Below are 72,089 nucleotides of genomic sequence, written 5' to 3'. Positions count from 1 at the left end.
TAAATTTCGTTTTAACGTTGGCCGTAATTGGAGATGAGTCGACCTAATCGAGAGGGATATAGTGCAAAGTGGATCAAAATTATAATTTAAGCTCACAAAAAAAAAAGAAAATCTTCTAACAATGCAACAAGAAATAGTGGAAATAGAAGAACTTGGAGGAAGGCATACAAAAACAAAATGAAATCATATCATAGAAACATTCTTCTCTAACCATCAAAGCAATTTATAACCTAGCTTATTCAACCATACTCATTACAACCTAACAAGTTACAGATATAAGTTCTTAAACAAACACGAGCCTTTCCAAACTGTTTTCTCAGCGTGAAAACTCGCAAATGATACGTCGCGGTCAATACGCGGCTGATAGAATAAGTGGAACAATTATCCTGGAACGTGTACTCATGTGCTAGCAAATACGCACTTGTAATCTTGTAATCTAGAGGTGATTATTAATAAGTATAGTTTGGAAAGTGACTCTGGTGCTTATTTGAAAGAGAGCGGCAGTAGGAGGGTTATGTTTGTCGAGTGTGGAGTTGTAAAAAGGAGTTCTACTTTTCACTCATGATGAGTTAATTTTGTGAGAGTAACGTTAGGTATTGGTATAAGATGAATATATTTTCTGCCACTAGGTAACATCATTTTCTGATTTGTTTTTTTTTTTAGCAGTTCAATATTTTAACGAAAACGTATTAATTTTTTTTTATAATAAGATCACCACACGACAACTTGAATCCTAACCTTTAATATCTACATGCCATTGAGCTCAACGGAATAAATAAAACTTATTTAATTAAGATTGCCTAACAGTTTAATCCAACCATGTCGGTACAAGATACCATCATTGAAACGCATAAATAAACAGAGAGGAATGAGATATCTTCTTTCAAGCGAGTTTCATAACTCCATGTAATGTTATTTCGCCGACACCTACAGATAAATCTGAATTGCCAATAAATCATTCTAACACCGATGTTTAAACTTTTCAATATCACGTTGGTAGGTACAGAGTACAGAGAAATAGTAATCCATATTGGGAGTATCAGCCGACATAGGATTTTCCAATGAATAAATTACGGTGTCAAGTCGCAATGCCCGACATTTGCATCACAGCAGTAAATTGAACAAATTTGAAATTCATCGATCCGACATAGTTTCAACACTTGCTGAATTAAATTCCCATAACATGGATTTATACGCTTACTCATTACCATTCCGTTCTGGATACCGAAAATACAGCCTGCTCCTTGCAAAGACCGGGCAAAGGATTCTTTTACATTAAAATTCTATGCAAAGAGGTTCAATGCAATTCGAATACAGAATGACCGCAGTCAGATTTAAAAAAAGTAACAAACAATCTCTCAGCAGCCAGTGTTCTTACCGATACTAATCGAGAAAATAAATCGCTAGAATAATCGATAATAAAATCAATTACTGTGTAATTGATTAAGTCGCGAGTTTAACATTCTCGGAATCACAATGTCTGTAGACCACTTTACGTACAACGACTTTGGAGCATTATTTACAGGTTTTTTCATTGCAGAAACAGCTTCATCCAGCCTGTACCGGGCAGTAATTGCCATATAAGCCAGTTTACCTGATCCTAGAAAAACCTTTAACATGACTCCAGCATTGCTGCTAAATACGGAAAACGGTAATTTTGTTTGCTCTATTTTAAACTGTACGTTATTTACATAAAGATAGATTTTGCATGTAGAAAATATCGAACCAAAACTGATTTATAAAATTATTTAATGTTCATTTAATTTTTTAAAGAATTAACATCGAAGTCGTTGTTTTATAAATGCGATTAAAAAGATCCGACATGTCATCTTTGTTTTGTACATTTGATAGAATTATCAAATTGTAATAATTCAGTTCCACAACTTTTTCTCGAATTTCTAAACTCAGAACATTTGACACTCCTATATCAAAAGTTATAGAGAAACAAATAAAATTTGTACCATTTTCAAACCCAAAATCATGAAAAGAGAATTTTTAAATAAATCTCTTTGGTCAATCCCAGAAAACAATAAGCAAACAGTGCTATAATAACAAAATGATGGCTAGGAAATGGAATTCTCTAACAAGACGCTGTGACGTAATAAAGAGTTGCCCCCGGTGGGTTTCATTATTCCAGTACCACGAACGTACTATGAACTTTCAAGCTAAAACATTTTCATTTTAAAGCGAGACGGAGTTATACGCAATGTATAGCGACGTTTTCCTTCCGCGACAGCAACGGTCCTGCTTTAAAAGCTTCATAGTATGGACACTAATATAATGACACACAACGACCTTTGGGCTAAGGAAATCTCTGAGTAACAAATAATCGTTTCGTTATTAATAGTTAGAGGTAAAGAATGGGCTAAGTAATGGTAGTATTGCAATGCTGAATAGTTTTGGAAAGTTTTAGAGTTAAACTGTATTTGTTTTTCAATGAGATTTTGTCACATAGACATAGCTTGGTTGAAGTAGCTACATATCAGTCGAAGAGCTAAATCAAGTGATTGTCAAATGTTCAATATCTCTTAAATTGACAAATGACAGCAAAGGCTTTAAACTCTTGAGCCACGGAGAGATTTTTTTAACACAAATGAACAAAACAACTGAGAAAATCCTATTACTGAGGTAAAGCTGTCTGTCGGTTTGTCTGTGATAAATAAACACTTGGAATTTGATTAGATTACGTATTTCTGTTGCTATAACAACGAATTTAAAACTAAAAATCGAGCAAAGCTATTTGGACGGACCACAATTATATTTCTTTATCATTTTTATACTTAGCCCGTTGTTTATAGATACTCCCCGCGTAATATCAGCATAACATCAAAAAGTAACACAAACTTTCGTCACAATTTATTATTTTTATTTGCAACTCGCGCTCTCCAGCCAGATACACGCACATTTTATTTTACCGGTAGCAACCTACTTGAAGTGATCCGCGAACCGTTACCAGAGGTAATTCTACAGATATTTGCATAATGTAGCCTCGCGCCCTTATTAAGTATTCCCGGTAAACGTCGGCCATACTTATTTAACATCATCGGCTATAAAAAGATTAATTTGCCTTTAATTTTATGTAGGGTTGACAGGTCTAAGTAGATTTGTTTATGTTGCGGTTAGAAATGTGCTTTCGTTGAAGACAAGTTGATCAATCCCCAATGTTATGTATGTAATGTAAGTTATGTAGTGTGTAAGTTATTAAAATTGTTACCAATTAACACTTTAACTTTATACTATTTACTTATACTACTGGTAAAGAGTTCCATAAGCAATCAAATCAAACTAATTATCATTTTGAATTGTGATTAATTTTACCTTCGATTGTTTTAAGATTGAATTGTTTCGAGAATCCAAGCAATAAGTTACACATTTTTTTTTCAGCTAAATTTCTTCCCTTAAAGCTCAACTCAAATTATATATATTCACGTGCTATACTTAACTTACTATCAAAATACTACTTTTAAAATCCTGCCACTTTTATGTACAATTTTCTCCATAATAATTATAACAATGATTGCTGCTGAAGCCAGTGAGCATTAACCAAGTTATAATATTTAACTGCACTGATACGATCATTGGATGGGCAATACGCATACAGAACATATATTGGTGGTAACGCCCAGTTGCTTAACTCATTTACGGAGAAACAGTAGCGTTGCTTATAAAGGCTGTTTTAAATTACATTATAGTAGTTAAAAATTCGTACAGAACAGGTACTTATAAGTAAACGAAATTAAAAATGCAAAGTGACTTTTTCCAAAGACACTACCAAATGGTGAAGGAAAAATTGGATTCCCAAAACCTTGAGTATGTGGAACGAGTGAATCTATAGGTCGGTTTGGTTCGTACCATAACTAAAAATGCTTTAAATCGTTCTCAAAAACTTTACACGAAGCATGTATGTTTTCTAGCTAAGTAAATATTAGACAAGATACTGACTTCTTGTCAGTACCCAAAAAAAAGTTCAGTCTCAAGAATTAAAAAAAAATCCTTTTCTCAACTTATCAAAATACGCAGAGTGTGTATGCAAACGCCCTTATACTTACAATGTATATTTTTATGAGCTTGGAACCATAAAATGGAATGTCCTACCGTATACGCTTATCCGTACTCAAGTTAATCTAAGTTAAGAACTTTAATCTTGTAAGTTGTAAGTCTACATGCATAAGGATGCGTTCCACCAGAGATGTGTTGAAATGTATCGTGCGAGGATGTCCGCTGAGTCGTTTTCACCAGAGCTGTGCTGACCGAGGCGAGGTAAATGAAGCGATTCTATTGTTTTTTTACAAACACATCCCTCGCTACGCAGCCTCGCACATCTCTGGTGAAAACGCAGCGTAATGTTTGCGTTTGATTTATTTTGTAAATAGTATACGATAGCTCGAAGACATTGTCGTAAGGAAAGAATCGATTGATGGTAAGATTGGTGATTCAGGGTGTCTAGTACGTAGTAATAGTTATTCTATCGTAATCGCTAAAAATTGCAGGGTCTAAGTTAAATTTGTTTTCGTAATTTTTAAGTCAGAATGTTCCATTATTTTGCAAATAAATATGAATTATTGTGGGAAATAAACTAAATGTCTACGTGTACTGAACTTATCAATAAGTTATCAAAAATTCTTTATTTAATGTTTAATATATTATGTTTTATCCTTTTCGTAAGTACTATTTAAAATGTACCGATATGTTTCGTCTGCCTCCCAACATAGACGGCTCGGCTCAAACGTTGTCCCGGCGCGAGTTTTTGTCGTAAGATAACATGTCCGGTACAGTGCATTGTCCGTCGCAGAACAACACTGCTTGGGATATACCGTTGTCAGACAACTGTTAGCCAATTTTATTTGTGTATTCTTATCGGAAAATGGCGATACCAACGTCCTTTCCATAAAAAAAAAACTTTTAGATTTTAGAATTGTGAGGAAATTGTATCTACATGTTTTTGTTTATTTTCTATTAAACTTGTTTTTTTTTGTTACAGGTATTCAGAATGGCCAGCAATCATACTTGAATGATCAACTTCAAAATACGGTGCTAGATTAAGTATCATCCAGGTATGAAAACAATTTTGTTATTTTTCAGGTTTGCAGTATTTGCAACAGGCCTTAACAGAGATTACAACAGAAGTGGTAAAACGCAATAGCAGAACAAACGCTACGGCGAAAATTTTACGATCACTCCGTCATAATATATTTTCACATCAATTTATTTTCTTAAAAAGTTTATCTCTTCTCGCTGTCTAAAAAAGTTTCTGCTTAGTAAGTATTAATAACCAAAATATCTTAACTAAAGACCACCCTAAATTAACACTGTCTGAAATAAATATTAAGTGCGTAAAGCTATTAATGAGGTAGAAAAAATGTCCTGAAACAGCGACCTAGACCTATAATCAATGCTGTATTTTTCACTCACAATAGGAAGTACAGTTCTAACCGCTAGCTTTCCAAACAACAAAATCCGGTTGAACCAATAGGGGTAGTTTTTCTTTGTACGAAAGCACTTGAAAGACAAAATTAAAACTACATACAACTATATATGATCGCGAACTTGTAATATCACTTCTAAGTAACAGATAGTCTTCTTCTAATATATAAAATTCCCGTGTCACGATGTTAGTTACCGTACTTCTCCGAAACGGTTTAACCGATTTTTACCAAATTTTATATACGTATTCAGTAGGTCTGAGAATCGACTAGCATCTATTTTTCAAATATTTTTTGGACGAAATTTTTTGTTGTCATTTTTTTTATAATGTGGCATTAAAAAGTACATGCAGCTAGAAATAATTTATTAGGCAAAACAACGTTTGCTGGGTCAGCTAGTAATTACTAAAATTCCGTGGTACCTACCAATATCAAAGAGACATGACTTTATGTGTTCTATTAAACACTGCCAATAACAGTAGCCTATTAAAAACAATAGATTTGCATGCGCAACCGCACTTGGCTCTATTTGTTTATGGCGAGAACGCAACAGATAAAATATTAAAATTGCAACTAGTTTATTAAATGGGGGACTTACATACGGGTGGGAAGGGCGGCTAATTGAAAGTTGCTAAAATTGTTTATGAATATTGTTTGTCGATTGTGTAAGAACAATTATTTTGTGTTTTGTTGTCTACTGTTATGCTGGTCATAAAAAGTCGGGCCATTTTTTTACGCATATTCAGGTCTATAGAAAATCTTCCTACTAATATATAAAAAGTTTTTTGTTGCTGCTCTATGTGTTATTTTATCGTCTTTAAAAGCTTCACAAAAAATCTGGAATTCTCAAGAAAAAAAAATACGTTTCATATTTCGGAAAAATAAATAAAGAATAAATTGTGCTTTAGAGATAAGCTGGAATTCTTAAAAACTAATTTTTACGTTTCATATTCGGAAAATAATTTAAGAACAAAATTGCTGCAATATGCTCGCATGAAAAATGCTTCTATTGCCTATGCTTACCAACCTAGTCAGCCGTATAACACAAACACCAGCAAAAATAATAGCACCACATACAGCTACCATCTTGACGTATTATTTATCGATATTAGAAATATCTAGATATTAGAGAATCGCGTGTGTTAGCCGTTTCCATCGCGACGGGATTTATATCTGTCTAACATCCGCTAACTGCCCCAAGTCTGTACTACCACCACCTCGTAAACTTACACAGTTGCGTTGCAGTTGCCAGTTGTGGAAGCGGGACAGAGAGACACGCCGTAGAGCACCGTCTCACTCCCACAAATACACCTGTCTTAATGTAAACAGATACATGGTAGATGTCTTGGACTGCTATACGGTATTATACGGATGTGGGACCCGTATTTGGTTCATTGTATTTATTGTTCCAATCGAAAGGTTATTAAGGCACTGGTGTTAAATTGTCTCGAAGAAAATAGTATTGGGAAAATGAATTTTCTATTCTCTGATAGAATAGTGATTGTTTCAAGAATTATTAACGCAGTATCAGATATTCGATTTTCGAATTGAAAACAAAAGGTATCTTCAATTTATAAGAGTGTAATAAAATATAAGCCACATAATAGAAATTTCATTTTACTTAACAATTAAGTTTATTTTCTACATTTAATAATTTATTGATTTTCACCCATGTTCATCGGATAGCAGTGTAAAAATATCATAATTTAAACATTATTTTTTTATTTTGGATCCAAGCTTCAGGGTCTTATTTTTAACATTTTAAAATGGAATAACGTTTTTTTTTTCGTTTTCATTCATAAACCGCAGTTTTTTAACCTACAAGCTTTTCTGGTGTTCCTATTAATACAAATATTTATCTTGCCATCACACAACCTATTTACTATTTAATTCACCTTCCTATACATTAGCAAGGCTATCGCGCGATACGAGGCGATAAGACGCGATGTAGATGCGATACGATAACGCTACACCGCTTCACATGCGCACGCGCACTCGAATTAATTAAAGCCCGATGAGCGCGTGTTTACTAGTGCAGTTATGTTTGGTTTTCGTTCAGCAATTATGTTTGAGATTGCTTTATAATGGAAGTTTAATTAGGGGGCTAGTAAAGGCCTAAAGTCTTCTTAAGCTTGTTGGTTACATTGTATGGTTCTGCGTTTACTTTTAAGTACGTATCGTTTCAGATTAATTAAATTAACGAACTTATAAGAAACTAAATTGAAATAAAATATACCTATACTCTACCTGCCTAAGAAAAAAAACAAAAGCGTGTTTCATCTTACTTTTTGATAGACCTGTCATAAGGATACTCGCCGAACGGATAACGTGTAATCCCATAACACATGGTACAGGGATAAGTATATCGAACTAACACTGTTTACATAAAAAACCTCTTTTTACTTTTTTAGGAGATGCGGGATGTTTTGGACAAGTTATGCGAAGCTTTCACGGCAAGTAATCAACCCTACCAGTATTATCCTTGTTGGTGAGACACGATGAACAAATGATATATGACAGATTCTTTCCACCTGTTCTCATACAGTTCCGAAACAAACAACTGTAAAGCCATAATGACTTAGCATTTCAATGGACTAAATAAACTTTACAATTAATATAATCACGTTGAGGTTCAAATTGGCAAAACTGTTTTATTTCGTTAGGTTATAAAATGCATCACAATTTATTTGTAAAATAGGAAGTGACTTTAACTTCTTATTTGAATTTGAATTTATACCTTCAAAACACTAACTCGGTATTTTACGGCTACAAACAGACAGTTCTAAAATATATTCTATCAGATCGATTCGCCTGAGGTATCGATATCGATAACTCGAACTAAGAAGAGATTCGATTGTCGATAACACGCCGATCTAGAGGCGATAACGTCGCAAGCTACATATGTTAGGCGCTGACATTATAAAGTAGCTTTTATACGATGCGCGTATCCGAACGTGCCTGGTTTATGGTTTGTCTGTGGTCACGGACGTGTAGTTGGGTGTTTGAGCGTTCCAGAGTAGTTCGAAAATCTTGGTACCTCATGGAATTACGAAATAAAATAAACATTTTTTTTATGTGAATTCTTACAAAATATAAATAAAATATATCGATGTAATAACCCATTACCCTGTTTATTAGTGACCATCCTTCAAGCGGTAACGATGATAGAAATCGCATAAATTGTTTTTTTTTCTATTTAACGCAATTTCATATTACTGCAACATGGATCCAACATGAATCAAAAGATTAATTTACGTTACTATAATTACACAATTATCTCTCCTTTATATCTCAAACTGCTTTAAATATTATTTGTAAAGTACATCTACAAAGATTCAAACTGACTGTCCGTCGCTTCAGGCTCTCATTATGCCGCGCCACAATTTATAAACGGTACCGTTTTTAATTGGTTTCGTTTCGGCTGTAATTATAATTAACACATACATTACTTGTGCTACTTAACTTTCTAAATTAATCATTGTTCGGTAGCCGTTAATGTATGTTATTTATTTGCTGTTTAACCTTTGAAATATTTTTAGGTACGCCTTTGAGAGGAACGAATCTTAGTTTATTGGGATTTAAGCTTTTTATACGGGCTTAACAATATATCATATACAGTAACTTTCAACTAAATAAGTATTCACTTTTTACGTTATTAGCGCAATATTCCCACAAACTACGTTTGTTTTTAGCGAACACTACAACAGCGTCTCGTTATTTAATAAAACCCGAACCACATAATAACACACATGCTGCTACCACAACCCGCTCATGCTTAAGGCTTAGTCTGCACAATAAGATAAAGTAGCCGAGGCAGCAAACGGCCAATCACGCAAAATAACGCTCCCATTCCTACCATCAACTGTCAAAATATGACAGTTGCAGTTGTTGAAGCGAGACGTCGCTCTACACGGTGTAGAGCGACGTCTCTCTCCCACACCTGAAAGACTCTAACTCTAAGTGATGCTGGTAGGGCCCCAGGGGTTCGTACACCTAATCATTACCACACAACATCACTATAATTACAACAAACTGTTTTTACGTAATCCACATCAAATGTTTACTTTGCCTTCGGGTCTTGTATGAAATATGGCATGGTTATAACCAATATCATATATCTTAGAGATCCGTAACTAGGAATTTATGGGCTCCCGGTTTATCTGTTAGGTTTATTAAGGACTGGTCTAATTATTTTAAAAGATCCCGATCATGTTTAATATTCATCTTGGATATTATTAATTTTCAACAAAAAAAATACTCTCCTTTCTCTATAAACTGTTCTGAGCTTAACATCGAAAATTGCCATCAGCTAATTAGTATTTGATAATACATTATTATCCAGAAAAGTCTACTGCTCTTATGGTTAATATTGTTCTTTGTAATCTAGAGGAACTATGTATCAAATACTTTTCATAGACAGTATCTCTGTGAAGCATAGGATTTTGTTTTGCGAAACATTCACAAGCTAGTATATAATCTTACCTATCCGTTCTTAATGTTAAAATTTTTGATCGTATCTTAAAAACTCCTGACGTTAGGATAAAATAAATATTCTTTTTTATTAGTTCTGAATACAACAGAGACCTGCAAGGTCGTTGGTTCTAGTGATCTCTGGATGCTGTATCTCCAAAGCGCACGCCACAGCATCGACAGTTAAATTTAACCGGAGCTAATAACTACAGATATCTGGGTGCTACTTTAAATTTATCCAAGCTCATTGTGCCACCACGAAAAGTGCGGACCGCGCTGTTTTATGAATACAAGAACCAAAAATCTGATTTGAAAAAAAAACCATTTGCAATGAAAATCCTGGAGATTTTATTTGTAATGATTGGTGGGTAACAAATAAGTATATATTTAGAGAAAGCTTTATTATTTATCTACTCAAGACATCAGACATCGGTACTAGGAAAAAATACTATTTATTTATCTATAACTTTAGAAAATTATTATTTAAAACCCATCAACTACCTTGAACACGGAAAAACTAGTAGAGATAAGAATTTATTCAGTCAGTTGCATCAAATGATGGTTCTATTATCAATAGGAAGTAAGAAATAAATTAAGTTTAACCTTTGATTCTTAGCCATAACTCAAAGCATTTTTTATTTTTCTTTCCAAAAAAATAAGTCGACGATAGTGAGTGGTCGCTATATACGTTGATAATCAAGCTCTTAGCTGGCCGCCCATTAAGGGGCCGATAACTAACATCGCGAAATAAATAAATACAGCGCTTGTCACGACGGCATTAGCTTCCACTTAACTGGATTAGATTAAACCTTCGATTTTGTTAACCAATACCGCAGTTTATATTGGCAACACCGTTACAGAAGATCTGCTTGATAGACTGCTGTAATTGGAGATTTAAATGGTCAGGGAACCTGCGCTGAGTCTTATGCACCTGTAGATGTAAGGATGAATGAATGACTAGCACAAAGTAGGTTCTAACTGAAATGTTCAACGTCAGTGGCAAAGGAGTTCTTATTACGAAAAGGTCGGTTGGTTTATAAAGAGCTTTGCATAAGGAATGAGAAGGGGACATCCCAGATGATCCCCCTTTCACGATTTATACTTATTTTTAAATAGTCATTGAGTGGATAAGAATAGGACGAGTGAAATTTAAATAAAAATATCGATGTAAGTCCGTATTAAATAAATTTAATTTGATATATCGCAATATTCACACAACGCCAACTAGTCTGAAACTAAGCAAATCTTATTTTGTGAGAACTAAAAACAATGAAGCATACTATAGAGTGAAGGATGCGCAAAACTGGGTGCTGTCTAATGTAAACTGCCCTTCCAAAAGTACTACTTAGTAGCCTAATTCGAATAAATGACTTTCGATGTTTAATTTGATTTGACATATTAATTCCACCACAACAAAAATAATCATGTTCATCTTACAAACATTTGTCCTGGATAGAGCGTAGCAGGGCCACAAACCACTAGACCAGCTGTCCAATCAAGTATAGTATAATCCGTTACAAATCCCGCACCTCTTCGTATATTTTTCCATCAAAAGATAATCATTTCAACAATAAAGAGATACATTTAGTATATCATATCGACCGTAACGAACTAAGCTGAATTATACAGCAATCAACGGCCGCGTAAATTGCGATATGACACAATTCAAATGGCCCTGGGATGCTATCGAAGTCAGTTTCCTGAATAGACAACGGAAATTACTGGTAAAGGGTTCTGATGATAGGGAAATCATCTTTAATGTATGGGCACATGGTATTGATATAATAGATGACATTATTGCCAAAAAAACTATCCAGAACCAGCAATATTGGGTTTAATTAAATGATGCCAATGAAGAATAAAAAATGAAACTGTAGAGAAATCTTTGAAGGAAAATTGCTTACTATTTCACAACAAAATTGGAAAGTAAAAACCTCTTTTCATAACAAATTTTCATGTCGTAAGTCGACTAACTAGTAGGCTATCGTTAAGACCTAAAATCCAACACAAACACTGACTTAATAGTCAATAATTGCCCTTCTGGACATAACACCAGAAACAAAACTGCCCCACTTACACAATCTTTAAACCGTTTAGTACTTAACAGTCATCAAGTGCCTCGCCAACTGGCTTCATCCCTACATCCATCTAATCAAAGCTCCAATATTAACACATTGGCAGCCTCAGTGTCGCGATGTCGCATGTCGGCGCGTGCGCACGTGGGCGTGGCTAACGAGAAGCGTCACTGTCGCCGCCCGTCGCCGTACTGATTGATTTGATCGTCAGCTCACCAATTAACTTTTTAATGAAGCGATTACTAGATGTTAGCTGTCTGAACCATATATGGCTTAGCAAATAATTAGACGTAAATCTGAAGGGCTTCTGTTATCAAAGATACTGAACAAATGATGTGACCTAAAAAGTATTGAAAGTGATTGCTTTGGTTTGATTGCTTGGTTGAAAGGCAATCGTCGATTTGATCCCATATGTGCTATATAAAGCGAAATAACGCATAACTAATGGAGAATATACAACCAATGTGCGAACTCCTAAGAAAGAAATATGCATGTGTGTTAGTTAAGTTTTCTGAGCAAAAAAGACGAACCAGATTTTGATGAGTATGAAACTTTATTGTCGTTATACCTCTAAGCTTAAATATATAACTTACTCAAGCCGTCGGGTATTGAGGATTGGTCTAGTAACTATTAATAGGTAAATATACATCACAATCAGAGAAATATTAAAGGCAAGAGTAAACTATTGATCACCGAAACAGGTTCCAGATCCTATCACAATATTTGATAAACTTAATAACTTCGTCGACTGCAATCTATGATAACGCCTCAGCCGTGGTAATTGGAACTCTTTGCCCCCTAGGGGTGAGCAAAACCGGGGCAATAAACTATAGTACACGACGGACGACCTACGACTTGTTAACAAACTTGTTAAACTAATAATTGTGGAAGATTTAACGAAGCTATATATTTGATTCGTTCAGCTCCGATCAGATTCAGATCTGTTCTTTCAAGATTAATCGCGAAAGGAAAACGGAAACTGGATAATTTATTGAATTACTTATTTTGTCGACGGCGAATTGCCAGTATTGATTATTGCAAATATTGCAGCATTGTTTGATATGTTTCATATTAGGAGTAATTTCTTTCTCATTTGTTACAGAATTTAAGATGACAATCAATCTTTCATCAGAATGTTTTGTAGCTAGCTAGCGAACCACCTTTGTCCGTTTCATTTCTTCACAGTACGTTTTTTTTCCTGCCGTCCTCTACTCAATTCTCTATGCATGCATATGTACTTTTCAAACTGTCCATCCATCTTTTTTTGGCCATAATCGTTTTAGCAATATGCAATACATATCTCCTATCGAGGCCAAGACAAACGATACTCATTCCTCACTTCATCTATTCTTGTACTACACAACCATCTTAACATTCTCATCCCTCTACAGAAAAGCTTTTTTAATTCTTCCTTTCCTCAGAACTTACACACTTTTCAATTCTATTTAGAAATATAGCTCACACACAATCAAAGACGCATGCATCGCATGCATAAATACTCAATACATTTTAACATATTCCCTTCACAAACAAAACAATATCGAATAGCAATCAAGCGAACAAATATTTACGGGACAATAGTGTCCGAGTTGTACCGTCAGCAACACAATTACGCAGCGCGTTGTGCAGTTAATTGAGGTCGGTTAATTAGAGACGTGTCGCGTGGGCCCGACGCCCCCGCGCGTGCGTCTTTTGTGTTGATGCACGTACGTACTGGTAGCAGAAGAAACATGATTCTTACTTATGAATAATGTTTTAAATTGAACTGATATTTTTCCGTATATTTTTTTGGCTTCAGTAGAATTTTTCCTTCATCTATCGTCATTTATCAATCATGATCTGAATTATAGAACTTAACAGACTGGTCGTGGTCAATATTTCGCAGATATAGCTCGCGATGTGTACGACAACGAACAAAGGCACTGATTCTTTCACAATAGATGTGTTAAAAAGTGTATTTGCAATCCCTACCTCTTTGATTTTGAGCTTAATTCGCGATATGTACGCGTGGCCGCGTTTATGAATGCTCGGCACTCCTCGGCTCTGCTCGGCAACACTCGGCACTCGCATTGTGTGCTCACTACAAGCTCAGCCTACCTATATTTGGTAGCTATGCTCATCTTTAGCGGGACAATGTCATGTACATACGTATTTGGAGTATTATTGGACCTTCTTATCGGACAAGTTAAGATTTAAACACGGCAGCGCTACTTTCTATAATATTGATAAATACAATAATGGAAAATGCTAGTTTTAGTTAGAAAAGGTAATATTCCTCTCCTCCATGAGAAATCCTTTATAAGAACAATTTATTGTAGAACTTACAAGCAATGGAATGCACAATTTCAAATCGAACATAAACCAAAAGTAAACGAGGAACTCCACCTGTACACTCAACAACTCAAACCCAACAATAAATTGCCAACTGCGAAAAATCTTACGGATTAATAAATAGATAGAAATAAAATCAAGCCATTCGATGTATTAGAAATTCCAAGGGAGTCGTGACTGGGGCATCGCGGCTGAACAAAAGACGGCCGGAATCGAAACCTAAACAATAAATCGACTGTGCACAGAATCAATTGAGTTTCGAATGAGAGTGCTACTTTGTCCAGCGGGTCTTTCATATTACTGTTTGTCTAAAACCTCTTTTGTTCTAACCTCACGATCAAATTGGTGCTGTCTGAAATTGTGTGCATTCAATTGTGTTGTTTTTTTTTGTGAACTCAGAAGCATATATACACGTATCGATTTTTAGGGTTACATTATTCCGTTGACTTATTTTCTGCATTGAAACCTAAGATATATTTTTGATGAAAATATTGTCCGTCTCGGTAAAGAACGGAAGATGTTATTCAGATTTCATGACCCAGCAAATTATTAGTTAAAAAAAGGCTTAATTAGTTAAAAGGAGAAATCGACGTTTCGTTGAGACATCAAACTTGCATTTTCGCGTTAATTTCCCGTTGTTCGAAATTTTATCTAAACGTGCAGGGCTTGCCTTTAAAAGTTAGTAGATATGTATGTATTTTAAATTTTTGCATATATTTACTAAACCTTTGATAAATAAAGATATCTCAATTGTATCTCAAACCAAAAAATTAAAGTTAAAAATCCAAAAATTCAGCCCTTAGAGCCATAGAGCCACAGCCCTTCAGCCCGTAAAACCAGAAACCATAGATAAAATTCCAGCCGGCTAAGGTCCACCGATGGCCATAGATAAGAGAGTACGGGGCACACCTGTTTCCTACGGCGCGGACGGTTCGCGCCACACAGGAACTGGGGTCGAGTCGCCGCGGGCCCGCACTGATTTATATTAATAACCCGCTTTTGTTCGCGACTTTAAACAGAAATACTGTAGTTGTAGCTGGTTTTTAAGTATTCTAGGATAATTTTTTGATGAGATATTTTTAAATAATTATTTGTGTTAGTATTTTATGTTTAAGTTCAAACATAAATCATGATTTCCAACTAATTAGAAACCAAAAAGTGCAACGTATGTTAGCTTATGGAGTTTTATTCTGATAATTAAGAATCTGTTTTCAAAATACTGAGTATTGGCATCCTTGTATACAAACGAATTACTTTAACAAAACTCAATTTTATAGATACAACAAAAATTATCTCCAAATATGTCCCTGCTTATCAGAACAGTACAAAAGCGTTATTTAAAAATCTCTTGACGAAAACATTAAAGTGAATTACATTGCATTTTGTCACAGTATTGCATTACACGTACCTAAGATCTTACCATTTTCCACCAAAAATCAAAAACTAACCTCAAAATACCGAACTTAGAAAGAGGCATTATTAAATAAAACAATGGTATTTAAATAATATCAGTTAAGGCCACTCGTTATCATTACAGCGGGTATCGGATGGCTCCTGCATTATTTATGATGCGATGCAACGGGATCGGGGGAAGGTAATCTTCTAATGTACAATGTAACTGGGCTGTGGGTCTGTTTTACAGATACTAATATAATATACAGATAAATATACAGGTAAATAATAAAGGTAGGTTTGAGGTGCTTTTTCAATACTAATCCCTTTTCTTTTTGCCTTGAAATTCCTGTTAAGGATTTGATTACGACTATGTATTATTTTATGTATGTAAAATGTTTATTTTACTTTTGTTTTGTTGAGAAACAAGAAGTGGGTGTATAATTAGGAAAGCCACTGAAAATAAAATAAAAAAAATCTGCCCAAAAATTTTCAACCACGCTGAAAACTATTCCTCTAATATTGTACTGAAGATTATTAAAACAATTTAAAAAATAACTAAATAAATAATTGTCTGTCAAGTCCGCTTGCAATATAGTCCCCTACTAATGAACTAAAGCCAGTACACGTAACTCAATAAGTAAAAGAATACTATTTTACAATTACCCATATTCCCTGCATCCTGCTACCAAATGAGTCTGCAGGAAGCAGGTGTGTCTCAAAATAATCCATTATAATAAGTTTGTTGCAATTTAAATTACTTTACTTATATTTAAGTCTATTTTAGTACTAGCTTTGTTCGTGGCTTTGCCTGCTGTAATTTGATTATGCTTGCAAGAACAATGTCCTTTTTTTGCAGTAAGGTAAAAAGTAGCTTAAGTGTTAGTTCAAAGTATTAACAGACTCCATAGGCATTTTAATCAAAATTAGTCAACAGAGTGAAGAGGTATGTAAATATACACTCACAAACTGCAAACCTACTACCAGGGGTTTGTGGAGACCTCCAGTCCAGAATTGGGGCTTTTTACGTTTGAATTTATCATAAACTTATACAATCAACTTCAACGGCCAAAATACTTATCCCGAGATTTATTCACTACTAATAAGTGTATTAAACGCAGAACCAGAATACGGAACACAAGAAATTTCGATTCATAAGTCGTGTTCACAAACGACATCCGCTTTCATGACACGAAGGGAATTCTATAGGTAATGGAGGGAAACAAATGGCAGGGATAATGTAAGCTGTGGTCTACTTTGATGGAAAATACTCAGTATTATATTGACTACAATACCTTAGCATCGTTGTATAAACATCGCCGGCCCGTGCTGACCCCAACTCCGTTAATAGTACTTTGTAACGAACACCGCTAACATTTGTCGATGTCCATTGTCCACCCATCCCATTCCGAAAATTACAGCCATCACTTACGCCGGCGAACAACATGGAAATCACGTTCCACCGACGTCCTCGAGCCAAATAAACTGTAATTTACCGATTAAATCAACAAACCCAGAAATAACACAGAGATAACATGAATAAATAATCGAATACCGTAAAATAGTATCGATTCAAACAACAAAACCCACCTTTATTTATTTTAGCCTCAAGCATCGCATTACTTATAAACGAATAATCGATTCAGCACTCAATTTCCCGTCAGCACTCGGTATAATAACAAAACTATCGATAACTGAATCGCGAGCGACGTCTCGCGATTTCTATTATTCGAATGAATCGATTTGCCCGCGGCGAGTAACGATGCGACAGCCATTATTCGATTCGGACGGGATTATTTTAGACGAATTTATCTTTAAATATAAATCATAAGATTTGCATTTGCAAATAATGAAAACTGTATTAACTTCCTGCGTGTGTACGTAAGAACTGTCATACGGTCTATTAACGGGGAATAATATATTGTTTTGATTACAGTAGCGATCGTGGTCTATTGTTGTGTTGTTGCAATAAATTGAAATAATAAATATCCGAGGATACCATGTCAGTACTGTAAGGATGCGAACTGTGTTGTGAAACAATTGCAACACTGGAACTGTGATACCTATAGATGTTTCTTGTCTGTCAAATTCTCTATAAAAACTGAAAAAAGGTAATTTAAAAAAAAATACTTATGTATTGCTACGTCGCCGTGTCGTAATTTAAAATTTACAATGTAGGAATTGTTTTGACATTCTGATATTGCATCCTGACATTGCACAACAATCGATACAGCCAAATTATAAAAGTTTTTGTAAAACATGACTGACTAGCCACTACAAATAGTTTTTGCTTATCACGTTACCTGAGTGAATCTTACAAACGCATTAGAACTTATTTTTATTAGATACAGTAGTTTATTAAAAAAAACCGCAAAGCAAGTTTCAAATGATCCATAATTCAATTACAATAAAACAGCGCACCGTGGACGTAACGAATTATAATGTTAATTACTAATTATCCTATATTTTAATTCACGCCTCCTCAACTTGAGCTACAGCCAACTTAAAAATTATGTTCTCGAATCCCGCCTCTTAGACTCATAATTTATGGGATTTCACAATCATTAAATGTATTAAATTGTTAAGAGACCCATAATTATATACTTATTAATTATGCTCTTTTATTATTAAGTACTTCCGTTTAAACTTAACACATTAATATTTCCCACAAATATTCGTAACTGCCAATCTAAGCATTAAGCTACTATTTTAATACTTTCTTCCAAAAAGACACAGACCTGGCCTACAGTTTGTTGGTTGGCGATACCACCGCAAACTCACATCGTAGGACACCTTACGTAGGACAAGCGATTCTATGATACACGAACGCTTGCCCGAGTCTGGGCGTCTGTATTTCTGTGATATGAATATTTGTGAAACCTCCGCGACACAAGCATTGAATTCTTTAATGTGAGAGTGTATTTTAAAATATTTTAAAAACATGGCATAATAATAGTTTATGGAAAGACTACATAGATTCCTTACCCTGCAGGGGGGCACTATAGGTTGATAATATAATAGATACAAAAGCCCATAGTTCGTAATATCAAAAGAAAAATATAAAAGCAATCTTTAAAAAATACCTAAATCACGTTGGCAGCTCCAACACTTGCGATGGTAAGGCCGCCTGCACAAGTGCGTCTGGCGGTGATGCGGCGGCACAATCTGTAATCGCCGCCTCCGGCCAACACGCGAGCCATTCCTCACCTGCCGACGATGTGAGCTTGATTAATCGCCGGTGTGCAGATACCCTAACGCCTACGGAGAACGTCTCAGATACACTGTTGTATGTAGCGAATTTGATGCATAAAAGCAGGTCCGGATAAAAAAGTTTGTATTAAAAAAAGTATAACCTTTTAGGAGTCGATTTCAGGCAATTAGTAGGAATCAATTAAAGAAAAGAAGTTTAACTTTTCCAATGCTATCCTTAAATTGCAACTGTACTTATAAAGCAATATTGGCTGATTGTAACAAGCATTCCAAATTACTGCCCTGGAACAAATTAAAAAAGAAGTTTAATTAAAATTGGAATACTGTGAAAACACCTAATCTACAAGCACTTTTGACAGTTATTTGTTGCATCTTTGCGTTTTATTAGTATTGGCGCCGACGCCGCCGGTGGGACTAGATGTCTCAGTAAACGTGGAGCAACATAGTCCAATGCAATTCCGCCAACGATCTCACTGACATTTTTAAGTCAAGCGCGGTCACAATTAGCACTGGAGAATCAACTTCGTTACGCTGCTAAGCACATTATTACACCAGCACTCTATTATTTAGGGTTTCGTGGCCAAAGGCTAAAAACGTAAAATTTTATTGAGGCTCAACTGTTCGCCCGTCTGACTTTTTGTCTGTCTATTCATCTATATATGACCAGGCTGTACTCATGAACGCTGTAACTGTAATTAATAGCTAAACAGTTGGAATTTTCACAGATTATGTAAGTATTTCTGTTGCCGCTATTTACAACCTAAGTCGCTATTTTTTATTAATAATTTATTTTTATGAAATAATTGTTGGAACAATTGCTTTCTTTAGCCTATTTGTACGAAACCATCAGTATCGAGTCCGGCTCTCACTTGACTTTTTTTCTACCTAATTTAATCAACCTTCACCAATGTCCTACCCTCATTATAACGATAGCCAACAATTAATATAAAGGTGGAGTACTTGTTTATTGTTTTATAGCAAATTGAACGATTGTTACAGTTTCATAGACGTTATAGAATTGCCGCAAATAAACGAGTATTGCGTGCCATATCATAAACAATTATGGAGTCTGTGTAATTGTGAACGTGAATGTAGGTATATTTGATACTTGTTAACCGCGTAATAAGCGTAGGTACACCGACAAACGAAGGAACTTTTTAAAAATAATATCTTCACTTCCATTTTAACGAGATACGGAAATTAATTGATTTCAAATAGTTTCTACGTCACTTGAAGTATCAATTGAGTCTTAACTATTAAAATGCTCGGATACAGCTGTGAAGCAAGGCTAATTAAAAAAAATACTTGTTAAAAAAGTATTTTACTCTGTATGCGTTTTGTTGAGCAAGCAAATGACTACTAGGTAAGTTGAGAATTGAAATGTAAGGCAAAGGAACATTGTAATCAAGGCTCGTATTTATAGAAATCTATACTTCTATACTAATATATAAAGCTGAAGAGTTTGTTCGTTTGTTTGAACGCGCTTATCTCAGGAACTACTGGTCCAAATTGAAAAAATATTTTTGTGTTGAATAGACCATTCATCGAGGAAGGCTTTAGGCTATAAACCATCACGCTGCGACTAATAGGAGCAAAGATACAAAGGAAAATGTGAAAAAAAAAATAGGGCAGGTATAAATCATAACTTATATCTTCTACCCACGGGGATGAAGTCGCGGGCAACAGCTAGTTGTCAATAAAAGAGTCGTAACGATGCGCAAGTTATTTAACAAGTTCATTATTATGTTGTTAAAGGAATAAGTACTGGGTATCACTGTAAATTGTCAGTAGTTGCAGAAATAACAATAAAAATAAACAGACGGCTCTACATTATGTAATTAGGTACTTATGCAATATTTTTTTTTGTTTCAGATAAGATGGTGACGACTATTAACGAGGAGCGAGGAGTTATAAAGTGTGTGGAGGAATCCTTCATCGCCTATTGATGGATGTTCCTATTATCCTTAACTAAATAATATATTTCTACAGTCCCCTTTTTTAGGAAAACCTACATATAAACTAATATTTAAGACGTTAAGATAGGTTCTATAAACAGATATAAGAAGACCAGGAACAGGAGAAACGTCAAAACAGAAGATTCCAAATGCTTGGTCCATACGGCAAGGGTCTTGGCGGTCTGGTCGGTGTGTGATTCTTACTGGCCTGCTAAGTCCCAAGCTATGATGGACCCTAACTTCAAACGAAGATTATCAATCAACAAAGAAGATACTCTTTAGGACGTAGACCTAGAATGCAGTATATTATTATCCTATCCATAGATACCTATCTCCTATACTTAAATAATTGTCCGCATACTATATTATCATTATTGAGTGTTTGCAATTTTCTTTTAGAAAGGGTAATCTGTTTTAATTTCTGTAGATCTAAAATAGGAACCTTTGTCTATTAAATGTTTGATTATTTTAACTTGTCATACATCACTTTTACATAAAATTCAGTTTGGACGAAAAATGTTTATTAAAGGAAAATCACTGTCCACAAATACTTAAAGAACATAAATCTTTAACCCAGGCAATACCTTAACAGAATTAATTGAGCGGATACCCACCAGATATTACGAAGCAAACAATTGTCCCTCTAATTGTCCCATACAATGTCACTAGCTAATGAAGTGGGCTCATCGTGCCTTTCATGTAGCCGGCGCGAGCATTGTATCGTGGATCACGAGTTCACGACACTGTCACCTGTTAACTCGTTCATCAAATCGATTAAGTGTACTTAGGCTTAGACGATGTCAGTATGCTTGCTAATTTGATTAGACCTTATGGTAGATAGTTTAAGCCCCATTTTAGAGGTAGAGTTTTAATTATAACGAAATTCTGGTATGATGCTGAATTTTAATGCGTGTTGATGCGTTCCTGGTTGAAAAGCAAAACCGACAATTTGTAACAAAATATTAATATGAATAGGGGTGTATCTACGTCGAAATTACATTAACGTGAACTTTTATATTTTAAGATATCTTTGTAACAATATTAGACCTAAGTGCTAGTGTCTATAGTGAGATGTATGTCGCCGTATAGCTGGGGTTTCAAAGCGGCATGTGCCTTCTGCTATGCAATGCCCTTGGAAATCCCAAACGTGCTGGCGACGATCTGCGACGAAGACCACATTTAAGAACCACGCTGTTTATAATAATCATCATTCTCATGTTGGCTGTAACGAAAAAGCATGGTAATATTATAAATTCCACTTCAGTAGGTACAAGTAGGTATATGTTCGGAAAAAAAAATATTTATCCCGAAATTTTCGTTGACTGATCAAGATAATCGAGATCTAATATTTCATTTTAATGTCACCGCTTTTTCGTTACACCGTGTGCCTTAATATCTTATGTTGTGTGTAATACGTGTAATGTTCATATTAATTTCATTTAAGAAAACGATCAACGTCTTTATGGAGCATGACTCTATAGTGAATTGCCTTGTTACATGAACTGCTGTCACCCCAAAACCAACAATATTAGTATGGCCATACAACATCAATTCCCATATATTCCGACCTCAATATCTACAACCACATTTTTGTAAGCCTGTAGGTATACCCCACTGTTAAGACCTCTTACAAACCTTCATATCTTCTTACAAACTTTCAATCACCTCAAGTCAATTTACGGAGAAATATTAAATGTTCCTTATTCAAAACCTTCTCATACAATATCCAAGCTACTGCAATACTACAAAGAGTGGGTTGAACAAGGAGTTTCTTATCATACTGATTGCGTATAAACTCGTTAAATAGTTATATTATGTATTTCTGATAAAGAACACACATCGCTAGGGTCAACAGTAGTCATTATGCGGCCGAACGTAGGCGAACTTTATTCCTATTCCCTTCGGCCGATCCCACGGGAATCTCCGTGATTTTAGTGACATGCGTCCACTTCGGAATATTTGTTTCCTATTAACCTAGGTGCAGTTTCCTATAAGGCATTTTGTACTAACTTACCTAACACTGATGGATACCCACCTGTAGGCAAATGACATAAGGTATACCTACACACCTTCCTCCTTTTCTCTATGAAAATATCTTAATTTAGCTTAGTTACATTTTCACAAGTTGAAATAATAGATACTTAAGGAAATTATGTCTGTAAGTGGTTGCGAATGCGGGACTGCCAAGTCAAAAGCCTTCGAGTTCGATCCCAAGCCACGCATCGACTTTTCGCATAATTTATCCGTTTTGGGAATAAATATAACATATTGCGGGTTTCGGAAGGCTCGTATCCATCGAGCTATGTGAGAGAAAGAACAGTTTTGCGCATACGCTCATCATTATAACATGTCCCGCGTAGCTGGCTAATTTTGACATTAGCAACCCTGGCTATAATCTGGCGATCTGGAAATATCAAGATTTAGATGTGAAATAATACAATAGAATAGACCATCAACTTATATTTAATCTATCAGTCCCACAAATCGCTTTCCTTGAAAGCGGACACGCAGTTCGACTTAGCTTCGCTATCGAACTTTTCGACTATTTTAATTTTTTCGTCCTTAGGTTTAGTTTTGTCGTCACTTTGAGATTTTTTGTCAGTTTTATTGTGTTTACTTTTGCTCGAGGCCTCCTGCTGACCTCCGTTTACGACTTTAGACTGCTTTTGTGGGGTTTTCACATCAATCTTCTTTGCTACAGGTTCTAATTCATCAACCTGTAAAATAATAACTCATTAAAATCACAGTTTACAAATAAAATGTTTCAAAAGAAACATATTTCTAGTGGTTGACACAAATTAGAAAAAGAGACTTCCCAAGTAAATAATTTTATTCTTGTAACGCGGAGGTTTCATTGACATTCAAATCACATGCACCATAGCATCCAGACTTAGGAAAAGCTTTTGTGGATCACACAAATGGTTGGGGATCCCTACACGAAGCCGTGGAATATCTCACGAGCTGTCAGAGCGACTTGTACCAATAGATCATCCGTGCCATTTTAACATGCAGAGTTGAGTTCATTCTTCTACTTTTTTAAGCTTTACTCTAATTCCAAGTTCTAGAGTCATAAAGTTGTAAGGCTTACTTCAAACACTCCCGACGACGACCTCTTCTTGGCGACGCCGGGCGCTGGGGGAGGGGTGACGGGGGCGCTGCTCACGCGACTCACTTTCTGCGGCAGCTGCGGCGCCGCGGGTAAGTTGCTCACAACGGGACGGTTGTTCACAACTGGTTAACATATATAATATTGTTTTAACGACAAATATACAACCAACTCACACTGAGCCAAACATGATAAGATGAAATCTGGGACGAAAACCCTTTTTTTTTATAAAAAAAAACTTTCCATCCAGTCCGAAGTTATGAGGTAACAAACATAAAACAAAATAGAAACAAATTGCGAACGTCCACCTTTTTCAAGTTGGTTGATAATACTTTAGTCAATGCTGTTTTTTACTCGACAAGAGAGTAGGTAGAGCAATAATTTTTTCTTCAGGATATGAGAAAAAGCCACATGTATTCGGCTGTTTACAACTGACAAAAATACATAAAATGAAGAAAAATTACAATGCTGAATCAAAAGCTGTTTGCATATTTCAAGCTACTCGATGGGAGAGTAAGCGATGATCAATCCGATCGTTCTACTTATGGGGAACAGGGGCGCAAAAAAAAAAAAGAATTGGCAGCAGTTCGCAATTGACAACCATACATGCTTTAAAATACCGAATTAATGTAAAGTTTTTGATGTTTTAGTTACTCGATAATCATGGTAATTGTGATAATCAATGTTCTTCTTCGTATGAAAAACACTACAGCCCCAATAGGCGGTAGTGTCAAAACAGACCAGATGCAACTTTTTTTTTATGAAGAGTCCACCACACAGGTCTTTATTATCATTGCAACTGAAGTATCTACAAAGACAACCAACGAACATCATTTGGTTTTAGAATTCGCAAGAAAATTAATAATAAATAGGAAAGACGAATAGAAACATTATTTTTACGTTTTCCTTAAAAAATAAATGAGATATCTGAAAGTGGGTGGTCTCTGCTAGTAAGCAAACGTGGTGATCAGTATTATTTCTTCTTGATTTGGGAATAGGCCAGAGCCAAGTTTTGACAAACTTTTCCAGACCAATAATTAAACTGAGAATATAGAATGGGACTGGTCGGGACATCTAAGAATTGAGGTAGGTTCAATGTCATCACTGAAAGCAGGAAAGTACAAACCTTGCCGTGACTTCGCATCAGACGTCGTTTTCCTGAAACAAAAATACACTTTAGGAAAATTGCAACTAAATTTCTACTAACCAAAAAGTTTACATAACAAAATCCAATTTAGAAAAAAAGCAATTGTCGTCCTTTAAAATTAGAACGAACAAAACCGCGCAATATTCGAATTTGAAAGAGGAAGATGCAGGCACCTGTTCTTTTTTTTCTAACCAGATCGAAGGCGCAGGACTTGTCGCCGTGTCCATTTAATTGGTATCCGAACGCATCCGCTAATTGTGGGTGAAGTATCGGGCGACACTAGCGCCGCTGTCGCGCATTCACCTGTCGCAAGCGCGGGAACACGCCGCCGGCAAACCAAATTACTCGAACGCGGTCACGACTCACCAAACATTTTTTTGCATTTATTTTTTAAGGAATACTTTTAATTCCTGCCTTGTCTTTTCGGAAATGTTGGAGGTGCATTTAATACTAAATTATGAATAAGATTTCTTGGTATGTAAAATACGGTATTAATTTAGCCTTGCCATCGACAACGAATTTAATTTTAATAATAATAATTCCAAGCATAAAAGATGGGCATGACGTTAAATTTAGGACTAGAATCAAGTATAATTCCCAATTAATTAAGTTATGAAAAAATTGTTCTGATTCAACATTTTTAAGTGGACATAAAGTTTGCCGATTTATTTTAACTTATAAAAATATATTTAACGTTCACACTATGTATAAGGCGGACGTACTTCATATAGATTTATAGATCAGCCTACTTAAATCCAAGACCTCACTAAGAGGCCCTTCAATCGCAAATCTAACATACTGCTAGACATAAAAGTCGCAATTCTCTTTATCCAATCCTCGCATTGGATATAAATTGACTTATTTTAGATTTAATATACCGCACGGGAAATAAATCAATTATAGTCGACTGGGCAAAACATGGTCCAATAAAAACTTCTACGTGATTAGGTTGGACGTATGAGAGTAGGCTTTGATATTTTCATATAAAAATGTTATTTATATGTTATAGTTGCGGACGTGAGGGATTCAAAGCTGACGACGGTTCATCTATCAAACGTTTGCCCGTATAAGGCGAGCGGCGCGCCGCGCAGATGACACACCAGAGACAACGTTTGATTGACTTGTAACTTTTTATTTTTTGTTGTAACGCTCACTAATAAGCTATGTTCCCGCCGTTAAGGCAGCCCTCGACGCGGATGAGCGGAGCGCATCCTGGTAAACCACGTGTTTTCTTCACTTAGGTACTATTAACTATATAACACAATTTCAAACTCTGCAAATTTTAATTATGATAGCCAGACCATCACGCAATGTCCGCTAATAAATGTAACTGCAGATTCTTTAATTGATTATTTACAGGCGATTCAATGAATCTAGAAAAAATACTAATTGCACTTCAAGCTGAGTGCACTGAGACAGTTCGGTTCCTGTGTGGCGAAGCAGTGGACCCCCGCCAGTGTCTACTGGAGGTCCCGCAATTGACTTCACTTGGTGACAGGCACTGAAGACTGGTAGGGACATGGGCATTACTTAGCAGGACTTGAGCTATTAACTCAATCTTAGTTTAATGGTACGAAATAGGATTTATTTTACTTGAAGTAACTAAAATTAGAAAATATATTTGCCTGTAGATTTTGAATGAATGTAGTTTTTTTTAAAACCGGTAGACCGACACCCGTTTTTATAAATTCATTATCATTTATCGAATAACAAAATAAATTTCAGAAACGTCAGCTAAACTGTAATTTCCACTACCTTTATAATTTAATACGCAGGAAGGCCTACGAAGCAGATACCTAATATTTGCAATTAAATACAATGAAAAAGAATAAAACCTCAGATTTGACTCGAACTTGACTCCTGGCTATAAGCACGTGTACTCACAGTAGTACTCAGAGTCACTTATATGTATTTAATTGTAAGGTATTTATAACCAGCGGTAAAAAATAAGCCCGGACTCAGTTCCTGTTGATAAATTTATCTTTGCCCTGCAGTGCAAAATTGACTCTTTACCTCTTAACCTGGATTTCATGTCGACTAAAATGCCACACAGCCTGCCAACCAGCTGTGATACTGCCACAAATAACGGCCTTATAGAGAGATGCCAGGCAATGCATCATGTATCGAGTCGTACACAACGCTAAGGACATATTGTTAGTATGATGGGGACTCATCTGAAAACAAAGTGCGAACATATGTCGCAAAACATCCGCGTCTTAACGAGCGTCAAATATATACGATTTATATATCGAAACTCGGTTTACCTTTTGTGGAGGTTTTAGGATTTCGCTAGGTACAGTCAATGGTAAAAGTAGATAATCGAAATCAGAAAATCAATACTAATGATCGGAGTTTGCGTTAGAACTGTGTGCATCCGAAAAAACAGCAATTCTGACGTAAACTTATTTCATTAATATTGACATGACAATTGACTTTTGCTGCTAACTTTACCAGACGACTTTAATTTAAAATCTGTAACCCACTTCGAGACAAACTTAAAAAAGACATACATAACAACACGTCTATTGTGATTAAAGTTATCGGGTCACGGTGACTTCCAACCTAGTGACAGGCTTTTGCTGTGGATATTGATGTCAATACAGCTCCACATTCTTTGCACGCTCTATTTCAGTTTTAGGTTGAAAAAAACTCGGGTTAGTCTAAACGAAAGTATTGATAACGAATCCGAAAGTATTTTCTTGATTGGTTTTTGTAAATCCTTACGTATCCCTAAAGTATGAATTACTAACGAAAAGTTAATATATACCAGATGTTTGCATACACGCAAGTCACGATCAGCATGCGTCTAAAAAATGTATCTATGTAGATCATTTGATTCTCATGCATAAATATTGATTAACGGCATTCATTGACGCGTGTTCGAACGATATGCAAAATATCGAGAAACAGGGTTAGGAATTAGAACCTTCTTGGAGATTAAAGGTTTTTTTCTTAAATGCTTTACAAACGTGTATAGGTAAATGGTGTTTGTGAAAACATGCCATTAAAAAAATATATTTCTAAACAAAAAAACGTCGTGGAAATCTAATATTTATCCACGCCTTGTAGTCTTTCATTGTTTTAACAATATTCACGAATCAAAAACCGTTTAATTATTATCATCCCAAAATCGTGCGTAAAGATCATCGAGGCATTTTAAACACTTCTTTGGGAAAAAAGATTCTTAACTCGAAATTCATTACAAATAATATTACCGAAGTCAGCTAATCGACCAACCGGCGTGTGATTTACTTCCCATCCAGCCAAATCTACAACCATGTCAAGTAGACATTATGATTATTACTTATTCGTAATACAAGCTTACATTGTAACAGGTCACAGAACTACACAAAGGTTTCATGTTCAGATTGTTGAATTTCACAAGATTGAGCCAAAACGAATCATTTAAATCAGTGTTAATGAGCTTAGTGATCAAATGCTATACAAGACAATAAGTGTAGAGTTTCATTTTATAATCCGTTGCGTTATAATCCTTGTTACGATTTACGCTATTGGGCTTATTATGAGCAAGGATTTAATTGCCGGCATGATAACCTCTCTTATTGGTAAAGGGAATTCGATCTTATGGCAATGCTTGCTGTCACCCAATTTTTTTTGTTAGAAAAGTCAACCTTTTTTTTTTCGTAAAGAATTACCTAAGAAGACTGCTTAAAATGCAACAAAAAAAATTACGATCAGTAGAATCCAAATCACAAAAAAAAACGAAGCGACATCCCGTCTCTGATTCCTTCTGTTTGCTCTTTTCATCTACTTTTTTCCCTTCCATCTTTTGTGTCAACATTGATTTACGCTTTTATAATTGTTAATCAAAGATCTAGATACTAATTAAATCAATACGGTACGTGACGGACGTGATCCAGTTCGAGATGCCAGCAACCATTATTTTTTGTAACGCTCGACGAGTCGCGCTGAATACCAAAGTGTTGGCAGCGAGGCCTTAGGTTATAAAGCCTCATTATTTCATAAGCAACATATTCACACGGAGCGGCCACATTTTCATAGTAATATTCTATGAAATGATTACATTTTTGTACCGGGCAGACTCGTCGCGGCGACTCTCGCCTCCCTTAGCTTTATGTTAATAGAATGCTGAACATCGATGGGTGATTATCTAGAGGCGTAATCGTTGTTAGTGGGAACTATTCGGCGAGCACAAATCCTATCAGGGCTGGGGGACTTTGTTTAAACTTGGTTTAAACTGCTCCGTTTTATGGTGTGGTGGTGTTTTCAATTACAAAATAACCTTTAAAATTAACAGTAATTAATTCCAATTTACTATCTTACTTGTACTCAAACGAAGAACTAAATAACAAACGATGATTAAAAACTCACGATTTCTTTAACACAATTATGTAAAACAAATTAAATTCAGTCGTGCCTATACCACTTAGGGTGACCAGAACTCTGAAACTTTCATTCTGGCAGACATTCGCGATAGTAAAAAGGAAAATTAAATATAATGATATCAATTACTTATTCACTTTGAGCATTAATTCGTGTGATAGCGGCAGCCCTACACGCGACGCGGCGGTGCGTGTGCGCACGCGCGTTACGGCGCCGTTTTGAGAGCCATTAACGCGATCACTGACTAATCGGCATTTACAGGAATTTCATGCGATTTGCCGCGCGTAGTGCAAGTGACACTTGTAAGTAATGCACCGCGGTCGATATTGTTCGTGTTTGTACCAATATAATAATGAAAGCTAGTTTTAATTGTTTATATTTTCCATTTGCCTTTGTGTTGGTACTACCAAAATGGGTACATTGTGGAGTTTAATTCATAGCAGTTGTGTCTCTGTGCTGTGCCGAAATAACATTACGGTATACGAAAATTCCGAACTATGTGAATACAAGTTTCAATTCCACAATTTTAATCTTAAGTAGGCATTTAGCTTAAACATGCTTACAAAAGTAGTTTTTAAAATAAATCATATAATTTTATTCAGTCACTCCATGGCAACAAGTGCTACATCGTGAGAGTGATGGTCGCACGCGATAGCAAACATTCTAGAACTGTCTAGAAGTCCTGCCAGGTTAATAACGGGAATACTGATTGACCGATGACTGTATCGCGTGTAGCCGTTGTCTCATAATACATTCAAAAGCGTACTAATCATGTAAATGACAGCTAAATGGTAAGAAAGCAAGAATTTACATTCCAATGTCATTCAGAGCGTGCAGTTTCAATTGCAGTAAATATTACATTTGTACGGGTATAGATATTTATTACGATTAAGTGTTTGTTTATAAATATATTTGAGAAAAGAAAAGCGAAAGATACTAGTTTTTTGTTTTTTTGAGAAACAAAGACGACAGAACGCTTTGCAATAAATTGGGTAGAGGAATTTTTTGTGCGTTTTTAACAATATGAAATTACTAATATGTAGCTACATAAATGTATCGCCAACATATTTAAAATGCTCAACCAAATATATTTCTTAAACTAATGAACTCACATAAGTGAATCTGCTAAAGACGGCAAAAACATCAAAATATTTCAAAACAAAAAGTCTCCCTCATTTTCAAACGAATTTTCTCGTTAATGAGAATAATGAGACGGCTACACTTAAAACACTTCCACCTAATCTATATATACCGTACAACCACAAAAACTAGGCCCTAAACCCTTCCAAGGTAACCCTACACGAACTTGTTCCGGATTAACGTTTAGGTCTCGTCTTTAAATCGCTACCAGTATTTATTAGTCGTGTCGCTTAGCAAGGGGACAAGGGCAGAGCCTGGGTAAATCACCGAGAGCCAGCCAGGCTGATACGGCGCGGTTACATGTTGGACGACCAACTTTGGACTTACCACCCATAAAGGGTTTACAAAGAAAAGTCATTGTTTTAAAGCGTGTTAGGTGACGCTGTTGGTGTAGGACAACGGTTAAGGTTCAACTTGCTGATTAATAAGGTTGGAGCTAGTTTTCCATTTTAGTCTAGGAGGTGAGCAATGTTCGTGATTGTGTAACTGGTATTATTATTTTGGAATGATTTTTTATATGAACAAAAATGTATTGAGGTGAAATTAGGTGTTCTAATTTTCTCTATACGAGAGGAGACCTGTGAATAGTGGGACGTTTATAAGCTAGTATTATGTTATGTAAATATATCTTTGTCATTTTTTGATATCATTTTATTTGCAGATTTATTAACACAAAAGATAAATTTGAAAAAAATCTAAATAAATATCAACAAAAGGCGACTAGAAAACACAAACACCACAAGTCTAGTAGTAAACAGTAGTACATCTTTAAAAGAAAAAACCACAATTAAACAAAAAGCAAATGCAGTGTAATCCCGTGGCCGTCATGTACGCCTAACTCGCACTAACAAGGCGCTCTAATCGCGCGTCCGAGCGACACATCGGTCGTCGCGTGCGCTTGCTCGATCACTGCCGCACAAATCTTGCATTGTTAGTGCACATTTTTACTCCGAACTTACGAGATGCATCTGCTTTTTATTTTGCTCCTTTAGAGGTATTTGCTTGCTGGTGTGGTTAGGGGTTTTAAAGTTAATTGATTGGTTTTACACCTAGTAAGGTTTGTATTTAACTGGAAAAGTATGGTGCTTAAGTGCTCGTTTTTTGTCTAGTTTTATATTTTCGTGTCATAAGAGTTTCGTTTTCGTATGGTGTGCCATAGCGTTGTTTCATAATTAATAGCTAACGATGTGTTTCAAATTTAAAGTGATTTCAAAAATAACTAGACCAAAAAAACAATTTTCTCTTAACAAATTGGAAGACATTCAAACGACATTCACACTCAGGTAGCTCCCGCACATCAGTACATCCGACCCCACGACCGCGCAGTAATTGACGACCATTTGACAAGCGTTGTCGCGCCCAAAGCGGGCCCAAATAGGTAAAACTCGAAATGTCACTGACAAAACGGCCCGGACACGTCGCTCAGCGTAATTGGCTATTAGCTAATGAGATTGTAAGATAGTTATCTGGTCGGCGTCGCAAAGCGAATATCGCTTATATCGAATGTGGCCCGTTAGGTGCCAGGCGATGACAGCAGGCAGGCGACAAGACGAGAGGGATTTACGGAGAGATACGATGTGCGAATGTACCTATCGAGACGTATGATAACCGAGGATGCCTTATAAGGCCGAGGCTAGGTGTTACAGGTCACTATTATTCTGTTATATTATTGATCCGGCATAAACTCAATATAACAACGCCCAAATATTTTAGTTGTTGTCAAAGTTTCAATTCTAACCTCTTCCACTCAGGAATTTTTTTTGCAAGTCAAACATATTTAGACTGATCAACTACTCACCCTAATAAACTACAGAAACAAACATGAGTAATTACACAATTCCTGGAGACGCGTTAAGAAATCTGTTCTCTCAATACCGATTGACACCGAGGCGAAAGGTCTTATACGAAACTATTTTCTAGAAACTTAGCGCCAAGACGTAATGACCTTTAAGATAAGAAAATGAAGCACCGCGACATGGCTTTATGTAGGAACTTCGTACCTACATGCCACTCAAGTGATGTGCTTCGCCCAGTTTTAGACTTTCGCCTTTCACCCTATTAGAAAATAAATGACAGCATGAACACCTACCGTACTTCATACACCTTGACTGAACAGGCAACGCCCTCAGAAACACTCCTTACCATTCAGAACTGTAAAATATTACAGTCATAGAATATGATCTTATCAAATAAATTACGTTAGCACAAAAAGCGACGGAAAACGGTGACCCATTACTCTCTTTCACTATTCAGCGGACAAGTAAACAGGAGTCTTTTATAGAATCAAAGCAAGTGGCTCGGTGATATTTGTCTGGGAATAAACTCAGGCGCACGTGCTAAAGAAACAAAAGGTGAATGATAACGGCCGGCGCACGGCAGCGATGCAATGCGCAGGGCACAATAATGGAAGCTTAGAAAATATTTATGTATAATTGGAAAGTTGGTTGATAGTCAATTTAAAGGCTATTTAAACAAAAGAAGGTACAATAAAAAAGGCAGAATACTCCATTTTGGAAAGGGATAATTCATATTTATATACCTAGACCTAGGATATCGAATTAGACTGTTACTGTCCAATAGCTTTAAAATATTTTTTATTACTTATGTACAACTTTATAGAATCTCCTGCTTTAATCCTCGTAACAAATATCCCTACATGAACTTCATCAAAGCTAAAAAATCAATCTTCATCAAAATACTAGGTACACATGCTTGGCCACATCTAAGAAACCTAGCAACAGATTTGTGCAAGTTCCCTGTGCTCTACCATCATTATCACGGAATCTGGCCGCGAAGTTCTCTCTGTGTGTTCTATGCTTTATTCTCTGACGTGGTACTAATGGCACCACCCGACGACTCCAGGATTTATTGTCGCGAACACCGCCGCAGGCTCAACGGCACCGTATGTTTCAGTCTTTACAAAGTGTAGATTTAAGCTTTAGAAATGGAAATGCGCGGGAGTGCAATCTTAGCACTTAATTTACGACATCTTTCGTTGGTACCAAGTGGCTTGTTGGTGTATCATGTTTTTCTGTTTTGTTTGAGAGGAATTAAAATTGTAATTTTAAATAAATGATATCTTCAAAAATACTACTACTTTACCTTCTATTCCTTCTTAAACTAGCAGACATGAAAATAATCTAGTTACGATGTCTAGTTAGCGATTGACGGCCTAACGAAATTACCGTAATCTCCTATGTTCTTTTGTTACACAGCAATATTACTCCCTGAAAGACTGCTTTGGTAAAACTGGTAAAACAAACCATATTTAACACTTCAATCTTTCAGTGAGCTTGAACCATCCCACTATGCATTAGATAAGAGCAACCTTCTAACTTTAAAACAAACAATAAATTCAATTCACACAATTATCGGGTGATCGACCGGTGTTCCTGGACATTAGCATGTGGCCACATCACGAACTATTAAATCAGGCACAATGTGCAACTACCGTCATCGCTATCTGCGTCCGAGGCGCGAACGACCCAGTTAGGCGCGTGCGCACCATAGATCAACTGATTAATGACGCAGACCACCAATGCAACACGAAAATTTTATGACCAGTTTTATAATTGGTAGGGCTTATCTGATTAGCACCTTATTGGTGAACACATAAGTAAAGCCCGAGCGATATCTACTTGGCTTACTGTTGCGAAATGCAGGTCGAGTTTAAAATAATAGGCATAATGAACGAAAACCAGTTCGTGATTGTCACATATAGAACTAACAATAAATACTACTTACATTTGTATTTTCTGGGGTAAGTCTTGTTATCAGACTCATAAAGATTTTCCTAAAGATTAGGGCTCGTGGGTTCGTCTTATCCGATAGACTTGTTCTCTCGTGCCACCCAAAGATGATCGATACATCGGTTCTACGTATTCCAGTTTTAATCTGTGGCGCACGACGTAAGTCGCGGGTACGATATCATCGGCACGAGCGATGCATCGACGCTGTTTACGAGCCTACCGACCAGATTGCGACCACTGGCTTTTTATATGGCCAGGAATGTTTGAGGGTTATTGTGGCTCTCTTATCTATGCACTTGTGTTTCCTGTAGTATGGATGCCAAGTAGCCGAGTAGGGTTAGCAGTATGTAGTCTGATGCAGGATTATTATGAGTTCTGTTGATGTGCTATGAATTGCCACACGATATGGTAGCTGCACATGTCTTGGTGTTCAGAAGATGATGATAGGATGACGACGTTTAGTTTTCTTTTGGGGTGAAGTAATTTTGCTGTAGATAAGAATCAGGTCTTATTAGCTGATTCTTTGCGGAAATAGTAGTCCACGATTTATCGACAGAGACAATATTGTCAGTAAGGCACAACAAACGTTTAGTAAATTTTCATTACCAAAAGCTTTCTTATGATTTTTGGCTTTTAAAATTCTAATTTCCTGTATGTAATCTGATCTGCTATTTTTGCACTGATGGTAATCACCATACCTACCTACGTAGATACGCATGCAATGATACAACTTGACCTGGTACCCCCACGCGCTGATACGAACACTAAACATCAAAGCCGGCGAATCTTTATCGGTTCCAAAAAAGCCACCATTACAAGAAGCTCAATTTCAGTTTATACTCCCTCCGGACTTCTATATAAGGAAACAAAAGATTTGCCAAATAGACAGAGGAGGCATAAAGCAAGCAAGTGGGCGGAAATCTCCGAATCTGCTTGTGCAGGCGCATGCAAATGTCTGGTACAACAGTATTTATGAACTGTGTGGCTAAATGTTAATAGGAGTTGACATGAATAGATATGATTTGTGAAAGAATATTGTGCATTTATATGGATTTCCTTTTGAGACGATTTACTTACTGGTGTTAAGGCTATTTTATTATAAGCTTGAGGAGTAACTACGCTACTGAGTACTGGTAACAATACTGGTGTTATTTTTATTTAATTTAATTAGCTTTAGCTTTATCCTTCTGTGCAACGCAAAATAAAGATGTGCTAATAATAAAAATCTTAGTATTTTTTATCACAAAATACACCCTTGTGAAGCCTAGGCCAGAGCAAATGGATAAATAAAAATATTTCAACTCAATATAAAAAGTAATGATCCCTTTCTCAAACAAAACAATTAAATCGAAAAGCTTAAACACAAAGCGAACAGAAAGTTCCATTTAAGTAAATAAGTAAATGAGAATAAAATATCATCGCACACGTCTTAGGTATGCAAATGGGCCGGTGCAGGGCGCATTAAAATGCAAGATGGCGGAAGCGCGCACGCGAGGTCGCGGGGTCGCCGGTATCGCCACGCGCCATTGTCCCGGCTACCGAGTAAGGTAGCATCAATTACAACGATATGAGGATATACCTCATATATTTTATGCGATTTGAACACTAATGTGTTTTTGCCACTGTTTTATGTTGTACGAGTTGTGCTTGTTTTAGATGCGTTTTTTTGGTTGAGGACATTAGATGTACTTACTTTTGGGTTTCTTTTTATTCAGTAGTTATTTTTATCCGAATTGGTACAAAAGTATGAACTTTGCGATTAGTAACTGTAAGAGAAAAATAGAGTCTCAATTTTTTTTTAAATCTTTTGCGTTTCGCTGATCCTAACCAAACACAGTTCTTGAAGATATCGCAGAATAGCTTTTTCGCCGTTCAACTTACACTTAAAAATATAACCAGTTGGTAGACGAAACGGTTTTCAAATCATATCAGAGTGAAAATGACCAGTGAGCTCTCGCTCCCAGACTGTCCGAGCCAGCACAATTTCCTATTAACACTACTGATATCTTCTCACGATCCGCTAAATCGCGTCGACCGTCGTACAATAGCGGTTCAGTCCGCTTAAAACAAAGTAGATTCACAGCTAAAACAATGTGTGGCGAACAGTTAGAAGATTATTTATGGACCATTTATATAGGTCGGTAACTTTAGTCCCGAGGGCTTAGGCGATTGCTTAGAGAAATTATGTACTCTTACCCATATATAAACATAGCGTGTTTTACTATAAATGAGAGAGTAACTGTCAACTTTTATGGTTAATAAATTTTGTAAGGAGTTCGGTTGAACTTGAAGAAAGAATTATATGCAAGACTTGAGCTCTGGTAGACCTACTCGTAAAAGTAAAAAATAAATTATTAGTTTGCAATTAGTGATTTCTTCTTACTTTGGTGGCTGTTTCCATGTATGTTATTTTACTGAATTGAATCATTTTAAACTTGTACGGCCCCAATAAGGATTTTATCTTTATGGATTTTAAGGATGATAAAACAAACTTTAAAAATCATAAAATTTATTAAATAAAAAACTAGCTACTTATAATTGTTTAAACTCAAAAAGTTGATTTTGCTTTTGAATTATTATCGTCTTTTTATTAAAATCAGTGCAATGCCATGCAATGGCAAGTCAAGCGTTTAACAGAAGTCAAATATAAGAACGTGAAAATGGATACATACTTGGAAAATAAATAATATTAAAAAAAGAACAAGCTTCAGTAAATCGTAAATCGTTTATCGTTGTCATACCCATGTACCAAAAAAAATAGAGGAAATTTCAAAAATATTAATCTAGTTTGGATCTAATCGATAAGAATCGATCCCTATACGATTATAGACTATCGAGACTTTATCGATAATACTTTTATTTGAAATTTTAACACTAATCTATAAAAATTGATAAAAAACGATTTTAACCTTTTTCCGTGAGCAATGCACCTCGGAACTACCCATTGAGATCAGTGACTAATCTTTTTCGTTATTAAAAATATAACCTGGTCTATACTTAAGTAAAACGAAATGCAGCTTTGAATTTTAAGGTTACTAACAACAATGTAGGTCCGCTTCATTAACCGCGCACGTTTATACAAAACTAGACCAGTCTCCCAGCTAATAAATAATTGATTCATACATAAACCCATACTATTAAGCGAGAATAGAATCCTATTCTTCTGCCTGACTTAGGAATGTTGTTGCGTTTTAATAATATTTGTGTAAACGAACATGAACCTTGTGTGTTTGAAAATATTAATCAAAATTAAATAAATCAAAAGTTAAGTACTGTGGTTGGCTGGTTGACTTACTGTTTTAAATTATGCTTCAAAAAATATTATGTTTAAATATTATTGTGTCAGAAAATCACGTCCGAAATTTAAGTCATTGATATCTTAATCACTACAGTATTTTTTTTAAAAAAAACAAACTTTCAATCTAATCAATGCCAAAACAATATTCCAAGAAAAATCTTTTAAAGGCAAGTAAAATTAAAATTAAACCCGAAATCAAAATTCCACATCCAATGTGGGTATCGCAATCATTTGTTCCTATCCTTTTAATCCGAATCATTGAGGTCTACGTTTTGTTCGGCCTTCGTGCATACTCGTGCGTGCTCGCCTAATTGTGGGCGGGACTAAAAATCCGAACCACATTCATATGATTCAATTTAACTAAATCAATCTAATAGAAGCCTGATGCATGTTTTTTTCAGATGTTATTGGATAAGTCCGTATTAAACTTTATATTTTTAGAGTGAAATTTTCTTCAATGTTACCTAATGAATGTACTACATCTACACTCAATAACTATGAATAAAATAACTACCTATCACAACATTCGATGTACGCTACACAACAGAGCAAAATCCAAAAAAAATACCCTCCCTTGTTACCAATCACTAGACTCACCTACAGACTGACGTAATGTATAGAAATGTACAAGAAATGAATCAAAGTTCTTGCTTACGTACTGGCTCTGTGGCAAACAAGTCTACAATATCCGTCTGTAAGTAGGAACCGAGGCTACTGTAGAAGTAAGCTATGAGAGCTATGAATGACATGAACACAAATACGAACATTAGTTTATACGTATCCGCTTTGGGCCAGTCGCTCCGTTGAGGCGCCATCTGTGAACAACGAACAGAAACTCAGAACATAAAAATGATTAATTGACTATCGACTACCAAAAATATAATTCTTAAGAAAAAAACATTAGTGGTTGATCAAGTTCAATCTTCCAGTCGCATTTGAAAGCATTTTGGAGTTTAATGTCTTATGAAGATGAGCATTGAACAAATACAGTCGCAATTTCAGCTCGCCTATATATTAATTTCTACAAAAAACTTTAATTATTATAAAAAGGAATGATGTCTGAATACTTACTGGCACCACCGGCCCAGGAAGGTGCAAATAAGAGAAAAAAACACGCATTCTAATACATCCGAGACATATCTCAAATGGGGTATTATTCCGACATCGGTGAGATGTGAGTGCGATTATCCTCTCTAACTCAATGGCAATAAGTGTGTTTATCCGTTACATCCAAAACGGCTTACTTACTAACAAGATTTCTTTAATTTCTTTGTTAATAAATTAGGCCTTTTAGGACGTAGTGGACGAGTACACTTCGCCTTTGAAACCTGGCAAAGAAAAGTTAAAAAAGTGATCTTGATATATCAGAAAAATACTTGGAATTTTGTAACTTAATAATTCGAATACAGATCATAAATAATTTTCAATCAGTTAAAAAAACAGAACAGTGAGCGGTTTTAGTCATTTTTTTTCTGCCCAAATTGTCTTTCAGGATATTTTGAACTATACTATTCACTTTGTTCAGGTGTGGTTTTCATAGAGTTAGATGGACGAATGACATCACTACACATTCTCCGATGACGTCAGCTGACCCCATGAGATAGCATAAACCTATTTGAATTTAGGGCATATGAATCGAATTATATAAAATCACATTTCAGGGTAGAATGAACATCACAAAGAACAAGATTTCCTTGGATCTCTGAATTTGTTACCCTTATGTTACACACAATAAAACTTATTTAACCTGAAGGCAAGGTAGCTCTTTGTAATGTTCAAACTCCCAAAATTAAATGGCCTAGGCTTCTTTCGACTTTCAGGCATTTATTTTACACGCAGACAAACTATGAATGAAGCTATTAGTATTTGATATAGATTTCCCCTTTAAACTGTACAGAACATGACTATAATGTGTTAAATCATAGCTTTACAAAGTAGATGTAACTATATCACATTCCAATCATCTTAACTTTCACAGCAACCCTTTATTAATATCGAAATAAATTCTGCACTCCTACAATTCTTCATATAGCAAAAATGATCTCTATCTAACTGCAATAGAGTCTATGTTTGAATGTTTCAATGCACAGCAAACGAGTAAAAATGATATGGTACCTCGCTCTCACTGCTGCTGCATCTTCTGTGTTTCTCGAAGGGAGTGAGTTGGACGCGCGTGTTGCCGGCGAGTACGCGTAACACGTCAGCGGCTTGATCGCGGCGGTCCAACGCAACGAACGCGGATATTTCGTCGATGAATTGCACTGTTATCGCACCTGTGAGGTTTAATTAATTATGGGTGGGTTATGTGTGATGTGTGGTAATTAAATAATTTACTTTTTTAGCGCCGACGGAAAAAGAGGGATATTATTGGGAAGTATCTGTCTGTCTGAGGCATCATATCACCGAAAGGAACTAAACGATTTAATTTAAGTTTGTTCTTTATTCTAGGTGCATTATGTGCAAGTGTTCTTGTGACAGGCGTTCTTGAGAAAGTTATGAGAGGCAAACTTGGTGGCAAAAATGCCTGCAAATATACTCAAATGAAAGCGCACTGAAATGGTGCTGATGATTTAATCGAGTTCTTAGCTTTAGCTTAGCTTTTTCTTAGCACATTAGATAAGCTAGGGGGAGGGTCAGGTGAGAGTATCAATTACTACATCTCAGTTGCAATTCTAATAAACATGATTTGTCATGTTAGCTTTCACTGGGAATTTTTAACTTTATTGCTAGTTAAAACCAAGTGCTCTTTAATTATTGCTTTATATGAGACTAAATTGGTCAAAATAGGATTTAAATGATAGATTATATTCAAAAAATATTACTTACCAAAAGGACTGAACAGTTGGTTGATGTCACTCCTCTGCCAATCTTTAGGGAAAATCATGTGGAAAACGTGGTCTCGAGGTGGTGTAGCTAGAATAAGAAAATAATTAAAAACCTATCATAATGGTCAGACAACGAGAAACAAATCAGCTTTAATTCGAACGACTGGCGATTATCCTAGACTAAAGCACTTCGTGGGGTATAGCCACAGCTGAGCACAAGGTTCCTATGCTCAGCTGTGACTAATATAATTCCATTATACGGCTTCCAATATAGAGAAAGTTAGAACTTTGATTGCGTCACTAGCTAAGCGGCTTGGCGATTTGCAATCCAGATTTCATGTTTAATATTTTTTCCTTTAATAATACCAATAATTACTTACGGTCATCACCAACAAGGTTGATATAAGGGCTGTCTTGTCGGGCAGTCTTGGCTAGGAACAGCTTGTTGAGGTAGGGCTGCAGGGCGGGCAGCGAGTCGTCGCAGCGCGCGTGCCGGCCGCGGCGGTGCGCCAGCATGGCCAGGAAGCACAGCCCCGTCATGTACGCGTCGTAGCCCGCCTCGTGCTGCTTGTCGTCCAGCTGGCTGTAGCCGCGACCCTCCAGAGACCCTGTATGGGACATTTATGACTAGTTATAATGATGATATAATGGATTTTTCACGGTTTTTTCGTATTTCAAGGGTAAACTATGGTATGTATTTGCCAGTATGCATTTTGTTCCCAGTTATTAGTACCACTGCGTAAGTTTAAAGCAAGAAAAGTGTACATATTAAATGCACATCAGAGGATTACACCAGATTTGTTTTTACATTACATTTTAGGTAAAATAGATTTTCTACTAATTTTCACTGCGCATTTCTAAAGTCTTCCAAAAATAATAAGAAAATGATAACTCACCGACTTTTGGTAGTGAGAAAGGCTTTTGGCTTAAACTCGTTAAGAGTTCATTGAGCACACTTGACGAAAGCTTGTCTTTAAACGGCGGTGAGCTCGACATGTATTTCGTGTCTAATAACCTGCAAACAAAATCACATTAGTTTTATTTGTTACGCCCCAAAGGGTACAAACGGAAACCTATTACTGATGTTCAACTGTGTGTCTGTCTGTCAACAAGCTATTAAAACAAATGAAACGTGATAGCTAGACATTTAAAATTTTCAATTACATATGTATTTCTATTTACCGCTAGAGTTAAAAATACAGAAACTAATTTATTTGTTACTCAAACGCTTTTTTTAGCCTATTTCTATCTTAAGTGTTATGAGTCCAATTGACCATTTTTATTTTATATTTATTACATTAAAATTGATTTCTCGCATTGAACGATTAAAATAGAGGAGATTACAACAATACAAAAGGTGTAGTGTATTCTTTTTTATATTTCTCTTAATAAAAGAAGTCTGTGTGTGTATTCCTGTAGGTCGAAAACAAATAAATCTTAGAATAAAATATCATTGTCTTACTTGGGAAACATGCAGGTTACGAACTCCTTGAATAATGCGTAATCATAAGGTGGCTGCTGGAAGAAATGTCCGAGAGTGTGCAGGATGTCCAGCAACATGTTGTGACCGACTACCAACTTCCTCTGTACAAAACAATTGTTATCAATACATAAATTAAGATTTATAGATATAAGTTTTCATATTATAAGTAAATAATTACTAGCTCGTATTGAATCGTTTCAAGGTGTCGCTAGCTCTGAGGTCCCGGGTTCGATCCCCGGTTGAGTCAATGTAAAAATTCACATTTCTACATTGTCTCGGGTCTGGGTGTTTGTGGTACCTTCGTTGTATCTGAATTCCATAACACAAGTGCTTTAGCTTTTGGGTTCAGAACAATGTATGTTATGTTGTCCGCATTTATTTATTTATTTAAAAAAAATATATGCTAATAAAAAAAACACTTTGGAGGATGGAAAATAGACTTCCACTTCTCAGACCTACCCAATATGAATTATTATACATTTATAAGCTCTAGCCCATGAACAGAGTCTTCAACACTATGTGAAAATCAAGACCATATGTTTATACATACATTTCTCCTTTAATTACTCGTTTGTTCCTTAAATATGTGATCTTAACTAGAGTTATATCAGTGACATATACTTACAGAAGCGCTGATCATCCGTGCCACTTTGGAAAAGCCCACAGCCTCTTCAAGGTCATCCCACTCCCGCTGTTTCCTAATAGCCTCTGGGTCTCCCATATCTTCTGTTCTTCGTATCACTTTTAACACTCTGAAAGAAATTTAAATTCGTTTATAAAATGATGCATTGGTGTACTCAAGCATATTTATCGGGATAGTCCGACACGCCAGGTTTGGCGTCTTCAAAAAAACTCGGGTTGGGTCCGAAACTAGTCAGGCAATGCCGATAAATACGAATAAGTAAACCATTGCATCATTTAAAAATGAATCATGCCTATAGAGATACAGATGCAGTATCTGACTGAACCGTTGGTCTAGTGGTTATTAACCCTCAATGCTATAGGGGAGGTTGCGGGTTCAATTCCCGCCTAGGACAAATGTTTGTGCAATGAGAACAATCATTTGTTTGGGTAGAAATATGTAAGTTTGTTTATCAGTTGTCTAGTACTCATAGCACAAGCTATGCTTAGTTTGAGACTAGATTGTGTTGTTGTAAATAGTGAAATATTATATTATACATAATAATATATTGTATTACATTGTAGGCTGGAATATAATAAAACAAATATAAAAATAACATACCTGGTCTTATTTTCTAAAACCTTAGTATCAACTATAATGTCATCCTTGAATCTGTTTCGCAGCTCTTGAAACAGCAGCAGTCTTACAAAGGCATTGCATTTGTCAATCTCCATTTCATCCTCTTTGCTTTCTTTAATGAATGTTGCCACTCTCTTACTGTCAAATTAATAGCAACACTTACAATATAACACAGGTATATAATTGTCAACATATTAATTGTCTAGCTAGAGCAACGCAGAAATCATGTGAAACACTGATACTGTACCCAATTAAAAATGAATAAAAAATAATGACACACTGAAAAAAAATTATGGAGTCTTTTTTTCATAGCCTAAGTCAGGATAGGCGAACCTTTATGCCTCAACGGGCCATTTTTTCTAAAAAAAAAGTTTAATGGGATCATTCACATACCATCAAATAATTTTGTCTTTCTGATTATTTGGAAAATAATAATTATAAATACTATCAAATTGATCTTCTTAAAATACCTAATTCTGCGACGTGCCCAAAATATTGTGTTGCGTGCCATTGGTTCGCCTACCCTGGCCTAAGTCATTTTCTTATCCAGTATAAAAGTATACCTCTAGAACATATTCTTCTTCGTTTTCATTACTATCAAATATTTACAATATTCCGATTTTTTTTACATTACATTCAAATTGTCAAACTTTGAAAAATGTTGAAAAGTTTTAAACCCACCATACTTCTTCTACATGCGGTTTGTTTTCTTCAGGTATCCTTATAGAATCTTTCTCCCGAGAGTATGTTGATTGTCTTTCCTGTAAAGTTTCTCTGAGCCTTGTTTCTACTGGTTCAGGTAAGTATGAGATGCCTGAAAAATTAAAGTGAAGTTAGTTAAAAGTGCTGCATAATGGCCAAAGAGCTCGTAGACGCCAGACCTACAATATCAAACTCCATAATTGCTGACAAAGTTTTAGCTTTTATAAAATAACATAGGTCTGGCATCCACGGGCTCTTACTCTATAACGTATTACCTTTCAAAATCGATGTACTTGGGGAATATTCCTTAAGATGCTACCATTTATTTTATTCTGAGAATAAAACTTGAATAGTAAATAATAAGATCAATATTGGCACAAGTTCTTTACCTGCTCTGAGGCAAATGATTATTGGACATTACTTAAGATTCTTATAGCAAAACAATTTATAAATATTTACCTTCTCGTATCAGCTTGTTGAAGTCAAATCCATTTGCCGCCAAGAAATCCAAGCTGGAACTTTGGCACAGAAACATTCTGTCTGGCCCAGGACGCGCGCGCGGGAATAGAAAGAAATTGTACGCGTCATTCATGTACTGCTTCTTTTCTTTATCCCAATAAAATGCACACAGCCCAAACTGTATCAGCATAAACTCAGCAGAGCCACTCAACAAACGAGTATAATAGTCCCCAGGCGTATCAAACATAGATACATCTCGCCCGTTTATGAGCCCTGTAAACTCTGTATCAATTGAGAAAAAGTCAGCTTTATTTATCGACTCTTCTATTAAAGGCATCGCCTCTTTAAAATCTGGAAAATAATAAAGAAAATCAATAACTGTTTGCAGTACTAAAAATACACTTGTAAATAATCGCAACTTCAACTCACTCTTTCGAACAACCTCCATGATTTTTACATATAAACTTGCTGCTATATAATTATAATACCATTTGAAAAGAGATATGAGATACAAAAGTAATCATATAGTCAGAAAATGGAAAAGTGGAACAAAAATGCACCAACAAAACGGCTCACAACTGCACAACTTCACGTTTCATTACAATTCCCCGGCAGAACGAGCTGTGCGCTTGTCAACTTGTCAAATGTCACAAATGTTTGTCATTTTTGACAGCCCGCCGGAAAAATATTACGTAAAAAACTACCAAAGAGCAAAGTTTGTCTATCAAGGGCAAATCTAGGGAAACCATATGTCTATAGTTTTGTTCGATTTTAATCGAAACCACTTCTATATCAACAGATATTTTTATACTATCAAATTCCGAGATAATATTGAACAAAACGTAAAATACGTTATTTGAAGTCTCAAAACTCTTTCGCTTTCACTAGGCGTACCGCTGGGTGTGGAGGAGATTAGTTATTCCTCCAGTCGAGAGGAAGTAGAAGTACCAACTTATTTCTTTAACTAAAATAAAACAGCATTTTCATTTTCAATTTATTGTTTTTTAACAAACACAACTATAGTGACAACTAAATAAATATCGTTTATTCTATTTTTCATAAATTAAACTAAAAACACGCAGCATTCCTTACTATATCATCAAGTCCATTATAACTCAAAAATTGAATACAACTTTACGTTTAACGTTAAAATGGACGTTTATTTGACATTATTAATAATACCTACTAAAATTGGTTCCAGAAATCCTCGTGTGCAAAAATCGTATCATAATTTTAACTAAAACTATTTGGTCAGCATTACTAGCCTTTCAATATTTTTTCTATATGACTAGACAATCGCTCGTAGGCCGCCTTGTTTCTGTAGAGATTGATGTTGGCCTTAACTTTCTTCATTAAAAGTGGTGGGTCAACGTCACTCAACTTGACAAGAGCCTCTGGAAAAAGAGTAAATATTACTAACGTTACTAGCATGCACAGAGTACATTTTAAATAAGCACAGGCAACGTATTAAAAAATCTGAACCACAGACTAACAAATGTCTACTTTCTCTAGTAGGTACTTAGTCTAGGTACATAATATGGGTTATAAAAGTTTACCAAGCATTTCTTTTCTGAAGGCTTCATCTGCATCATCAAGATGTACTAGCATAGCATTGTAGAGCGCGTCGACATGGGCTCCATACAACACGGTGTCATACTCCTCGGGCCGGTTGCAGAACAACGTTACTAAAGTGTGCACGGCGAAGGAACGCACTTTGTCGCTACTGTCGTCAAGACGCTTCAGAATCACTGGAAAAGAAATTAATTGCAGTTACATGATGATCATTTTCTAGGGGACTTCTTTTTAAAAGCTCTAAGCAGGAAGCTGTTTATAAAATCACACATCTACACGGACCGACTCAACTTTTAAGATTTTTTTAATTTAAGTAAACCCATCAATTTTTATTTTATTATTAGATCTCATTTATATTATTTGAAGTCTAAAAACTAATAAAGAAGACACACAAACTGGATAAAATGAGGTAGGAGCTAAAAGAATTCTTTGTTTAAAAAATCCAATATTTTCGATAACCATTGTTTACAGGCCGCCTAAAATCAAACATATAGGTGAAGTTATAAAAGCTTAGTAAAAAATTAATAATATCGGTACCAAAGTACAGCTTATGCAGTATCTCGCCGGTGAAGCAGCCGCGCTGGCGAGCCAACACGGCCAGGCAACACACCGCGCGCATCGTGTGCTCGCGCGACAGCGGGGAGTTGTCATCGGCTAGGCCAACTAGCAGTGGCACCATTTTCTCCAAGAATGGCTCCAAAGACTCTTTAGTTGGGAATAAATTCACTTTCTGCAAATATAAGGTATAGATTTAATATCGTTTTGTTTTGAGTGATAGGTACTAGTAGAATTTGCAACAGTGATCAGCCAAGGACAAAGATATGTTCAGATTTAAAGTATTGTAACAAAGTTTTGGTAAATTCGTACACTTATTATAACCATAACCACCTAACTATACATTGTTGGCTGTGACTAGCCATCAACATCATCATCTTTGCACCAATTTCTACGGTCCTGGTGCCAGCCTCATCCAGACTCGACCCGAAAACTTAAATATGTCGCCGACCTGTGGTACCCTTAGAGCGATATAAATGCAGTGGGAAACTAATCGCTTGTTATAACATGACCGGATGACTTCCATTGCCGATCTCCCGTCATAATTATATTGTGTTGAACCTTATCCCCGGTGTCGCCGTCCCCCCCGCAGTCGGGCAGCGGGCCGGCGGGCTCGGCGGGGTGGTCCTGCAGGGCCGAGCACAGGCAGGCCGCGGCGGCAGAGCGGATGGCCTCCGCTGTACGACCGGCAGTCCACACCAGGTTCGGCATTATCACCTCTGACAAACACGACACAATATACCACAGCCTTAAAATTTTTACATCGAAGTAGGTAGATGAGGTTGAAGACATGCTCAGAAAATAGTAAAGTAATACCTAAGACAAAAAACACGGTCCGGATAGGTCTGGAAGATTTTCTCCTGGAGTATAAATAAACTTTAGGATAAGTACAGAAAAGGAGAAAACCGGGCTGTCGTCCAAGCATTAGTACTCTTGTTAATAATCCTTATTGCTAATTTGACTTTAATATACCTACTTTTACTTCGGATAAATTATTACAACTGGCAAATCCCTTCTTCATATATTTTATTTAAAATAAGAAAAATAAATCATCTTAAAAGACAAGTCTATCTTACCTTCAAGAACGATCTTAAGGAAGGCTTCCAATTTATCGTTATCGCAAGTTTTAAAGTTGACATCTCTACGCAACAGCACCGTGGAGAGAGTCGTGAAGATCTTCAGCTTCACTTCTGGGTCCACCTTGGGGGTTGCCAAGCATTCCTTCAGGAGTGGTGCAATGAGGTGGAGCTGGGCGCCCATTGCTGATCCTGAAATTAAAAGAAAACGCAAAAAATAAACAAATCGTACCCACATTTTAGGAGTCTCCGTTTACCATCGACACATTAGGTTTGGCCAAATAACTGTCAAGTAGCTTTCTAATATATTTTCTGTTAAAATAGAAAATTAGACGTAAGTTACGTTTTCTAGGATATTCTTCACAAAACGATCTGATTGATAGAAAATTTCCTTAACAACCAATTAATAATTCTTACCAGAATTCATCAGTGCACATTCAAGCAGACACCGATCTGGAGTCAGCATCGTCCAAGTGAGGGCATCGCTCGTTATTCCCGCTAGGACTTTACCAATGTGCTTCTCATACAGAGTAGTCAGAGTCTTGCCACATTTCTCCACGTATCGCAATTTGTCCAGATTTGCTAAAATACATTTTCCTTTATTTAGTTTGATTTTTAATCAACGCTGATAGACTGAAAGCCAACCTTCGTCGTCCTATCCCAACATACTAGGACGACGAAGTGTTTACTAAAAATGCAAAATAACTAGGAAATTCAAATAATATTTTACGCTACCTGACTATAAAGCGAAGCGGGGCATCAATGTGGAGAAAACGAGAAATGTTAATCAACTTGTGACTCTCTTGGTATCTAAATATTTACAATAATTCTCCGGAAGGATGATCCGATTTTAAGAACAGGCAATGTTAAGCCAAACCACTTCTATTAAATATAGTAAGACTCACATATAGCCATAAACTGTATCTGGTTATCTACCGGCATGGCATACACTGTAAAGTTGATAGTGAACAAGTCGTCTGCTACATTGGTGCACGCCTCGCCGCATACATCCAATAGGGCCTCACACATATGCAAAAGATTTGTTTGGTACTTCGGCTGTAATAAACAGACATAGATTTAAGGAGAAATTTATGCGCTTAAACATCGGAACTATTATGAGTAAAAAAATAATTTAGCTGGCCAAATAATTCACGTAGAAGCGTGTTGCCAAATTCGGGAATATATTGCGCCTCCTCGCTCTTAAAACTCATGCTAACTATAGATACTAAAAAGTGCAAGTGAGTATTCCACAATCCTTCAGTTGCCTACCTTCCTAGTCCTGCATCTATCAGGGTCAGCAGCTTCCCTACATAACTCTTCAAGAACTTTCTCCTGCAGCAATTCAGGGCGGGAACCTTTAATGATGTTGGCGATCACGAGCAGTGCGGCCCACGAGTCCACTTCAGACTCCAAAAGCGGCCACCAAGTGCTGGGCAAAATAAAGTAGCCAAACAACTCAGCAGCACGTTTTATCTAGAAAATAATTGTAATTTTGTCTGAACAAATAAATATACAAGAAGTCAAACGTACAATCGAAGTCTAATAACGATACGTAATGTATACATTCGTAGGAATAGTTGGTCTTTCAGATCAAGCTGTCATGCCAGTGCAAAATGTACCTTATAGCAATGATTGTCAGTATAAAACAAGCTTCAAACACGATTTTGGCACGTATTTTAAACTGCCTAAACGATAAAACATGTATAAGTCAAACCACAAACTATATTTGATCGTCTCGTCTTCGTGTATTTATTTCATACCTCTAATATGATTCTGGGGTCTTCATCAGTGGCCCCACGAAGCATGGCTTTTATGATAGTGTTAGCGTGTTGAGTGGCTCCCTCTTCAGAACATAAGATCAACCAGCACAACAGCTGGGAAATACGGAGGCGAGCATCTGCTTGCCAACTGTCCATCTCTAGAAATATAAACATTTTAAGCTTTATTTATATCATGCTGATCATGCACAAGGACAATTCATTAGCAAATGGAATCAAAATAAAATAAATGTTCTTTCATGTGACTAGAATGGCTCTAAGTTGATATGATAGGTTTGTTCAACACCATAATTTGAGGCGTTTTCTTACTCAGGTAACATTGCTGATATAAGGTACGGGACAAAAAAGAGAAGAACAAATATTCTATTGATTTGGGGCCACATCTATAAGTCAGTTGCCGATGTGGAAACGAGATGCCGCTACGTCTTATAGTGCGCCGTCTAGCCCCTACAACTGTCACAGTCTCCCATTAAAAGATGATGGTTATATATATACCTCGACAAATGGCTGGCACTATCTTCCCAATATTAGACTGAGCCAGAACTCTGCATCCCATGTTAGGGCGTTTCACATCAGGGTAATGAGTGGGAACGTCTTTCAAGAAATCTGCCTTCTTCTTCAGGTCCTCCTCATTTTCCTCCATGTATTGGAGACCAATATCCGCCCATAGAGTTGTCGCGGTAGTCCTTATTTCCTCCATGGCATCGCTAAGACTGGAAATTAATAAAAATATTATTTGAAATCAAATCAGGTTTTATTTGCACAATTAGCTGAATGGTATTGATAACCACGCCCAACCCACTGAGTGCAACGTGCCGCGGGTTCGAACCCCGCCTAAACATGATCCACAAAAGATTGTTCCGAGTCTGGGTTTCTATGTGCATGTGACTCGAATGATTGAAAAAACTCCGCGATACAAAATTTATGTCCCTTACTGCGGAGGTAGTTTCGTAAAAAAAAAAAGAAAAATATTACTTTCGTAGTTAATTGACATCAATTTAGGTATACATAAACTAGCTTTTCGCCCGCGTCGAGGTCGGTCGGTCGGCGTTTCCAAGAGAACCCTTCCGGGATAAAAACTATCCTATGTTCTTTCTCAAAGTCAACTCTATCTCGGTGCCAATTTCATTAAAATCAGTTCAGTGGTTTAGACGTGAAAGCGTAACAGACAAACAGATAGACAGACAGACAGAGTTAATTTCGCATTTATAATATTATAAGTAGGGATTCAAAAACTAGAATGGCAAGATCTAAAAAAATAATGAAGCACATACAGTTGTCAAGTGAAATATAAAGTTTTTACTAGCACATTCATCTCACAGAACTGACTGCTACTGCTCTATTGTATGCTACATTAAAGAACATAAAAATAACATTTAAGAATATGAACATTAATAATTTATTTAAGTAACCCTTCAATATAGTTCAATGGAATAATGCTATAGAAAGTGACCAAAAAAATACACATAATCACTTATTTGTTAATTATAGCAAAACTTAAAATAATATTGGATACCTAGTAAGCAATACAGGCAACATGCGATGCCAGAAGGAATATCTATCTCTATAAGTCATCATCCAGTTTCCAACTTCCTGTGTGACCTGCATTCGCACTTGAGTGTTTTCATCAAATAGTTTCTCAGCCATCGGACTGATGGACAGTTCAAAACACTTTCCATTGCCAGCTAGGACTATTGCTCCTGAAACAGTAAAGTACCATACAAGTAACAAAAGAACAACCTTTTTAGTCTGAAAGGTATTAAAATATATATATATTTTTTGGTTTTTACTTTCTATTAACATTAGTGTGTTATGCTTTTAAAATAACATGTGAAGATGCAATTTTTTTTATACTGAAATGGCCCTATTGTAAGTTATACCCACAATTTTAAATTTGACCACTTCATCTATTGTTTTTACAAGTCAACTTTTTGTAATTAAGATAAGATAGTAATAAAAGTAAGGTTAATTACCTATTGCTTTGATAGCAGCCACTCGTACTCTAAAATGTTGGTGAGCAAAATTGGAAAGCACTGGCTTCACATAGCTCTCACATTGAAAATGGAAGTCTCTTTGAAGAACCTTAGTCAACATTATAATACATTCACAGGCCTCAAGCTTCACCTTTGGAAACGGATCAGTAACCGTCTTAGTAAGTATATTCGTGAAGTCATTGATAAAAGGACTCAGCAGGAAAGTTACTTTGTATTTTTCTAATATCTTGTGTACCAATTCAATTAACACTAAGCGTATTTCTTCAGATTCCTCAACGATTTCGGGACATCCTATACGGCGAACGATTACCGGTAGAATGTACGTCAAGTAATAATCGTTGAGTGGTAGTTTTTCGATGAAATTCGATATAATCAGAGCCGAGGTCTCACGACATCCCTCGGCAGGGTCGGAGAAACTTTTCAAGACGTAAGCGTAGACTTCAGGGAAGATAAGAGTTAGGTCGCAGTCACTGTTGGCTGGGTTTTCAAAGATTTCCTCATTGAGTTTCACCAACGCTTGTTTTCGGTCTGCTTTAGCCTCACTTTGTAAGCCAGTTATATAAACTTCTAAAGCAGCGCGAGGATTTTCCAGTAATTTAGCTTTCGTTTCACACATTTTTATTATATCCTAGACCCCTGACTAAGCCGTAAGTCGGAAATATCGACAAAACAAAAATTGAGGTTTTTGAATACGGATATTGATAAACAAAATCTGTTTCCATGACGACAGCTACAAAGACTGACAGCGGCAGTACTTGTCAAGAAAAATATGGAAATAGCTGTCAGAGGTTTTTCAACATGTCATTATCTGACAAACACCAAAGTACATGGACCCGTATATAAACTACAATATTTTAGTGAATTTCATCGAAAAATCGGACTATGACTGTTAATTTAAAGTTTAATATAACATTTCGACATTAACCTTATCAATTTTTTTTAAGATAAAAATTTTAAATTACATTAAATTTAAATTTATATAATGTTACAAAAACACTTATGTGTAAATAACGAAAGTATGTGAGTGTGATTGTATACGTACGTTATTTCTTTAATAGTCTTTAAGCTGCTGCGCACTGGATAGATTTCGATGAAATCTTGTATGGAGAAACTGACTAGCTTTTTCGATTCAATTCTTTGTTGCATATCATTCACTGAATACAAATACTACTTATTCGATTTTGTTATAGCAAGGTTTTTTAATTCTAACTGATATAAAAGTCGGTGATGCTGCAAGCAACAACTAGAATATAATTAAAATTATAATTAAACAATACCGCTTTCTTTTTGAAGTGGCCTCACGGTTCCAGCTTGAAAATGTGGCTGTTTTTAATTTGGAACAGCTGACTACTATTACTAAACTAATACTATTAGAAAGGAAAAACAGTGTGGTTTTTTACACATTAATTACTTTTTTTATAATAACTATCGTGAGACTGATTCATTATTAATGGGGGTGAGCGACTAGTTTCGGACCCAACCGGAGTCCTTAATCATGAGCAGACGCGGCGGGATCGCGAGTCGAACTATTTGACTCGCGATCCCGCCGCGTCTATTAACTAAATTTATTAACTAACTAACTTTCTCGGCACAGCGACCCGTAGTGAGTCTTGGCCTCCGAAATGAGAACTCTCCATTCTGTGCGGTCCTGCGCTGTATCCTGCCAATTGTTGGAATGGATTTCACGTAGGTCCGTTTCCACCATATCCCGCCAGCGGTACCTGAGGCGATCGCGATTTATTACTTGACATTAATTACTATTGTGTATTTATCAAAAAAATGGACAATGTGTTGACGCCTCCATGGCACAACATTATTTTTAAGCAATGTCACTGTCAGATAGTAGAAGGTACAGTCGACTTCCGCGAATAGTTGAAATATAATACAAACTTATACGCTTTTACGGTGACCACATAAAGTGTATAAAATAATGGATAGTTCACTCTGGTAAATAGATGAGTAAAGAAAAACACAGTAAGTTTATCTCTCAATCAATAATTCTGGATATATAATTCATGAGTCACGAGATTATCATTTAATAAGATTCGAGGCCGAATTGCTGTGTCCACACTGTTGTTTTTAATTTAAAACATTTATGATAATAAAAAAACAACATCTTTTTTGTTTAGAAAAACTATTACGTTTGACGCAAACACAGAGATAACAAATAAGATAATTTACATTTGATTCAAATGTAGGCTCGACGAAACTACTTCAAGTACATAAAAGAATTCTTAATTGAAGCGATTTATTTTAGATATTAACCATGGAGTCAACAACTTTTGAAGGTGTTAGTGATAGATACAATGGTATAACGGTTGACTCTAAAGAAGAACCTTGTGAACCAAACAATTTCTTAAATAAATTACAAGGTAAGTGTAAAGGTCATCTCACTCAAAAGTGTTTTCTATGTTATAACGTTATTTTTAACATTATTGTCACACATTTCCAGTTTCATTGACTTCCTGGTTAGAACAGAAGAAGCGCTGTATATGGTTTAAGGTGAACATAAAAGATGCAGCCTGGGTGCCAATATTAGCAAATGTAAATAATTTATTATTTTCCTTAATAAAATCTGAGATAGTACCTACAATCTAATATAATAATTAGGTATATAATCTAAAGTTTTTTCCTTATTAATTTAATTCAGGAAGGCTTCAATTTCCATCATGCCCGAGGGGAATACGTAATGATGTACAAATGGCTTCCAGAAACGATGTCAAACTTGCCTCCAGCTAGCCACACAAACCTTGGTGTAGGGGCAATGGTTTTTAATGACAAAAATGAAATACTGGTTGTGTCTGAGAATTACATTGATTTCCCACATTGGAAACTACCTGGAGGATACGTAGAGAGAGGTAATAGTATTATCAGGGGGTACCGGACATTAGCTTATCTTAATTAGCAATAACTACAAGTTGTTTTATTGCTTCAGGTGAGGATATCAAAGATGCAGCTGTCAGGGAAGTTAAAGAAGAAACAGGAATTGATTCAACTTTTGACTCCATGGTGACACTAAGACATACCCACAATGCAATGTTTGGGAACTCCGATATATATGTAATTGTAGTGTTACATGCCACATCAGAAACCATCACCAAATCTGACATGGAAATTAAGGCATGTAAGTGGATGGATTTAAATGAATATATAAACCACCCACATGTACATGAGTTTAATAGATTCATTGCTAATCAAGCGTTAGACCTAAAGGCCCGAAACCTCAAACTTGGACTCCGTAAAGATGTTCTCAATATTCCAAAACTGAATGTAAAAAGGGAAATGACATGTCTGATTCTAGAAGATGCATAAATCTTGTAACACTATTATATTCAGGGTCAAGTGGTACTGAAATAGCAAAGAGATAATGATAAATAGATATCTTAATAAGTAAGTGATAACAATGTGATGTTGAGTTTACCTCATGGTAGCTGTTTTATCTCATAATAGGTATAAAAAAGGGTAATAAAAATACTACATTTAAAATCATTATCATGTATTTTATGATTATCCGCACATAAAATAATTCAGTTATACAATTAATAGCTAGTGAAAGTTCAAAAATATTTTTATGTACAACATAAGTTTTCTGCAGTTAACTATAAATTGTAAACTGAATTACCCCTAATAAAATGTACCTAATGATTGTATGACTATAAATTTGTTATCAATAAATTAAATGTTAAACAATTTTTACACCTTAATATTTCCACCTAGTATTTCATAACCTAACTTTTTTAATGACAAAGCAGAAGCAAAGAATGTTATTTACATAGCAAGTTCAATAAATTGACCTCTTACGTCATTGGAACGTGACTACATCCTGTAGGAAATTTGTATGTGGCCAAAACTGCTAACAATGCTTCATTATAAATTGTAGAAACTTTCCACTGCGTCAATGTGTGATTTCATCACGCGCATGCAGTATGGTGATTTAACAGTGTTCTAGCACAATAATTACTCTATCTAGTTCCTTGCGTGTATTGATTCAAATAATAAACAGCCCTTAAGAGCTTGTACTAATATCCCGCCTCACGCACTTTAACAATTTAATTTATAAGTTAAAAATAATCTGTAATTAATTGCTCAATTATCCTATACCTAAGCAACATTTAAATAAATGCAAAATATTCTAGTAATTTGTAGTCTGGTTTATCAAAGACTTGTTTAGAAATTTTCAACAAAGGTATCATTGTATTGAACATTGCTAGTTGTTAGAAAGGATAATAATTCTGTAAAAACATTGAGGAGGACCTCATTAAACTTTGTTTTAAAAGGATTATTTAAGCAACTTGTAATCAATGTGACTTAGTTGATATGTCAATGAAAACAAATGCCATGAAGTGATTCTTCCAGTGCTTCAATCTAATTCTGGGGCAGCACCATTCCTGCCAACATACTCTCCTTCTTCATCAGAACTGTCCGCGTCACCAATTATAGATTTCAGGATTCCTCCAAATACTGAGTTAGGATTCTTATTGTCAGGTGGTATTTCTATACCAAACCATATGCGGCCAATGTTGTCTAGATAAACAGAGTAGTTTGGATCCCTTTTAATACTTATAGCATACCAATTTCTTAATATTTTAAATTGATTTGCTTGTTTTCTGGAAAAGAAATATCATTGTTACGTATTAAAAAATCACATAATAATAATATCAGCTATCTAATTTGATACTATTGTAAAAAATGAAGGCAATTTCTTTTATAACTAAATTTTCTTACTAGTTCTATAGTTTCATACTGCTTTGAATCAAATAAAGTACTTACTGTTCAACAGCACGTAATAGGAACCACAGGAAATTTAATAAAGGGAATAGGTATGGTGGTCCTTTATTGTTGTTAATTCTAGGATGTAGGCCAGTGTATTTGTTAAATGTTTCGTTCGCCATTTGTACATTCCGTAAACAGAGAATCTGTAGAACGGGCTGAGCAATAAATAAATCTATTTCAGATTTTAGTCCCTTTGTTGTGTGTAATTCAACCAGCATAGTAGCATATGCTGAACCATCACATGAATGCAGGAAATGTCTGTGTGCAGCCGTGTATTTCTTCTCTTTCCAATAAACTTCAGCTATTTTCTGTAAGTTAATAGTTTTGGCAATGTAAATAAACTATGTTATTTGTTTAAAATCATATTAGGGTATGTTGCTATTAGTAAAACTAAGCATTTAAAGTTTACAAATATAGTCTGTTGCTGCACAATATTGACACAAATACGACAATGTATAATATTGACACGACACGAATGATGTAGTTCTAATTGGACTTATTACCTTGTGTAGTAATGGATGGCCCTTTTTGTTATTGTCCATGGACCATTTCACTGCATTGGTAAGATATGACTCTCTTTCAGGGATACTAGCACTCATTAATTCGAATAACTTTCCTAATTTCTCGATCCAATCGCTGCATGGTTCAGTTTCTGATTTGTTCAAGACGTCTATTAGCAATATTGCTAAGTCTGCTCCACTTCCCTGCTGATCGCGCTGTAGTAACAGTGAAGAACCTTTGTACAATAAATTCAATAGATCCTCGTATTTCTTTTGACTAAGATATCTGAAAAATCATAATAAACAGGAGTAAATGATTGTTATTATACACCAAACTCCTAAATAACATGTTCTCGGGCTGATTTTGATGTACCTGAAATATAAGGTTCTATACATTTGATGTGCTTCATAGTATTGGCCAGAGTTCACAGAAGCTTCTAACTTATCAAGAACTCTCCCAACTCCTCTTTCCCCTCTTGCAGCCATAATTTATTTTCTAGAACAATCAGTTTTTCTTCTATTTCTATTCACAAACCAATTTACGCCATAACCACGAATCACCAATTGCACAAGTTGTTTTTTTTATTTCATTCGGTTAGGGTGCAATGTCTTTTGAGACAATATATTCAAGAAAAACACTTACTGACGCGAATTATTTTAAGAATCTTGTTTTGCATTTTTATGCATTATAAATATTTCAGTGTGATTTTATTCTAACAAGATATTTGCTCATTTTTTCAATAACTAGAATGTTTTTTTGTGTAGTGACAACATTACACTGATATATTACCGATTTATCATCTTTTTTATAAAATTCCTACTGGTAACATGGCAACCCTACGTCCAGAATCTCGTTCACTTTTATAATAATTAGTTTTAATTCAATATTTCCTTGTTTTATGATCGGACTACTATATTGCTATGCTTTCGGTGGTATTTTAACGTCGACACTGTCAAAACTGTGGCTCTTGTGTCTTTATATTTACGAGTATCATTTCAGAATTTTCAGCTTTTGGTAGTTATCAATTTTATTCAGGGATTTTAGCAAATGTAGATATGTATGTAACACATTTACTGTCTGGACCCTAATTCCGCTATTTACAATAGCCGATGAATTAATGGCAATTGGATTAAATTTGACACTATTTATATTCTCCTAAGCTTTTGCCATTGTTCATTTTAATCCTAATTCCATTCATTCATCGGCCATTGTAAATGGCGAAGTTGGGGCCCTGATCATTAACTATTCTATGTTGTTAGATGGATTAAATTTATTTACAATTAGTATTTAGTATTCATAGTTCTAACACGAATTTTACTATCCTTTGTAGTGCATAGTGGATATTACTGGATATCAAAATCTCTTAATCTGCTTATGTGCGGAGAATAAGTTTGCTTTGAATACTATATTTTGAGCAAAGTAAGTGCTTTGAAGTCAACTTTGTGCGCTCGCGCAGCTTAAAAGTAGTTTATGAATACTTATAGGTCATCATCTACCTATTTTTATATGTAGGTACTTGTAGGTATATCTATTTTTACCGACTATCTTGATCCAATACAGCTCGATAGTGAATGCCGTGTAAAGAAGGTACTTAATATCTTACTAAAGTACCCAAAAACGAGAAGACAAAAGACGTGAAGAATTAATATTGCTGTAGATTAATTATTCAGGACCACAACCAACACATTGATCTGTTTATTTGGACCGAAAGTGTCTCACTGCAACTACATACAATCAGTAAAATATTTGTTCGCAATGGCAAATCTTGGTAAATAATACATTGCGTGAGGATTTACGCAGAGGCAAAGAAAAGACAGGTAAGTACTGGGGCGATACCCCTAAGGAGTAGTTTATTTTATTCATGGATGAGCGTTTGGTAGATATGGCAACGCACGTGAGAAGCCGTCTAAAGCACTCAAGTAAATAATTAATTTACACATAAGCTTGAGCCAACACCTAATCAAGCACTGTCAAGAAATGTGTACCCATTTGTTGTAGAAATTGATTTGTAATCCTTTCTAAACTTCTGCTAATTTAGAATGATATTTGGTATTGGAAACTCTTTGGTACCTAAGCTATGGATTCTAATGTTATCTAGTGTCGATAATCGGGAATAAGTAACTTGTCTATCTACTATCATTTGATCTACTCACTTTGTGTAAAACTTGTTTACCGCATTGCGGATTTTGTTTTTTAGTTTTCTTCTCATTTTCAGAGTTACGGTATCAATACAATGCACAGCAATGAAGAAGCATTTGTTTTATGTGTCTATTAATACTTACTTCTATACTACTGATACTGCATCCATAAATAGGTAATTAGGTAGTAGTAGTATTTAACAGTAAGTAGGTATAATTAAGAGCTATTATAATTAAGATCTATTTTGTTGATCATATAAATACGTCTTAAGTACCTATGCATTTTAATCATGGTCGAAAGGAGTACGTTGTAAAGCCGTGATGTCTCTTAAGACCCTAGTCCACACTATCATCCCATTTGTCGATGGGTAGATAATATATCGGCAAACTGGGAAGCATCCCAAAAGTTAGTCTCAGAGGAACTGTTGTTATTTAATTATGAACTCTTATAAGGAGCTGCGGGCTCTCCGATAGTGTTATTAATGATCTAGCATTAACGAATAGTGATGGATACACGAAGAGATTAAGAAGTAACATATTAGTTGATACATTTATCTATCGTAGGTACATCAGCTGATTGGTCTGCTAGTTGGATTGAACTACATGGATATTGGATTATTGGAAAAATTAGCAATACCTCGTTTACTCTGTATATTTAGATAGAGATATTAGACGAGGTGTTTAGGAACAAACAGCAGTATTTTAAATATAAAAATCAATACTTAAGTAGTCTTTTTTTAATGTTCTTTCATTCATCGGCCATTATAAATAGCAAAATTGGAGAACAGTACAGTTTTGACCGCCAAATGTCGTTCCTATCGAATTTTATCGTTACCGTTATATTTTAGAAAACTATATAACACATTAATTACATTTTTTTTTATAAAATACCCATGTAAAGTATTTACATTATAACTTGTGAGAAGTTGCACAACGTTTCCATGCATAGAATATTCTATATTTGGTTTGTTATTTGAAATATGATCCGGGGTATGTTTAAGCACGTATATCAAACAACTATCTCCGTGCTACGATGAAGTGCCATCCGATGATCCAACAGACAGCCGGGTGGGTCAAGCATTTGCCAAATAAAACATAGCTGACCTTACTGAAATATAGGCTTTAATGGTCCACAATATTTGGGCACAACTCACGAGTAGAAAGATAACCTAATTTTATTTTTATTTCTAACACTATACTTTGTATCTGTTAAAGGTACAGTTACGAGAGTATTGACAAGTAATAGGTAATTAAATTAAATTTAAATCGATATTAACTGTTTGACCAGGTTCAAAGTAGGTAGGTAATAGATATATTTTTGTGTCGTAACTGTGCCAATTTAATAAACAGAAAAAACACCAACATTTACCATGTTAAATAGTTAAACTTAAACGAAAAACTTGTTAGAAGGTTCATACAAAAGCCAAAGTGATGTATACAACTACGTGACGCAAATAAAACTTCTGAATGTAAAACTTTAGACATATGAGTGCAATGTAGTGTTGCGATACAAGTCTGGTAACAAAAGTAAAGCTGCACAATAAATATTTTCAAACAATCCTATAGTCTAGGTACATAAACAAGGCTACGGACACACGGTACAGATATTAAACATTCTTTTAGAAGAAATACTCCGCTGTTATTAAGAATTTTTAACGTGACGCGAGATTTACTTGCCTTTTTTGTCACTCGTGTAGTGTAGTCTAAGTTTTATGTTTATTGAGGCTTTTAATAATATCTCCATTGATTTCTTTAACAAAACAACCGCTGCATGGTTTTGGAATGAGGCCAAAGGATCTCCAGCCGGCAATTAGAGACTTTTAATGTCTGTGAAATTCAGTTGGAGAGTTTTTAAGCTTCGTAATTAATGGAGTTTTTCCCTAATTTCATTTGCAGCTAGCAATTTGGTAAATATTAGGGATGTATTGAGTTAGTATTTGATTACTCAACATTTATGAAATAAATTTATTTCTATTACTGCTAATCAGTGATCTCCAATATAATATATGGGTTCAAAGAAAGCTACTAAGTTCCATATTTTTAACAAATGAGTATGGAATCGTTTTTTTTTAATTTTACACACATGTATGCCTTTTATACCATTTTTTTTTAAGCAATGGGCACAAGGTTTGTTATTATACATCCAGACTACGTCAAAATTTTATTAAATATACAAGGAGTTGTGTTTTACTTACCTAATTCACAAGATAATTTAGGAGATAGAACGTGTATGAAACAATTTTCTTTTATAAATATTAGAGAAGGTTCAAGTTAACTTAAGATTAGTTACATACTTGCGTAGGTATGTACGAGGGCTGTCATTAAAATCCCTCCAACACTAGCTGGATTAAACAAGAACGTATAAATACTAAATGAAACCTTTTAAATTTTAGACATATAAACGTCTTATGCTTTGTGTCAAATAATAACAGCACCGATGGCCATATTTTTTTCAGAGTCCGTCTTGTAGTTTAGTTTTTCTTTCGTCCCGCAAAAATAAATTGATCAACATAATATATGATATAGTGAATGGAACTTACGAGTGACGTCACAATTGCGAACTACGAAATTTAAAGCATTATCTTTGAACATTTTCGTTTTCTTTTCTCACTTGTTCATTACCTAGATTATATCTAATCTTACTGACCTGGCGGGCTAAAAAGATTATAGTTTTAATACCTAGTCATCATCCCTATTATTTAACTATTAACTTGAGGTCGAATAAGGTTTTAGTGTGATTTTTAAACTCGATTGCGATTATGACATATCGTTACACGGTTGAACAATTTAATATGAGATTATCCGAGTTCCATGTGATGCGAGACTTAAAAGTAATCCCTTCAAATTAAACTCGGTGAAGCATTGAACAAATGTACCAAGCAGTGTGTTTAAATGTTTTTATTGATTTAACAAATTTATTTACGGATATAATTCCCAATGAAAACTTCATTAAAAGAGGTTTTTTTTATGTTGAGAATAACTTCTGCCAGCCTGTACTATCAAGGGCCACACATCAAACTCTTTAAGTACTGACTTGTTTGTACCTAATAGTTTTTCTGAAGTTGAGATTTTTGCCACTGTGCCTACTAATTAGGGTGACACAACCAACTCTTGAAGTACGACTGTTGCAGATGTGGAAATACTACGAAATACTACTAATAAGACGGAGCCCTTTGCGGAGTTTCGAAATTTCATTTTTAAAACTGTGATTAATAGTTGTGGTATCAGTACTTATACTCTATATCCTCAAGAGCCTTTGTATTTTCTTGATAATTAAAACTATCTAGCCTCAGAGTTCGTAATTATGTCTTGCAGTGTTCCTGAATTAGTTAGCAGTTTATATAGTAATTCCATTGATGACATTTAGGTAGAATTTTCTTTTAAGAAAGATGAATAAAAATATCCTACAAAAACAAGTTTGTGTGACTGATATTTTTACACTGCCTATACAGTTTTATCCGTCTATTTCCTTCATACCGTCTTATTGGAGTAAAAACAAAAAGTTACCACAAAGCAGTTTCCTTCATAATAATAAAATAATCATTTTGTTTGTCGCTTACAGCCAAAGGGCGCATAAAACTCGAGGAGAAATCTTCAAATAGAGAATCCGTGTAACATCACTAGTTTGAGTGAGGGGCGTGTATAAATTTTGCTTTGTTCGGTTTTTCTCGGAAATGTCAAGAACAGAGAATTGTTGAAAATAAATAGTAAGAGTCGTGGTCGTGCCAAATCTGTCCGGAATTCAAACATCATGCTAGCGCGTTATGTGCTGTAGCTGGTTGCATTTATATGCAGATTAGGCATGTTGTTGGAAATTATGCCTTTTGTGGGTTTATATAATAGAATAGATTGGACTGAAAAGAAACTGCTAAACAGATATTTTATTTATTTAAAGTCTAATAACGTAATGAAATTAAGGAAAAACACATCTCTCAGCCTGCCTTTATTTATAAGTATACTAAACAAATGTATAAATTAATCTCAGATACAGCAAGAATCAGGTTTTGTCTGAAGAATATTTTCTCAATATTCTGATATTCAATCTTCAAGCATATACATATAAACCTTTAATTTATAAGTCTCTTAATTAGGACAAAGGTCATTTTTATTTAATCGACCATATAGCCATTTGTGAATATATTTTATATCCGAACGTAGTTTGTGGTCCAAATTGACGTTATAATCTACATGAATCAGATCATAGGGCCTACCTCATCACGCCATTAAGCAATACTGTTGTAGTTGAGAAAAAGAGATGACGCTCTACATTGTGTCAAGTGCTATCTCGTTCCCACTACGTCAAAAGTGTTAGTAGACCTTTTGTCATGTAATTACAAAAGTTTTCATACGGTAGAAATTGACTTAAATACTCATTACGGAGCGGCTGTCTCGCGGTACATTTGTGGAACGAGACGACTTTATATAGTAATACCTGCCAAAAGTGAAGTGTTAAGAGTGCACTTACATTAATTATTACGGCCGTGAATGTTTCAATTACGTTTTACGGCCAGTTTATTCAAGCACCTATTTTTAACGGCCTCTTTTTATAGTAATTGTAGATGTTGTAATTTGAAATTTCTAGGTTTTAATTTTAAGCTCACAAACTTCTTACCTATTGTCATGTAAATTGCAAAGCTAGTTGAGCACTTCTTTATTCTATTTTAACAGCATCCTCTTCTTAGGGGATTCCAGTTATAAAGTAGAATAGAATAATATCCTTCTTAGTTCCGGGGAGAAGAAATCGATTCGTCATAGACCCTGAGGCATTATGACACTTCAGTTTGAGCCGAACCTGCTCGTGCTCTGTGAATATACATAGAGATAGAAGACTCAAATTCAGATGACAGAGTAGTGTTCGCCGGGTAAAGTCTTAACCATAGAAATCTAAATATATTTAGACTTCTATGGTCTTAACAGTTCCAATAAATTTACATCTTTGTTTAATAAGATTGGGGAGATCTATTCTGAACAATAGGCAGTCTGATGTTGAATTTTATTCTACTTATATTAATATGTCAATATATTATATGTAAGGACGTTAATAAGTAGATTACGCACGTATTTAAGCAATTCCTTGCGGTTATACTAACTTTAAAGACGATGATTCATATTTTTTTGAACCGACTCCCGCACTCATGGTTTTAATATTAAGACAAGCATTCATGGAACATACAAACGCTTGTCTTGCACGGGTATTTGAACCCGCGAGACGTCGCGCCCAGTTGAATTAGTGTGGTGAGAACCACTAGGCTATTTTACAGACCATCTACCGTTGCTGCTGTGGAAGCGAGACGCGTTAAGCAGTGTAGTGCTGTTTCTCTTTAACAACACCGCAAGAACTACTTGTCAAGTAAATAATGATTATGTAATAGGCCTTGCTGAAGCTAATTAACATCGTGTTCATACGATATTCAGCCGTCAACGGATGTTTGTTAACTAATAACTGCGTAATCACGACGAGGACTCGTGAGCCGCGGTCTGGAGCCAAAATATGCATACACATAACGTATATGTCGTATTAATATGAAAATTATTGAATTAATTGCCTTGGACTTAGGAGTTTGGTTAATATAATTTGTTATGCACTTGAGATTTGTGTTGATAAACAGGTTTTAAAGATTGGTTTTGTTTCCAAAATGTGGTGAGGAGATGCGTAATGCATAATTTTGCAAAATTGAGAATTTCATTATCTTCATATCTACCTATTTAATCTGGTTACATACTATCCGCGTACCAAGTTTCGTATTCAGAGGTTTTTGCGTGAAAGAGGAACATAAATGTACCTCCATACATACAATTAGTAGGATGTTAATTAAAGATTAAGATTGTGTTTGTAATACCAAGGAAAGTACCTATTGACCAAGGTTTTTTAAAAAGCATAATTTGTTTTATCGCAAATCTGTGCAATAAGATATTGTTAAAGAACAATTAATATTTACATAATCACTAAAGTAATTTATCACAAGACGAAACTAACAGTAAATTAAATACCTACCTTCCCAGTTTAAATGGGAATTAATACTTGAAACGGTATATGTAAATACTAATAAACGTACGGAACTACGAATGTCGTGAGTTTGTCGAATTTACTACCAAAGTTCTGCAGCGAGTCTCAATTGTGTGTAACATAATAGACTCACACAACAACTACTTTGACGGCATATCCAACCACACACCACTGGGCATCGAAAACTACATGAATTTCGAGGCAATAAGGTCGGTTTTCCTTTGTCTTTACGGCCTGTCTGTTCTGTCGAAGGACGAATGTTGACATGTATGTCAGCGATAAATTCGGTATATTCTCCCCTTACTAAAAATATGTACCTACCACGAGGGCAAGATGACGTGAAACCGGAATCTGGCCATCTTACTCCCGTCTCGCGTCGCTAATATCCGATTCCAAACGGACCACCCTCTATACGTATAGATAGCTCTGGATTTAATACTTTGATAATATTCTGGCTTGTTCAATTTCCCAACCCATGAAAGTATAACAATTAAAACAGGATCAAAATAATGTTATTATTAGTAAACAGAAAATACAGATTGTATAGTAAATTGTATTTTTTGTCTATGGTAAGACATACAATTACGGGTAGGAAAAAAACCTGTGTTTGTGGGATTGTGACGTGCTTGAGGGATTGGGGCATTTATTTATTGCCTATTAAAAAAAATACTATTTTCTGGTCCGACTAAACTTGAGAAAGTCTATATGTATAAAGTTTCGAAAAAAAACCAGTTTAATGTTAGGACCAACCATGGCATGCATGTTTGAACCGTCAGTTATATTGTAACAAGACGTCCCAAAACAAAACACAAAATATTTTTCTACAAAACGTGGCACTGCAGCGTATACCAGGTGCAGCTAGTTACTAAACGTTGCTTATTAAAAAGTACTGCTGCATAACGCTACATAAACGTTTCTTAACGTAAAAAATATGCGAATTACTTTCTTTGTAACTTACTCGCAGTCTTTGCGGTATTTTCCGGAAATAATACTAGAGTATAGTACCTTAGCATAGTACCTTATGCGGTAATCCAGATGTTAACTAAACTCTATAAAAAATTCATTAACAATTTTCAAGCAATTTAAGCGTAAAAGAGTCAAAACATCCGTACATACAAACGTTCGCATTTCGAAAACACTATTAGGTATTTATTTTTGTACGTTCCTTGTAATTAAAAACAACCAGCTTTGTAATACAGTGTCGGTCCTGTAAAAAAAGCTTATATCACAGTAGCTGTTGCCCGCGACTTCGTCCGCGTAGTTAGAAGATATAAGTTATGATTTATAACTGCCCTGTTTTTTTCCACATCTTCCATTGTATCTTCGATCCTATTAGTCGCAGTTTGATGGTATATAGCCTTTCTCGATTAATGGCCTATTCAACAAAAAAAGATTTTTCATTTTGAACCAGTAGTTCCTGAGATTAGCGCTTTCAAACAAACAAACTCTTCAGCTTTATATATTAGTATAGAGTATAGATATCCAGAGTAACCCCAATTTGGGGTTCGCGTATCGTAAACCCCGGTTTGTATCTGTACATATCCGGTTTGTACGAGAGATCGCTATCACACACTTACAGGAACTCACGTTTCTGACTTGAAATTGGGTCCAAAACTGTGAGCACTCGGCCGACAATTTATTCCCTTATTTACGTTGTTTTCGTAAAAGTTACTCAATAATGTTTAAAAGTATTTGTCTACGTTCTTACGTTAACGATTCAAGGTTTAAAAACATCGTTAAGTAATAACGTACCTACACAAGTTATTATCTTTTGCTTGGACTGCGAATTCTTAATTATTTCATCTCTCTTCTTAAATAAAGAAAAAAATACATTTTAGTAGGTTCCAAGCTATTATTATTCATCAGTTTTAGCTCTAAAAAGAACATATTATTTAACTATACCATCTATAACTGAAACATAATTACGACCAAATTCGTTTGACGAAAAATATTCGTCGCATAATTCGTTTGACGGGCCTGTTGGTCTAGTGGTTAGCGACCCTGACTGTTATACCGGAGGTCGTGGGTGGTCGATTCCCGCCCAGGAAAAATCTTGTGTGATGAGCATGATTATTTGTTCTGGTGTCTGGGTGTAATTTATCTACACCTAATATGTATGTATTTAGAAATATATAAGTAAGTTTATCAGTTGTCTGGTTACCATAACACAAGCTCTGCTTAGCTTGGGATCAGATAACCGTGTGTGAGTTGTCCCAGGATATATTTTATTATATAGTGCACCAGTGTTACTAACATAGATTTAAGTTGTATTTACTAACAAAATTGTTATTATTGTATGTATACTTAGGTTAAGATATTTATCTATGGGTCTTTGTTACCTGATAATAAATGATTTATTATTATTATTATTATTATATTATATTATAACTGTGAATGACGCCGATTAATAATACCATAACCGCTATCAGAATAACCTTACCAATTTTTCGGTAATCTTATTTTAACATATGATATCACCTAAATTACCAAAGACAGGTAAAAAGAAAACAATAGATATTTCCTTAAACACTGGTTTGTCTTTCCCTAAATAAGGCTCTGTTTTACCGGTAAATACACGTTGCAGGCGAACAGAAGGGGGAGTGATCATAATTGGCAAGAGCCTAACTTAATCCCATCAGACTGTAATGAAACAATATTAATAGAATATCTTGCGTAAAAGATTGAGCAATCTGTGGTGTTAGGGGATGACACATCTATTGTAATGTTGTACAATATTTGATGGTGTTTGTGCTTTGTTGAACAGTTATTGCAGTTAGAATCGTAGAGTGGGTAAGATGATTGGGTGTGAAAATCTATTGATGAAGTTAGATCATAAAAATGTTTACTTACATTTCTTGCTAGTTACTAGCTTTCATCGACTGTCACCCGTCATTTGGTCCGATGATGCAAGCTAGATTTATTTGATATGTTGATGTAGGTAGGTATTTTATTGTAGTCTGGTGGAATTAAACTAAGGGCTTGTTCGATTTATCATTTTCTTGTATTTTTTTTTTATTCAACTTGTTTAAGTTAAGATAAAATTGTGAAATCGGTAAAGCGAAAGATATGCTCTTAAATTATTGTCGTCACTGTGAATACGACATTTTAAGTTAACGTATTATTTGATGAAATTAATTGCATAAACATTATAATAGTTACTATCTTTTATAAACCTACTCGCTTGAAATAAAAACAAATAGTTAGTATTCTATATGTCAAAGTAACAAGGTTTTCATGTTCCACAAAGTTCTTATGAATATTAAAAGGTTACAACTTTGATATTTGAAGCTCACGTAACATTTCGCAGTAAACCCGTTCAGGTAATTAAATTAACGCCATTTCGTCGTCACGTAAACATCATTTGCTATTCAACTGTAAAATCTAGTAAGTAGCCGTCGTAATTACGCTTTGTGCACACTTGATATGATTACCACGAGTTGCGAGTTACCGGTTACATTAAGTACGGTTGGAGACAAAAGTTTATGAGCCAAATTGTACAACCTTTGATAATGATTATAATGCAATTGTGAAAGGGAGATGACTACAGATCCCTATGATTAGAGAGCATTGTCACCTTTCTTCAATTGCTTTTATATTACTCTTACACATAAAGTGTGCGGTCAATAAGTGGTACCTAAGCATAGTTAGCAACAAAACATAATGAACAAAAAAAAATGAGTGTCTTTGTGCACATGATTTTTGGGTTTGGTTACCCCCCGCGACACAAGAATTAAAATCCATATTGCCGGAGTCGTATATTAAAAAAAAGATTAACAAAAAATATTTCAATTATCTTTAAGCCCTAAAGTTATCTTTTCTACATAACTTGATGTAAACTCTTCCGAAAATTATTATTATATTTCATAACCGCAAATTCAACAATCTGCAATTTATTGTTTTGTGAATCTGATTGCGTTTGCCCACTATTGCTCTGACTGTATATTTGTGAATCCAACACATGTATTGCGAGAGTAATACGACTTTTCCTTCATACAGCCATTAGGAAGACAACCGTGCTACACGTGTTGGCTTTGGCTATTGAGGTCAACACACGATAATTATTGGAAACAAAAGACTTATCTTCGGTTCAAACTCTAATCAATACGATTTGGTAATCGATATTTTTGTGACTGTACGGCCACACATGCGTCACTGCAACTCCTGTAAGCTAAAATACAACAGCTCGGTGCTTGAAGCTCGGTGTGACCCAGAGGAAAAGATTAACTGTCTTTGATCCCAAGTACAACGAAATTAATCAGAAATAGTAAAAGACAGAAAAAAACGATTCCATCCACTGTAAGCAGAAGACTATAAGAAAATCAGTGAAAGAACTTAAAAATAATGGGTCCTGTAAATGCTAACTAGTAATCGATTGTCAAATTTCATTTTAAGCGTTTTATTTACCCTCCACCAATCAAATTCGTTCGTGTATCTTTATGCATGTGACTTGACGATGAGTCGAAAAAAAAATATTTATATAGATACTATGTATCATATGAAGGTCGTCAAAATGCCCGAAAAATGTTTCCAAACCTGAAGCTTGTTGTAATCCGTCATAGTACGCGTAGCTCTTAATTATTCATGTTTATTACATAGCCGAAGATAATCCTAATTGAGATGTAGTTAAACTAAATTATAATTGATCAGTCTGTTGGTGCTTGTGTAGGGTTATTGATATCTACATGCTATAAGTAGTGTGTGTAAGATGTCTTGAAATGTTGCTATAGCATCCTTGTTTAATTCACATGATAGTAATTGAAGATTTCTATAGCAACTTTCGTGAGGACGGTTCATACTTAAAAGTTACTCTTACGTATTTATTAGGATCGCCCGACTAGTTTCAAACCCAACTAGTCATAGACAGTTGAAAATTGAGTTTCTCTGGCCTATTTGTACCGGAACCCTCAGTATTGCGAGTCTGACCTAGCACTTGACTGGTTTATAAAGAAAACTATTGGCCTATTTACTAAAACTCTCGAGAATAAAGGATGGTTAATTATAAAGTTTCCCATTGTTAGCCGAAGCATCAGAATAATTGTTTTTCTGAGCCACTTCTTATTATGATGTGGAAAAAGCGAATCCATTATGCTTCCGTCATCGTTTGATTAATGAACTCAATGGTTCATGGCTAAATAACTAAAGCTAATTAAGTTTTCGAACAGGGTCAGTACTACGATATCTCAAAGGAGGTCTGTTACGATTGTGGGAGAGGGACAGAGCTATATGCACGTAGCGTCGTCTCTTCTCCACAACTGCAAAGTGTAGTGCCTCGATTCTTTTATAAATACATAAATATTTGTCGACGTCCGGAATGAGTATTTCATTTTAAATGATGTTGATATTTCATGCATGATTACTTTTATATTTCTCTTTGTTGATATTTCATTTTATATCTCTCGGCTAATTGGATAAAAGTACGTAAACTGAAAATATTTTGATGCCAATTTATATTCATTTCTCATTCGTATTAAAAGGATTTGTTATGTGTGGCTTTTAAGATACCTAACATTAACTGAAGTAAAGTGAGATATTGGTTTTATCATAAGTGTTAATAAATTGTTTTATTACAGGAACATCACAAGATCCTTTTACCTTTTTATTTCTGTCTGCTACTGGCTTGTTAATTATAAAAAACCGTATCATTTATTTTATATTGAGTTTAAAGTTCAAGTTGGTCGTCTTTACTGAGTTCAATATATTAGAATCGTTGCAGACTTGCATAGTTCTAGACGTTGCGAGTTAGCTGTGTTAGCAACCAGTCTGCGGTGACACTGTGATAAATTGAACCACTCATTGGAGCACTTATCGCATCCTGAGACGGGTTCATCCCTATAGATATCACTAAGTACGTGATATCGACACTTGTGAACGAAAATGAAGATTTATTTCTCATTGAAATTTTAAATTCGCAACGAATTTAAAATTTAAGTTTATCTTTAGGGGAAGGCTTTGAATTTTGAATATTTTTACTGTAATATACGCAGACCAAAAACTAATTATAAAACTTTTTTTTGATACTATACAGGAATATACATTCATCCTAAATACTTATTTCTACCACACGCTATTATATCATTTCAACTTTATGAACCGTACCTACATCATTAATTCCATTCACTATTACGTTATCCTGGCCTTAAAGTTAAAAAGTCGAGAATAAATATTTATTCTGTACATAATTTATAATAAGCATAAGAAATAAGAAAAGTCCAAAGTAAAACGATGCCAGAAACGGTCCGTATCTCAGCATTATGCTGCGGCATTGTTTGCTGCAGCGAGATGCTATCATAAGAACTGGAATTGTAAAATGTGTATAATTTCACTATTATGTCTGAACAGGGCATCCAACGAAGTGTCTAGCGTCCAAAGTTGACACAAGAAGTAAAATAATTTCTGTAAAATATATCGAATTTGTTTCGCGACAACGCGTAATGAGTTCATTATATATTAAAACTAGTATATCCGTTTCATATTAAAACTAGTCAAGTAAGTTTAATATCCTCGTGTGAGTAGGTATACATGGTTTTGATTTAAAAAGAACAATAATTTATTACATACATCACCAAGAATTAATCCTTAACGATTTCATAAAACATTCTACTGCCTAATAAGATTTAACGTGTTCTTATTTTCATATCCGTATAAATAAATAAGGCTTACGTCTGCCTAACTAATAGGAAGTTAGAATATTCAAATGTCGTAAGTCCAGCACTATTTCCGTGCAAGATTATGCAGACCCTTCTTTTCCTCAGGGTGTCGTAAAACGCGATTAAGATGTTAAATCAGGTAAGTGGGCAAGAAAATTAAAGGGTGCACGATGCGGCAAACGTGTGCCTCCGAGGGATGCCAAACTCCTATTTATGAGCAACGCACTGCGTAGAATTAAAACTGAATAACTAAGTTCTGGGCTTGCTAACGATGGAAGGACCCGACGATATTTGGCAGACCTTGTTTATTAGGACGTTAATAGATGTTCAGAAACACGTTAACGAAAAATGCTCTGTAGATGTTGGTGGAGTAACATTTTTTTCCATTCTCAAGTTTGTAATATTTTGTGTGCAAATATCAGTCGATTAAAATGAGGTTACGCATTTTTTTGGTATACGAATATTTATACAGTCAATTTCAAAATTAGACTCGTGTCAATATGGAACAAGTTAGTAAGTACCTTATATTTAAATAACACAATTCTTAAACCTAAATCAACAGAACTATTCAAGCGACAAAATATACGATCTAAGAGCAAAGCAATAAATTTTCTAATAACGTAATCCAGAGGAACAAGAACAAAACGCTAAACCCAC

At 35.3% G+C, this 72,089-nt stretch overlaps 4 protein-coding genes across 5 annotated transcripts; 1 reads left to right on the top strand and 3 right to left on the bottom strand.

Annotated features, from left to right (window-relative positions):
- Window positions 1–23,301: 23,301 nt before the first annotated feature.
- LOC113492176 (poly(A)-specific ribonuclease PARN-like) lies at window positions 23,302–45,060 on the bottom strand. The gene is made up of 14 exons (XM_026869525.1): window positions 44,821–45,060; window positions 44,392–44,742; window positions 43,912–44,044; window positions 43,213–43,368; window positions 42,595–42,721; window positions 41,949–42,070; window positions 41,383–41,501; window positions 40,867–41,094; window positions 40,488–40,574; window positions 39,777–39,934; window positions 38,427–38,476; window positions 25,089–25,120; window positions 23,945–24,087; window positions 23,302–23,573 (listed from the first exon to the last, which is right to left on the bottom strand). Exons 1-14 carry the CDS (start codon window positions 44,837–44,839, stop codon window positions 23,328–23,330), a joined length of 1,971 nt encoding a protein of 656 aa, XP_026725326.1. The 5' UTR covers window positions 44,840–45,060; the 3' UTR covers window positions 23,302–23,327.
- Window positions 45,061–45,419: 359 nt separating this feature from the next.
- Window positions 45,420–52,249, bottom strand: LOC113492175 (dynein assembly factor 5, axonemal). The gene is made up of 12 exons (XM_026869523.1): window positions 51,346–52,249; window positions 50,889–51,072; window positions 49,868–50,085; window positions 49,355–49,512; window positions 48,864–49,067; window positions 48,500–48,650; window positions 48,012–48,176; window positions 47,595–47,786; window positions 47,080–47,237; window positions 46,501–46,693; window positions 45,948–46,139; window positions 45,420–45,785 (listed from the first exon to the last, which is right to left on the bottom strand). Exons 1-12 carry the CDS (start codon window positions 51,980–51,982, stop codon window positions 45,652–45,654), a joined length of 2,586 nt encoding a protein of 861 aa, XP_026725324.1. The 5' UTR covers window positions 51,983–52,249; the 3' UTR covers window positions 45,420–45,651.
- A 982-nt stretch (window positions 52,250–53,231) lies between these two features.
- Window positions 53,232–55,056, top strand: LOC113492174 (nudix hydrolase 8-like). 2 transcript variants are annotated; one of them, XM_026869522.1, is made up of 5 exons: window positions 53,232–53,340; window positions 53,624–53,738; window positions 53,819–53,910; window positions 54,017–54,224; window positions 54,302–55,056. In XM_026869522.1, the coding sequence occupies exons 2-5, from the start codon at window positions 53,633–53,635 to the stop codon at window positions 54,676–54,678; spliced, it is 783 nt and encodes a 260-aa protein (XP_026725323.1). In that variant the 5' UTR covers window positions 53,232–53,340; window positions 53,624–53,632; the 3' UTR covers window positions 54,679–55,056. The 2 variants fall into 2 exon arrangements, with proteins under 2 accessions (XP_026725323.1, XP_026725322.1); XM_026869521.1 differs by lacking the exon at window positions 53,232–53,340 and having other exon boundaries at window positions 53,392–53,738.
- LOC113492173 (Golgi to ER traffic protein 4 homolog) lies at window positions 54,846–57,214 on the bottom strand. Its single transcript, XM_026869520.1, has 4 exons — window positions 57,013–57,214; window positions 56,643–56,925; window positions 56,137–56,447; window positions 54,846–55,973 (listed from the first exon to the last, which is right to left on the bottom strand). The coding sequence occupies exons 1-4, from the start codon at window positions 57,123–57,125 to the stop codon at window positions 55,727–55,729; spliced, it is 954 nt and encodes a 317-aa protein (XP_026725321.1). The 5' UTR covers window positions 57,126–57,214; the 3' UTR covers window positions 54,846–55,726.
- Between the last annotated feature and the right edge of the window lie 14,875 nt (window positions 57,215–72,089).

This window comes from Trichoplusia ni, chromosome 3 (genome assembly GCF_003590095.1).
Source record: "Trichoplusia ni isolate ovarian cell line Hi5 chromosome 3, tn1, whole genome shotgun sequence".
Classification (NCBI taxonomy): domain Eukaryota; kingdom Metazoa; phylum Arthropoda; class Insecta; order Lepidoptera; family Noctuidae; genus Trichoplusia; species Trichoplusia ni.
This window is presented reverse-complemented; position numbering and strand designations above follow the sequence as displayed.

What these genes read in the sequence shown, in the direction of transcription:
- LOC113492176 (XM_026869525.1), bottom strand. An exon ending in CAACAAGCTGATACGAGAAG is followed by an intron (nt 44,045 to 44,391) that starts GTAAATATTTAT and finishes TTAATTTTTCAG; the next exon opens with GCATCTCATACTTACCTGAA. An exon ending in CGTCGTCGGGAGTGTTTGAA is followed by an intron (nt 23,574 to 23,944) that starts GTAAGCCTTACA and finishes ATTATTTTACAG; the next exon opens with GTTGATGAATTAGAACCTGT.
- LOC113492175 (XM_026869523.1), bottom strand. Translation starts at nt 51,982, where the DNA reads ATGTGTGAAACGAAAGCTAAATTACTGGAAAATCCTCGCGCTGCTTTA. An exon ending in AGTGCCAGCCATTTGTCGAG is followed by an intron (nt 49,513 to 49,867) that starts GTATATATATAA and finishes TTATATTTCTAG; the next exon opens with AGATGGACAGTTGGCAAGCA. An exon ending in GATACAGTTTATGGCTATAT is followed by an intron (nt 48,177 to 48,499) that starts GTGAGTCTTACT and finishes AATGTATTTTAG; the next exon opens with CAAATCTGGACAAATTGCGA.
- LOC113492174 (XM_026869522.1), top strand. Translation starts at nt 53,633, where the DNA reads ATGGAGTCAACAACTTTTGAAGGTGTTAGTGATAGATACAATGGTATA. An exon ending in GGGTGCCAATATTAGCAAAT is followed by an intron (nt 53,911 to 54,016) that starts GTAAATAATTTA and finishes AATTTAATTCAG; the next exon opens with GAAGGCTTCAATTTCCATCA. An exon ending in TGGAGGATACGTAGAGAGAG is followed by an intron (nt 54,225 to 54,301) that starts GTAATAGTATTA and finishes TTATTGCTTCAG; the next exon opens with GTGAGGATATCAAAGATGCA.
- LOC113492173 (XM_026869520.1), bottom strand. Translation starts at nt 57,125, where the DNA reads ATGGCTGCAAGAGGGGAAAGAGGAGTTGGGAGAGTTCTTGATAAGTTA. An exon ending in TATAGAACCTTATATTTCAG is followed by an intron (nt 56,926 to 57,012) that starts GTACATCAAAAT and finishes ATGATTTTTCAG; the next exon opens with ATATCTTAGTCAAAAGAAAT. An exon ending in GCCATCCATTACTACACAAG is followed by an intron (nt 56,448 to 56,642) that starts GTAATAAGTCCA and finishes ATTAACTTACAG; the next exon opens with AAAATAGCTGAAGTTTATTG.